The sequence below is a fragment of the Sceloporus undulatus genome, chromosome 5 (assembly GCF_019175285.1).
Source record: "Sceloporus undulatus isolate JIND9_A2432 ecotype Alabama chromosome 5, SceUnd_v1.1, whole genome shotgun sequence".
Lineage (NCBI taxonomy): Eukaryota > Metazoa > Chordata > Lepidosauria > Squamata > Phrynosomatidae > Sceloporus > Sceloporus undulatus.
Genome location: NC_056526.1, coordinates 183,430,271 through 183,502,359, shown reverse-complemented (window position 1 = coordinate 183,502,359; position 72,089 = coordinate 183,430,271). Strand labels below are relative to the sequence as shown.

Here is a 72,089-nt window from a genome sequence, read left to right as displayed (position 1 = left end):
CTGAGAATGAAAAGTCATCTGATGCCACAAAAAGTCTACGGAGCTAAAATTTTCTAGGCTTAAGACTAAAGCCAATATTCAAAGTCAAAGCCTATTCATCGACTAATCTGGCCCTGAATTCTATCTTGGAAAGACCTGATCCCCTCTCTGTCTCACTGTGGAACAGAAAGCAACTAGATCCACTAGGTGATTCCTCATTTATATGAAAATAGAGTTCTCTATGCATTTTAATGGAATCTTTGAAAACTCTCCAGAATTTGCAGCATTTTTCAGCAACAACAAGAGCACCGAGGAGGTAAAAATTATGAGCCATAGGGTTGAAGAAATTAAGAGAGGAGGAACTGAAGTGCCCACCCTCCATGCTACCACTTTTTGTAGCTAAACATACATTAGGGTCATCCCCAACTCTGAATTATCAAGCTCCTAATATGATTCCCTGACACTTTAGCTCAATGCAGTTTGCCCATCAGGAACAAGGCATGAGATGGCAGAATCCTTTTTCCTAATACATATACTCCTTCACTTCCTTGTCTGCCATAATCACAGTGTGCCAGGATATCCATAGCAAACTCTAGTTTCCATTAATCACTATCTGCTTGTTTACAAAATCAGAACTCATGGTTTAATATGACAAACCAAAGGAATCACACCCACTACAACTTACAGGGTTAATGTCCAGAAATGTCTCATGGTCCTCTTTATTTGGATGCATGCCATCAATGTCCTTAACATACTTTTCATCTGACTGATAAAAATGAGGAGGTGACAAAAATATTGGTGCTCCTGTAACAACAACAACAACAACATTTTTAAAATAGGAAAAACAAGGAAAGACTCATGTCACTAAAGTTAATTCAAAAATACCTTCCACACATAACAACCAGAAATACTCTTTGAGAATAATGGATTACAATTTAAATATAACTAATTAAAAAACCAGATGACTCATCAACGAAAATCTCTGTAGGGACCATACTTAGCATTTCTATAACACATATAAAGTATTCAAATAATCAAGAATTCAAATGCCTTTATCACAGGACTTTAAGTAATGCACAGAAAAGCAAAGTTAAAAGCACAGAACACCGCTAAAAGTTCCCTTTCTTTTTGGAAACAGGCAACCAAGTGCTTCCTAACTTAGATCAAGCCCCCAACACAAAGGTGGAGGAGAAGTTAAATCTCCTAGCCAGTTATTTAAAAATGGGGAGTGCGTGGATTTCAGACTTACGGAAACTCTAAAGTCTAAGGCAAATCTATAATGGATGAATTTGTTTAGAGAGGAGTTGCCATTGCCTTCCTCTGAGGCTGCATCTGCACTGCAGAAATAATGCACTCTGACACCACTTTAACTGACATGGTTCAGTGCTATGGAATTCTTGGATCTGTGGTTTTGTAAGATATTTAGCCTTCTGTCAGAGAGCCCTGGTGTCATAACAAACCACAAATTCCAGAGTTCCATAGCATTCGGCCATGGCAATGAAAGCAGACTTTGATGTGCAGTGCAGCTGCAATCTGAGACTTAGTATGTGACTTGACCAAGGTCACCCAGAGGCTTCCATGTAGGGATTTGAACCCTGGTCTCCTATTATACTAATCCAACACTCAAACCACTATGCTTACTCTCTGCATGGGGGTAGCAGGCATTTTTTAAAACTAAAAACCAGTTGTTGGGGAAGGTTCAAATATTCCTTCCCATGCATGATGGTCTCTAATCCGGATTGTTAACTTGCCTGTAACAAAAACAAGAAACTTTTAACTACAGACTACCTACAGTATTTATCATAAAATGTAGTTTAGCTCTCAGTGAGCCCTGTGATCACAGAAATGGGGCTAAAAGTAAAACAGCTTTCCTTAAGCCACCTAAAAAGTTCAAATCTGAGTTTGGATCTGAACCAGGAACATCCTACCATTTCATGAAGTCTGGTACCTCAAGTGCTTTAGTAGAGCATTTGAATGTTTTTTCAGGCTGCAATGCCCAAATCTTCCAGCCAGCATAGCCAGTTGTAGTCCATAAAAGTACAGTAATATTTCTAAATTCTGTTCTTCTCATAAGCCTTCAAATCATTTCTGACTTATTGTGATCCTAAAGCAGTGGCCCCCAAACTGTGTCCTTTAAGAGATTTTGGACTTTAGCTCCCAGAAGCCTCAGCCATTTTGGCCAATAGTGTGGGCTTCTGGGAGCTGAAGTCCAAAATCCCTTAAAGAGCACAGTTTGGAGACCACTGCCCTAAAGCAAACCTATTATCTTTGCTTGATTTATTCAGAGGGTTTTTCCATGGTCTTCCTGTGAGGCTGAGAGTGTGGGACTTAACTAAAGTCACTAGGTGGGTTCCTGTGGTGAAGAGGGGATTCAAACCCTGGTCTCTAGAGTCCTCGTCCAACATCCAAGCCACTACACCACACTGGCTCTGTACTCTGTATGAAAGTTTGGGATTTGAAGCAAAATGTTGTAGTGGAGGTTGCTCCTGTTCAGTAGTCATAACACCCAGGCTTGCCCTTTTGAATGATATTCCATTCTGTTCCCTTTCGGTTTTTTTTTTTTAATTTGTTTTTTTAAATTTGTTTTACCACCACCACTGAACATAGTTTTCAGCAGATTATCTGGGATGCCTCCTCAGGCCCCTAAGTACACACACACCCACCATCACCAAGGACTATAGGCCCAAACAGACCGGCCAAATGAAGCGGCTTCTAGTTACTTTGGAGGCATGTGGTTTAAATGATGCATGTCTCCAAAGTGGCCGGAAGCAGCACTGAAGCCACACTCCAGTCCTTAGGGTTGGACTCAGGTTACTCTTTTGTCTCCTCTGTTCCACCCCTAAGCCTCCTCCTGGCCTGCTGATAAGTCTTTCTTGTGCATAAAATTACCTTAAAATGCAGGTTCAAAGACTGCTATCTGTATAAAGCAGGAATAAGAATTATAAGACTCTCCAGATTTGTAAATAGACTCCAAGTCCCAGCAGGGAGCAAAGTCAATGGTGAGAAATGCTGGGAGTTACAGATCAACAAGACCTAGTGGGCTGAATTATTCCCACCACATACTGTAGTGCAGGGCTAAGGCCCTCCAGATGTTTTGGACTGCAACTTCTAACATCATTGGTAATGTTGCCCAGGGCCAGTGGGAGTCATAGTTGCATGAGATCTGGTAGGTCACATGTTCCCCAACCCTGCTGGAGATGGAGCTGGGATTGTTTTAATCCTACACAATTTGTTGTTGTTGCTGTGGACTACAACTCTGGAGATCAGAGATCAGCTCTCCATTTGGCCATGGAAACCCACTGGGTGACTCTGAGCAAGTCATACACTCTCAATACCAGAAACCTCCATGACAGATTTGCCTTTGGCTGTCTTAAGTTGGAAACGACTTGTAGGCATACAAGAAAGAATTCTTAGAACAGGCAGTCATTTTATTCCACTGTTTCTAAATGATGGTATTCTTACCAAACCTTTGTAGCAGTCACAGATGGCAAGGTTAAAGAAGTCCATAAAATGATGCATAAAATTATGATACAGAAGAAAATTTAAGGTCATCATGGTATCAGGAAGTGTCAAAACTTGCACTGCTGCTCCCATACCTTGCTTGCAGGCGCTGACATTCAAAAGTCCTGCTCCTAGGCAGTTTCCAGCTGGTACACAAAACCCAGCATTGTCTGGATTACTGGAAGCATTGGCAAAGAGTCTCATGGGAGGCACAAACCGATAAGCTGAGATCCCCTGGACCGTTACATACTTGTCAAAGGTTAGGTACAAAGATCTGTAAAGGGAAGAAGGTGAAGACTGGGATTTTAAAAAAATTAAACATGCATTGCACACACATACACAGAGAGAATATTGTAGTGAGCCACCAAAATTACATTCTGGAGCAGTGGCCTATGAGGCCCATTACATTGTGTCCCCGCTGAACCTCTATTTACTGAAAAAGAAAAAGCGAAGCATACATTTTTCTTAAACATGCATGTGGTCATTAACCAGATGTAAAAAAGAGCTTTTGAATGAGGTGTACTGTGATGCAATTTTATTCTTGTTATTTTTAAAAATGCTTTTATATTGTTTTAAATTGTAGGAGTTTTTAAAATAAGGCATCATATTTCATTGTGTTGTAGTCAGTGTGGTTTCCACTAGGGCTCTGGGAGACTACAGCCTGAATTCCCCCTCAGCTGTGGAGACCCACTGGATGAATTTGAACAAGTCACACTCTCTCAGCCCCAAAGAAAGGCAATGGTAAACCTGCTCTAAACAAATCTTGCCAACTGTACCCCTTGATCAGGTTGCCTTAGAGTCACCATGAGTTGCAAATGACTTTAAGACATTTTTTTAAAAGTGTTTTATCAATTTTTCTTTTTCTTTTTTTTTAAACCATTCTTTGTTTGAATCTACGGACCAGTACACACTGGCGCTATGCGCAGACCAAGGGACGATTTTAGGGCTCGGGAGAGCGGAGCATACGCATGCTCTCAAGCCCTACCACGCTGTCCGGGCACCATTTTGGCATGCGTGCATTCACATGGCACACATGGCGATGACATGCCTCATGCGCCGCATCCGAATAGTGTGGTATGCAAGGGACATCACTGTGCTGCTGCAGGGTGCTAATGGTGCCTTGGCAGCAGCAGAGAGCTGTATTTCGCGGCTCCTTTTTCTGGGTGTATTGTTACCGCGATGTGTGGTTGCCGCAGCAATGATCTGCAGGAGAAAGGGGTGGCATCTTACCGCCCCTTTCTGCCTGTCTGTATCCTTCCTATATTGCAAGCTACCTTAAGGCTCATGCCCAGTGAAATGGAGGATATGAATAAAAAACAAAAACAATGCAGTCTTGGGGTAGCTGCCATTCTTACCTGCAGAAATCTGAGGAAAAGACATAGACCATTTCATCTATGCCTATTAACGGATGAAATGTAGAACCATCAGTTCCATTTATCATATTACTAACTGGTGATGACCACCAGTTTAGTGCACTGTAAGAAAAGAAGAATAAGGATGGAGGAGAAACAGGAAGTTTGGAATAAACAGAAAATAAATACTTTGCAAGAGGTGCTTTTGCAAGATGTGAAACACGTTATGGCTAATATTCTCAAGAGACCACTTTCTCTTTAATGCCCAACCATGAGTTTAAGTTGGGTCCAGATGAAATCCCACCTCTAGGATGAACAATGCATGATGTGATGCTTGATACATTTGCCACTTCATTTTTCTTTAATCATTTAGAGAGAATCTTATCAAACTACAGCATGTGGGAAGGTGAGAGTTACTCCTTCCCTTTCTTGCTGCTATCCTCACCCCCTCCAACCCCTCAAGCTAATCACATTAAGAAAACAAAGGCCCACTCGGACTGATTTGTACATTTTTGAAATAAAAGGAATTTTTCAAAATTTGATCCATGGCATATGCAATGCAATCAATTTCCCCACTAAACGTGAAACAAGGAAGCAAAAAATATAAAAAAAATTACTCTTTTCCTCTCCATTTGATAATCCTTGTGAAGTCAAGATAGTTCTTCTTTCCACTTAGCATGATGTACTCGCCATCATCAGATCCATTCGTCTAGAAACAAATCCAGATAAGCAGACAAAAAGAGAGCAATCATTTTCTTGGTATTTTTGTTTGGTTCCTAAAATGTGGCCAAATAAGATGGCAGGCAAGAATCTCCTAATGGCTGACACCATTACAAGCACTGGGAGATCCTACTGAAATGAGGAAGGCCAAAGGGCTCACCAGCAGAGCACCTGCTTTACACACAGAAGGTCCAAGACTCAGTGTCTGGCATTTCCCAATAAGGCTAGGAAAAACTGCTGTCTCAAACTTTATAAAGCTGACATCAGTCAAGAGCTAATAATGGCTGCTGCCACACTGCACAGTTAATGCAGAATTAAAACGGCACATGTTCTCACAGGCTCTGGACTGTGCTAGGGGAGATCAAAGAAGGAAGGGATCAGTCAAATGGCTCCACAGAAATAAAGAGAGGGTTAAATATAATCTGAATCCTTTCACACAGGACAATAGGAGCTCCAGGTTCAAATTCACACCCATATTACAACATGTTCCTTGCCTTTATTCAACCAGGTCAATGAGAAGGGAGGAATAAAAACAGGTAAGATGACTGAGCTGAGTGTCATGCCTCCCACCTGGGATAGCATAGCAATCACTGTAATTTTGGGGTCTGGTGTTCAAGCCTGCAGATGGAGAGCATTCTAAATGCAACTGAATCACAGATTTGTATATTGGGGCTGGGATCGTGGTTACTGGTGCAAATCAAAACTCAAAGGGGAAGGAGGGAATATACAGGGTTTTCACAGTTTGATCCTTTCACGGGGAGGGGGAATGTTTGCATCATCGGAGAAAAGAAAAAAGAAAAAGCAATGACCTAGTCACACCCACTGAAAGTAGAAGCTCACCTTTTTAAAAAAGCCAAAATCTGAGTCAATACTGGGACGAAATTTGTGTAAAGCACTGAGAAGTTTGTCTGTGTAACCCCACAACAGCTCGTGTACTGAGTGTGTCGTGAACATCTCTTCTTCATATAAGAGGAGCAAAATCTCTGCAGGTAAATGCATGGGAGTTGATGTAGCCAGGTCCATTGCAACCTTAAACAGAGAGTAGAAAATACATATTAACATGTGACATATATATGAACTTACTAGGAAGAATCCAGTGAGAACTATGTGCAGGCATAATGTCATTGCTATGTATGTACTTTTATGGTAATTGCAAAGCCTGGTACCCAGCTCCTCCATCCTTAACCTAGGTTTCTCTACATCATGGCAGAACGTAGGATTCAAATCCATGACCACCAAAGGCATTTCATGGTCTCAGCAAGGAATGGACAAACTTTTATTCCTTTACAAAGACACATGCAGCAGTGGGTGACAGCTGTATGTCATGTTGGTAAGCAAAGGATGGATTAACAGTGTGTTATGACATCCCCTCGAACTTCATTCAGACATTCTTCCTCTCATAAATACATAGACCATCCATCCACCTATGCCATTATTTATTATATCCGGCCTTTCTCCCTCACTGGGACTCAAGGCAACTTACAAACAGGCAGAGAATACAATAAAACACATGTAATTAAAACATGCAAAAGTTATACTAAAACCTAAATAATATAATTACTAAAATTAAAACCAATTAAAATGGTACTTTAAAACAAATTAAAAAACAGTACAGTGCCATAAAAGGCCCCCACTTTTTTGTTAATATCAGTTTCCAAAGGCTTTCTGGTTAACCTGCTGCCAAAAGGAAAACAAAGAAAGAACCTTTCATACTTGGCTAGGAAGGGAGTTCTAAAATGTGGAAGCAGCAATAGAGAAGGCTTTCTCCCATGTTCTAACCAACCATGCCTGTGAAGGTGGTGGGATAGAGAGAAGGGTCTCCCTGACATATCTTAAAGTTCAGGCAGGCTCATAGGAAAAGATGTCCTTCAACATTTTCCAAAATAAATAAATAATGCTCCAAAATATTTTCTTGTGTGCATGGCATTTCCACAATGCTTGGAGCCCTCCCCAGGGCCTCCAGGGGTCCAAATGAATTTTTTCAACATTTTTCAAAATGTTTTTTGTCTCAAAATGCCCCCTAGGGGCACAGGAAAGCCCAAAATATACCCCATGACACCTAGAGGCAGTGTTGTGTAATTTAATGAATAATATAACACATTACATAATACTATTACTTTTTGCTTTCCAAAGTACAGTGGGCTCTTGGTATCTGCTTCCAGACCAGTTATCTGTACTTGCTGTGCACCTTGCCACCAGACAGTTCAAGACTTACCACTGCAGGCACATTCACTGTCCTGATCCGATCAACCTCTGGATCTCCCACTGACATCTCACGTTCAAAGAAATAAGTTTTGGGGTTGAAAGAAGAGACTTTCGTGTCATTGTCTAAAATATGGACATCAACTCGGGGCCTGACTTCCCTGTAAAAAGGGAGAAAGAAACATTTAGCTTTTTAAAAATGCATCAGAAACACATACAGAGAGGAAGTCAAAAGAAGTGTTGTCCCTTTATGAAAGGATGCACTATGTAAAACCTACTGTAGTCTTTAACACAGGGAGCATTAAGTGACAAAAGCACCACTACATAAGGCTGTCAGATAGTCCCAAGGCTGATGGCAGAGTTGAGATACGTTACTTTTCTGCATGGCATCTCCCAAAATCTCCAGCCAACATGATGTTAGGCCAGCTGGCTGGGGGATTCTGGGAGTTATGACCCAAAGAACTTAATTTGCCTATGGTATTCTTGCAACCTTTCCCTCATCTCTGTATCCCCTGAATTTAAGATAGAGTCACAGAGTCATAAATTCTATGGCGTTAGTCTCAGAATCATAATAACAGCACTTATCATTTTTAGTGAAGAAAACCAACAATCAGCACAAACATATTTTTAATGTTAAGGCCCTCTAATAGAAATATGAATGCCAATTGTTACCCCTGCTCCTAGTTATTCCATTCCTTCAATAAATGTTGATAAATAAATAAACACATAAATAAATAAATCCATCTGCGCAATCTCCAAGACCTTAGGAAGCCTTTCCAGACTGAAAGTTCTTTGGAGAAGCCCAGAACCTAGGTCAGATAAATTTTAGCAAGCAGGCTGCTCCACCAGATGTTAAGATGATCTACATGTGTATGCTGCAGAGTAGTGGTCCCCAAACTGTGCTCTTTAAGGGATTTGGGGCTTCAGCTCCCAGAATCCCAGATTATTGGCCAACATGGCTGAAGCTTCTGGGACCTGATGACCAAAATCTCTTAAAGGGCACAGTTTGGGGACCACTACCGTAGAGTATAAAGTGAACAAAAGTACCTGTAAGTGTATGGTCCAACTTCCCTCACTAAAGGAGATTCACCCTGAAGCACTTCTAAAGGGTTGGTCAAGTTAAAAAAGAAGAACTGCATATAAACGGGTGGTGTAGATTCTTCCCACATCTCAAAAACTTCTGTACCATTTTTTAACACCATTTGCTGAAAAACAAAAAGGCAAACAATAAGTCACACCTTCAAAAAGGGCACAGAGTATAAAATTTAACATGCAAACAGAAAGAATCTATTCACTCAGTAGCTCAAAACTAAACATTTAACAAGTCTTGTGCTGTGTCAGGAAATAAAAAGAACATGATCAAAATCTCTATAGATTATATGTACACAGAAAATTTGCACTTGTCTCTTAAATTTTGTCTCCATGGGCCAAAACGCCCGATTTCCCCCTTTCCCAGACCAAATCCAGGGCAAAACACACTTACAAGGGAGTAAAAAAACTTACCTGTTCTGGGAAGATCCAGAGCTCTCTATTTTCGTGGCATGCCAGCTGTCTGCATGGGTATCCCACTGGCCCACTCAGTGTATTCACCACCACCGCAGGTCACTTATTCTGAGGTCACTCATGTGACCATTGCTGGACCCCTCATTCTGACTTCAGAAGTGAGCAACCTACAGTGGTGGTGAATGCACCAGATGGCCCAGCAGGATGCCTGTGCAGAAAACCACTGCACCACAGAAAAAGAGGCCAAGGGAATGGGGGGGAAATGGAGTAGCTGCCCCTGGAGTATCCTGGCCAGTACAGATGAGGCCTTAGAATAGGAAGTTGAGAAGATGGACCATGTCCAGAAGAGGACAACCAAAATGGTGAAGGGTCTGGAAACCATGCCCTATGAAGAGTAACTTAGGGAGCTGAGTATGTTTAGCCTTGAGAAGAGAAGGTTAAGAGGTGATGTGATAGCCCTGTTTAAATATTTGAAAGGATGTCATATCGAGGAGGGAGTAAGCTTCTTTTCTGCTGCTTCAGAGAACAGGACCTGGAACAATGAATGCAAGCTACAGGAAAAGAGATTCCACCTCAACATTAGGAAGAGCCTCCTGACAGTAAGAGTTGTTCAACACTAGAACGCTCTACCTCACAGTGTGGTGGTCTCCTTCTTTGGAGGTTTTTAAACAGAGGCTGGATGGCCATGTGTCAGCGGTGTGTGTGTGTGTGCTTTGATTGTGAGTTCCTGCATGGCATGATGCCGCCGCCATGCCATGTTAGATATCGCCAGCGGCACGCCACTTCAGGACTGTCTGTCCCGGGCCTAAGATTCTAATACTTCTTCCTGGCATTCTAATTCTCCATATACTGTACACAGATTTTTTCTCATATCCATTAGTACTGAACAATGCACTAAAAATGCAAATTCTGATCTACTCGAAAAAATGTTGAGTTCTGACACACAGTTAGAGTTGTACTGGCATTGGAAAAAAACAAAAACACTGCACTATACACTTCTATGGCAATGATTTAAAAATAAAAATTCATGGGTAGCCATGTTGGCTGTGCAGAAATATACAAATTTCCCAAGCAGTGATACCTTTGTTGTGCCACTTCCAAAGCATAAAATACATTATGCAAGCTTTTGAGGATTCACTGGCTATGCAGAGGTACAATCATTTTGTTGTCAGAGGAATAGCTATGGTCATCTGATTCAGTAGGCACTACAAGACTTTTGGACTGTCAGAAAGATGAACATGATATAAGCAAGTCCACTATATCATAAGTATGAAATGACACTGAATTTTTTACACTGAAATGTAAAATTTCTGATTTTTTGAAGCCATGGCAGGGAGAGGGAAGTATTTTAATTTGTTAGGGGAGGAATGAAAATTTTCAGAAAAATGGGAGGGGGGGTGATATTCACACATTTCATTTGTTACTTTAGAAAAATATTATGGTTTGCCATAAGATTATCACAACTGGCCAATTAAAAGTACAGTTTATTCAGACAATAACACCAAACTGAATTTAACATTTTTATTTTGTGTTACAAATGGAGCTACAAGTTCCTGAACTCTAGGGAACATATGGCCTCTAAAGAACATATTTGGTTTTTCCAGTTTATTAAAGCAAGCAAAAATCAGTAAAAAGAGAAGAAACCATCAACATTGGTAAGACTAAGAAAATTGTTTTGTCTCCTCTAGGTCTCCATAGTGTCAAGCAGACACAATGCACCTGTTTTCTACAAAAAGAAGTGACAAAAGAACAAAACCATGAACTGCAGTAATCTGATATGATACAGTCTTAATTGCCATTCTGTTACATTGTTTTCAGAAATAATTTTGGGTGAGTAAATATGTTAACATATTGTCTGAAACATTTTAGTCATCGTGCTAAAATGTATTCATTTATTTATACACTTCTATCCCACCCATCCTTCACAATGAGATCACAGTGGCATACAAGAAACAATTTAAAACAATTCCAGCTTAAAACCATAAACACTTTAAACAAGATAAAAACATGCTGAACAATATTTATTTAAAATAACATATTCCATGGTCTTCTTTCCCAATTTTTCTGTGTCCCCCCCAACTTTTCTGGGCCTTTATATTTCCAACTAGGTTCATATTCCACAGCAACATCTGAGGAAAAACTAGTGTTTTCCCATATTTTTTCCAGTTGATTTTTTCCTGGGCCTTCACACACACACACACACACACACACACACACACACACACGTAAATCATAGCAATGACAAAGAACAATAGCTTGTGACAATTCTGTTCATGATTAAATGTATGCAACACCAGTTGCATCACCATCCACAGCTGCACAACTAGTCAAACAGTGGTGTGGCCATTACAGCAGCACAACCAATATCAACACAATCATCACTGTTAAACAAATTAAATCTTTACAACAGCACAGCACACTCCCTTGGAGAGTGATGGAGTCTCCTTCTTTGGAGGTCTTTAAACAGAGCCTGGATGGCCATCTGTCAGAGGTGCTTGGACTGTATATTGCTGCATGGCAGGGGGTTGGATCTGATGGGCCTTGAGCTACCTTTCCGACTTTATGATTCTAAGATATACTTAAGTTAGGATGGAATGTGGTGGCTCAGTGGTTAAGATACCAATTCTGACGATCGGAAGGTTGGCAGTTCGAGGCTGGAGTGCTGCATGATGGGGTGAGCTCCTATCACTAGTCTCAGCTTCTGTCAACCTAGCAGTTGGAAAGCATGCAAATGCAAGTACATTAATAGGTACCACTTTGGTAGGAAGGTAACAGCATTTGGTGCAATCACGCCGGCCACATGACCTCAGGAGTTGTCTTCGAACCATGCTGGCTCTTTGGCTTAGTAATGGAGATGAGCACCACTCCCTATAGTTGGTTACAACTAGACATACATGTCAAGGGGCTACCTTTAGCTTTACTAAAGTTAGGATGGTCCACGCCATCATATATTCCATTTCAATGTATCAGTGTGAAATCTGGACAGTTAAGAAAGCTGATAGGAAGAGAATCAACTAATTTGAAATGTGGTCCTGGGGAGGAGACCATGGGCTGCTAAAAAGACAAATAAATGGGTCCTAGAGCAAATCAAACCTGAATTCTCCCTAGAAGCTAAAATGACTAAACTTAGGCTGATGTGTACTTTGACCATATCATGAGAAGACATGGCTCACTACAATAATGGTAAGGTAGAAGGCAGTAGGAAAAGAGGAGACTGCTTTCCAGATAGCCTCAGTCAAGGAAACAACAGCTTTTGAGTGTGCAAGATCTGATGATGATAGGGTCACCTGGAGGTCTCTCATTCACAGAGTTGTCATATGCCCTAGTTTACTTGACAGCAGTTAACAACAGTCTGAAATAAATTAAATCTCACTCTTGAACTAAATAATAACAACAAGAAAGGGAAGGCTAAAAGCATTATGGGACAAGTGATAGGATGAGAAGACATAATGCAAAATTAAGCAAATAGAAGAAAACTGGGAAGAATCAGGCAGAGAGGGAAGATTTCCTGTTTCTGGCCTGGCTTGGTTCATCCTTCCTTAGTAATCTGGTGGCCCCAGTCCTCTAGAGATCATCATACTGCTGGCATACTTAGAAACTTAGGGCCCTTTCAAGCTAGACAATTATAGCACTATGATTTTACTTTAACTGTCCTGGCTGCATCCTATAGGACACTGAGGTTTTGTAATCTGGGAAGACACCAGAGTTCTCCATTTGAGGTGCTCCTGAATTCTCCTCACATAACTGCAAATTCTAGAATTCCACAGGATGAAACTGTGGCAGCTGACGCACAGAGCCATAATTCTGAGGTGTGAAAGGGCCCACTACCGCTCAAAGTGCCCGAGCTAAAGCAATCCACTGGCCTCTGACTCTTCCATTGAAGGCAACAAATGCTGAGATGAGGACAGGAATGTTATTCTCGGGGTTGAACGTCTGGTTCCTCTAAACCCTGCATAACTCCTTGTCTTCTTCCCTCATGAAGCAAGAAGGTTAAATTATACAAAACATTCATCTATGTCATATATACTTCATAAGCATTTTAAATGATTGTGAAGTTGTTATGTTTGGTAACTGTTTTCACTTCAGTTCTTTGCCTCACAAGGAATTTTTGTATTTCACAATCTATGGATATATATATGTATATCCTATGGAGTTTGCCACACTCATTTCTTTGCCTCAAGATGTGGCTAATTCCATTAAGTCTGCAAACCTCATCCAGATTTTCATTTATGACTATTAGAACTGCAGAGTCAATAGCTTTTTCAGAGCTCTTAATCAAATTCACACACACACCTCCTCCATTTCTGCTGAACATTTAGCCAGAATGCAAAGTTCAAAAGCTTGCTTGTCAGGGCACACCAAAACATCACAAGCTAAGAAAGATAATGCCCTATTGTAGATGCTGTTTTTCCTCTATGGACATTGGCAGTTTATCTACGCTTTGCATTCCAGCAGACTCTGAAACTATCTTTTTTTTTGGGGGGGGGGGGGAGACCTCAAAGGCCTCTTTACTAATAAGATGCAGGAGAAAACAGCAATCACATACAGATAGCGGCCAAAGTCTGAAGTAGGTTAGAGTGAAAAGGTGTACTTTTTTTTGGTTAGCATTCAAAACAAGGGGGGGGGGGGGGGGGGATGCATTGGACATGGTGCCTGATCCTGCAAAAATTAAGAATACATGAACCTAAAATAAAGTTAATTACCAAAAAAGAAATAAAACACCAGAAAGCACCCAGTCTTGCAATAAGAGGAGTATGTCTGAATAAGTTATGTTCAAGAGATTTTGCCCACATAAACCACACCTTAACAAAGGAGTAGCACTTCTTGCTCAACAGTATACTTAAATTTGAGCAGCTCAGAGCTGAAGTGCAAATAAAGCAGATATCCTTTTTGGGAAAAGCTCACTCTTGATTTGGTTTCAGGATTCTGGAACGTTTCATGATACAGATCTGTAGGCTGGAGACACTGAGCTACCAGTACACAACTCAGTACTGTACTGTGCATATTTACTCAGATGTCCAACTGAGTTCAGTGGGACTTACCGCCAAATAAACAAGCATATAGTTGCAACCTTAGAAGCCAACACAAAGGTGTAGGACTGACACTTGGGTTCAAAGAACCCCTGTAGAACCTCACAATCCAATACAGTTCACAATGCAGCAATACCATACTAAACTCGTCCATATATAGTTTCAAGATTAAACAGATAACATAATCTAACAGTCTTTAAAAAAAGACGCAAAATCTCTAGAACAGATTAAGTCTCCCATATCCAAAATGCTTGGTTTAGATTTTTGTTGGATTTTGGAATACAGTACCAAGAAAGCCCCGTGGACTTTTGCTGCTTGCTGGGTTGTACCTCCGGAGCCTTGGCTGCTGTGACCCTGTGCAACTGCGCAGTTTAGAGGACTCCCTGCCGGACCATCTACAGCAGGCAGTAGGGCTAATGGGTTGGATATAGCCAGCCGAGCCATAGCTTTAGTGGAATGATTTTATCGTTAGTCTTCCTCTGCTTTGGTTCCTTGATAGGGGAGAGTCTTTGGACATGGAATGTGGGAGGCGTGGGGAGGTGGTTGGCAATTGTGAGGTTGAAGTTGGAGTTTCCATTGGAGTAGTGTGGGGCAGGGGGAGATATGGCGGTAGGAGGGTGGAAATACAAAAGAAAGGAAGGCGAGATCAATGCCTAATATCTATCTCTCCTTCCATCCACTCTCCTAACCAAAGCGAACTGAGGGTCAGTGCAACTGTACCACAAACCCTGTCTCTGCTCCTGTGCAATGCCAGGTCAGTTAGGAATAAGACCCACATAATATACGACCTCATCCAAGAGAAGAACTGCGACCTGGCTTGCATTACTGAGACCTGGCTTGGGCCTGAGAAAGAAGCAGTGTGGGTACAGGCCCTCCCGGTCGGGTACTCAGTGAAGGACCAGATCAGGTTAGGTGGGCGGGGTGGTGGTGTTGCCTTGGTCCATAAGAACACCCTTCCTTTGACCAGGAACCATGTCCGAAAAACTGACTTCATCGAGTGTGTTTACCTGACCTTGAGTACCAGGGACAGACTGGGGATTCTGTTGGTCTACCATCCACCCCGTGCGCTAACAGATTCCCTGGCCGAGCTGACACAACTGGTCTCGGAACTGGTGTTGGAGTCCCCTAGGCTTCTTGTCCTGGGGGACTTCAACATCTCTTTCGAGGCCAGTCATGGTCCAACTGGTGCGGCTCGGGAGTTCATGGCTACCATGACTGCCATGGGCCTGTCCCAATTGGTTGTAGGGCCCATACATTGTGCGGGTAACACCCTCGATGTTGTCTTTTGTACGGACATGGATAATCCGTGGGCAGAGGTTCTTAATGTCTCTGCTCTACCATGGATGGACCATTTCCTGGTCGAAGTTCGAATCAAGGCTTCTACCTTAAGCCCCCCTGGGGGTGGAGGACCTATTAGGATGGTCCACCCTCGAAGGCTGATGGAACCCAAAAGGTTCCAGGAAACCCTAGAGGGGTATATGGTTGGTACTGACGGCGAATCTGTTGATGCCCTGACTAACATCTGGGATAAAGATCTCTCCAGGGCTATACACAGTATCGCTCCCAAGTGTCCTTTCCAGCCTGCTTCCAATAAACAACCCTGGTACATGGAAGATCTCAGGGAAAGGAAGCAGGCCGTGCAACGACTAGAGCGCAACTGACGAAGACATCAGCACTTAGCCGACAAGACACTCCTAGACTCTCTTTTGAAGGTCTATGGAGTGACGATAAGTGCAGCTAAGCATTCATTTTATGCTGCACGTATTGCATCTGGGAGTCGCGTCTGGCAGAGCTGTTCAGGGTGGTGAGGGAGCTGACACAACTGCCCCCCCCCCGAACCCTATTTTAGAACCATGTAAAGCCTGCTGCAACGAATTTAACAACTTCTTCACAGATAAAATCTCTCGGCTAAGGGTTGATCTCAACGCCAGTATTTTTTCAGAACCTATAAGAGACGCATCCAGAGACTCCGTGGACTCCATTAAACTGGATCGCTTTGAGTTTGTTAGTACCAAGGAAGTGGACAAGATTCTTCGAAGTGTTAGGAAGACGACATACTCTCTCGATCCCTGCCCTTCATGACTGGCAGCCCAAGGGGGGACGGTGGTTGCTTCTATGCTACGCCGTATAATCAATTCATCTTTCAGGGAGGGGCATTTTCCATCAAGTTTAAAGACAGCAATAGTAAAACTGTTGCTAAAAAAAACCTCCCTGGACCCCCTGATTCGGAAGAATTATCGGCCTATTTCGCTGCTGCTTTTTCTGGGGAAGGTGATTGAGAGAGCGGTTGCTTTTCAGCTTCAAGGGATCTTGGAAGAAACAGATTTTCTAGGCCCATTTCAAACTGGCTTCCGGGCGGGCTATGGAGTTGAGACTGCCATGGTCGCCTTAGTCGATGATCTCCGTCTGGGCATGGACAGGGGTAGCGTGTCCCTGTTATTGCTTTTGGACAGCGGCTTTCGATACCATTGACCACGTATCCTTCTGGAATGCCTGAGGGAGTTAGGTATCGGGGGCACTGTACTCCAGTGGTTCCATTCCTACCTCTCGGGTAGATTCCAGATGGTGCAGCTGGGGGACGTTTGCTCCGATAAGAGGGCGCTCACATCTGGTGTCCCTCAAGGAGCTATTTTGTCCTCCATGCTATTCAACATTTACACGAAACTGCTGGGAGAGATCATCCGGAGACACGGGGCGCGGTGTTATCAGTATGCTGATGACACCCAAATATGTTTCTCTGTGTCTCCGACTGATGCAGTGACTAGGGATGGCATCTCTCCTCTAAATGCTTGTCTGGAGTCGGTAATGGGCTGGATGAGGGAAAACAAACTCAGTCTGAATCCAGTGAAAACGGAAGTACTAGTGATAGGCTCCCCCGGTCCGGGTGGTGTAATTTGTCCACCTGTCCTGAATGGGGTCATGCTTCCCCTGAAGGACTCAGTTTGCAGCTTGGGGGTGCTTTTGGACTCGTCGCTCCAGTTGACTTCTCAGGTGGATGCGACGGTCAGAAGCACCTGCTATCAGCTTTGGCTGATATGCCAGCTGCGACCCTACCTAGACCGGGGGGACCTTAAAACTGTGGTACATGCTCTGGTAACCTCTCGGTTGGATTTCTGTAATGCCCTCTACATGGGGCAACCCTTGTACCAAACTCGGAAGCTTCAAATAGTACAGAATATGGCAGCCAGGTTGGTCATTGGATGTTCCAGGGCTGACCACATAACACCAGTTCTGTATGATCTCCATTGGCTGCCTGTTCGCTTCCGGGCACAATACAAGGTGTTGGTTATAACCTATAAAGCCCTAAATGGCTTGGGCCCAGGGTACTTGGAGGACCGCCTCTCCCCATATAATCTGCCCCACACACTCAAGTCATCTGGGAAGAATCTGTTGAGGATCCCTTCTTCTAGATATATGTCAACTTCACAGAGAGCTTTTTCCATCTCGGCACCTGGGATCTGGAACACCCTTCCTGAGGAACTCCGTGCCGCCACCTCCCTAGATCTCTTTAAAAAGAGATTGAAGACTCAATCCTTCCCCGAGGTTCCTTGTTAAGGTGATCCTTCCCCAAAAATGTGTAACAACCTCAAGTACATCAGCTGGCTTGGTCTTGTTCTTAGAGGTTTAATATGTATTTTATTGGTAATTGTAATGTTTTATCAGTTTCATATATCTATTGCATTTGCTTTTATATATTGTACTGTTTTATAATTTTCTTGTACACCGCTATGATCTATTTGGAATAGCGGTTTATAAATAAAATGTATTACTATTATTATTATTATTATCCAAGAAAACTCCTAACTACTTGAAGGCACACAACACACACACACAAATGAGTATCCTGGCAATATATAGACCTAAGTCTAAACACAAAATTCATTTATAATTCAAATTTACCCCAAAGGTAATTTTATACAATGATTTGTGCATGAAATACAGTTTGTGTACACTGAACCATCAGCAAGCAAAGGTTTCACTGCAGTCACACATGAGGGGGGGAAATAGATTTTGGAGTGTTTCGAAATTCCAATAAGAGAGACTCAACATGTAACAAAAGAGAAGCTTTTAAAAGACAGCACATAATAAAATCCAAGAAATGATCGGTCTTGATTATACCAGGCCAAAACGCCGAAACATGGGGCATGATCTGGAGTGCCCTGCTGCCTGCATTCCTCAATAGGAGTTCATTCACTCTTTATTCATCTTTCCAGAGCTCAAGGTGCAAATGCAAACAGTTTCCATGTTAGCCCTGGCTGGCGTTATTCTGTTCCACATTTTTTTTTTACTTGCTATTCTGAAAAATAGAATCATTTGTTGTTAGCTGCCTTCCTATCACTCTCGACTCATGGCGACCAAACTAATGAGACATCTCCAAGGTCAGCTATCCTCTACCTCCCTGCTCAGATCCTGCAGGCTCAGGCCCTTGGCCTCCCTGATTGAGTCTATCCTTCTGGCCTTCCTCTTTTTCTACTGCCCTCTACCTTTCCTAGCATCATTGTCTTTTCTAATGAATCATGACTTCTCATGGCTAAAGTATGACAGCCTCAATTTAGGCATCTTGGCTTCCAGAGAGAGTTCAAGCTTGAATTGTTCTAGGATCCATTTGTTTGTCTTTTGGGCTGTCCATGGTATCCTCAGCACTCTTCTCCAGCACCACCTCTCAAATGAATTAATTTTCTTTTTATCTGCTTTCTTCACTGTCCAGCTGTCACATCCATCAGGGAATAGTGAATACAGTGGCATGAGTAATTCTAACTTTAGTATTCAGCTGTACATCTTTACACTTTAGGATCTTGTTTAGTTCTTTCATAGCTGCTCTTCCCATTCCTAATCTTCTGATTTCTTGACTGCAGCCTCCGTTCTGATCAATGTTTGATCCAAGGTATGGGAAATCTTTAACTATTTTGATTTCCTCATTATCTAGGTTGAATTTATGTAAATCCTCTGTGGCCCTTAAATTTGTTTTCTTTAAGTTTAACATTAGGCCTGCCTCTGCACTTTCTTCTAAGATTTTCTTTAGTGATTGTTCCAAGTCTGTAATGTTTTCTGCTAGCCTAGCATAGAAACAGAGGGAAAGGTAACAGGGGAGGTTGAGGTAATTCCAAGGCCAGGATACTTAAGGTTCCCCCCAAATATCCTGGCCAGTGCAGACAAGGCTACAGTTTATTAAAAAATAAAACTTTAAAGCTCTGATCATAATAACTATTGGGGTTTTGTTTTTTTTGTTTTTTGGTGTGACATCCAAACTAGGCAAGCTGGAGCTACTGCTAACCTAAATTACTTCCAAGCCATGATTCCAGTTCTTGGTTAAGGAAGCAATTTGTGGTTAACACTAATCAGAGTTCGCCCATGTACTTACCTAGAGTTTGGACATAACGACAAGCTATGAGCGTTTCAAACTGCAGAAAGGCATGGAGGAACCTCAGTGATGACTTCCACCCACCTCTGTTGCACCAAGGCTGGGAGAATGGCTGGATGCTTCTGATAATCATCAAAGGGTGGCACCACACATGCCATGACAAGCAGAATGGTTGAAGGCTGGTTATTATATATAATGAAAGGTGACAGCTATGCTTAAAGGAGGCTTATTTATTCCAGGAAATCAATATTCAGGGCTACCTGAAGACTTTGGGTATGTAGGAGGCTGGGAAATCAAGGGTGGAACTGCACACTATTACATGCATATATGTAGTGCATCTAACCAAAAGTGCTGATGGCTGTTTTTTTTGGGAACAGGATTTGGAGCACAAAACACAGTGGAAGAAGGGAGTGCTTGATCCTTTCCATTCTCATCACTTTTCCATTCCAGACCTACCCTGCCCAGCCACCACTCTGTCTCCCTGAGTTATAAAGATCATGTGAGTATTTCTTAGCCAATATCTGCATTATGGAAGCGCAATCAGCTATATGTTACCAATGTGAATACCACAGCATTCTACTAAGGTCCATAGGACAGAAAGAAATTAGGTTCCTTCCCTTGGTTCCTCATTCGCTTCCACTTTGAAAGGCAGCAACCACGAGACAAGCACGGTAACCAAGCACAACCTCTGGCCAAGTGGGGAGTGGGAGTGTCTATCTATACACACACAGACCCAATAACAAATCAACCCACACCATCCAGACCATAAAGGTCACAGTAAGACAACCACCTTGCAGTGCAGAAAGAACAAACTACTATCAGGTTTGCCAGTGGCAAAATATAGAGCTTTCTTTTACTCTCAGCAATGTGTCTGTAATGTGAGAGACTACCATCATAAGAATGTGGCAGGGTGGTGTCTGGATGTACCTGTTGCTGTTATTGTTGCTGCGTATCTTCAAGTCATTTCTATCTTACAGAAAACCTATTGTGGAATTTTCTTAACAGGATTCATTCAAATGGGGGGTTGCCACTATCTTCCTCTTCAGGATGAGAGAGTGTGACATGCCCGAGGTCTGTCAGTGGGCTTCAGTGGCTGAGCAGGGATTGGTATCCTGCTCTCCCTGAGTCCTATTCCAACACGGAAACCACTGCACCATGCTGGCTCCTTTGGTTATACTACACACACCTTTACTGAGACAGTTTTGTTTCACACTTTGTGTTGTTGTTATTATTATTTCCTGCCCCCCCCAACACTGAGGATTTATAAACTACTTTGAAATGTGGTACTTCTAAAAAGTTGTTGTATCACATAAATACTTAAGCAAAGAAACAAATATTACTGATTCAATAATATATTTGACAATACTGTATTAGCCACCCTAAAATTATGCTGCACAATAAGGCAGGCTGTTAAAAAACAACCTTAAATAAAGGTACTTGAAGAGACATTGTTGTTTTATTTTTACTTTCACCTGGCCCTCTGCCACAAATGTCTAACCAATTACATTCAGGCTGGACTAATCGTAAGTCTAGGATGTTAATAGGATGTTAATATGACAGTTGAGGTTAAACCATTGTGCTATAACTGTGCAGCATGGGTTCCTCTTTCAAAAAGAATAGCAGAGACCGTTTTTTTAATGACATCTAAAGAAGCGTATAGAACTCTTCCTACTTTACTATTTGGTTGTCCTCCTCCCTGTTCAAGAAATAGAACTACCATGTTGCACCATATCTATGGCAAAGCGTTATGGTATGCCAGGTGTATGTGGACAAACTGTACTTCTGAGCCAGGGTTGCCATTTGTTCTGGAAAACCTGGAAAATCGCAGACTGAAGGAATGTCCTAAAAAATGTCCCGGCCAGCTAGGCCAGTTGAAGTAGTAAATCCTTCTCCTTCGTTGCGGGCCACTGGGTAGGTTAAAATGTGGTAGTGGCACTGAAGCAGGAAACCATGCAAGGAACTGGCATGGATGGAAACCTCATCCCATCCTGCAGGCTTTGCCACCTTATTCTTCAACTCCCTCCTTTCTTCCCTGACAGCCCAGAAGGCAGAAAAGGAAAGGAAGCAAGTAGAGATAGCCTTGTGTAGTCTGATGATTGTGTTAGTGGCTTGAAGCTAAGGCATGATGGAACTTCACTTGTAAATAGTAGCCTCAAGAGAGACAATGGAGTCCCGTTATCCTCTGGGGTCGCTTGGAAGCCTCCCTCTCTTAACACCAGCTGTGGGGAAAAAGAAGGGGAAAAAGAACTCTAGCTTGATACTGGTACTGAAGTCAAATCATAATGGTACAAAAGCCCAATGATTCATGTATTGAACTTGCATAGTCAGAATGTGAATTAATAACTGCATAAAATGCATATGAGATGCATGGATATGAGGGGCTGGAATGTGGCAACCCAATTCCGAGCAAATATCAAGAGCCTTTTCCTCACAAGTAACACCAACATTGGGGGTTTGTAAACCACTCTGGAAGACTGCACTTCTGAAAAGTTATTGTATCATATAAATACTTAAGCAGGTGCACATTCTTGGAGTCATTTCACATCTGTCTTCAAAAACCGTGTGCCTGGTCATGGAAATGACCCACCACAAAAACACCCAGGACAAGAATTTTCCTCAGCAGCTGGCTTCACCTCAAAGGCAGTCCTCTTCAACGGAGTAGATTCACACATTTCCTTGTCAGTCACGAGTGTTGAGTAACTGTGATGAAACAGCGAGTAAAGTACATGTGGGGCAATCCAGATTTTAGGATAAGGAGCAGTGTCTTCACAGTGGGAAGAGTGCCATGCATCAGGGGTGGGGAGTGTGTTGCTCCACCAGTGCAGTGCAGGGTGACCAGATGTCCTCCTTTTCCAGGACACATCCTACATTTCAACCTTCTGTCCAGGAGGAATTTCAAAATGTCCTTCCTTTTGAGCCTAAGGTCCAAAACACACTGCAGAAATAATCCAAGTTGAGACTGCTTTAACTGGCCTGGCTTAACGCTAGGGAATCCTGGGAATTGTAGTTTATTGTGACACCAGAACTCTGACAGAGAAGGCTAATTGTCTCACAAAACTACAGTCTCCAGAATTCCCTAGTATTGAGACAGGAAAGCTAAAGTGGTCTCAAACTGGATTATTTCTACAGTGTTTTGGACCCATGAAGCATGAATTTAGATTTATATTCATGTTTTCCTCCATTTTGAGCATGGTTAAGCCTGAATTTATCTTTATATGAGTGTTTTTTCAGCTTTTATTTGGTAAGGACCTCCATTTTTCTTGAATTGCCTTCATTTTACGGTGCCTTGCCCTCCTCTGTGGTTATGACATCTGGTCACCATGTCCAGATGAAGCCGGACTGCAACTCCCATCAGCCACAGTCAACCGTGGTTAAGGACCATGGGACCTACGATCCAACATCACCTGGAGGGTCACACGTTCCCCACCCTGGTTATACATTAAGAGAAGAGAGTTGCTGTTGAGACAAGGGAGGGATACAGATACCCTGAGAAAACATTCAAGTGGTTGCTATTTTTCTCTCTAACACAATCATTCTGCAGATGGGAGAAAGCAATCTTGCAAAACACACACACACACACACACAGACACACAATCACACTGTTTCTTTTTTGCTCTTTTGCAGCCAGCTGTAAAAAAACCCAGCCACAAACAGCCAACTTCTACCTTACCATAAAGTCAATTATACTAGTGCGGTGTGATCTTGTGCATAGGCTTAATGAGAAAGAAATTCCACTGCGTTCCCTTACAAGTTTATTGGCCAGCTGGGCTTATTCCCAAGTAAATAGGAATGGCACGAAGATAGTGATTTGAGTGTTGGATGATAACTCTGGAGATCAGGGTTAGATTCCCAGCTTGGTCATATAACCCATTAGGCGAACTTGGGCAAGTCACACTCTCTCAGCCTCAGGGGAAGGCAATGGCAAACCTCCTCTTAACAAACCTTGCCAAGAAAACCCCATGATGAGTCCCCCCCTTAGGGTTGCCATGAGCTGGAAATGGCTTGAAGACACACAACAACAACAACAACTGGGGTGTAGGGTCCTGGCAGATACTGTATAAGCCCACAGTCTACACTAGAGTGCCAAAATGCAACATGGAACCTAAAAAAGCAAGGAGGAGGAGGAGGTTTTGTAGAAATACAATACAAATAAAAGGGAGGTATTTTTAAACAAAGGAATAAGTGTGTGTGCCATATATTCCCAGTGGATCAATACCGTCTGAGTCTCCATTATCCAGAAGCCCAAAATACTGTATTCCAAAATGCAAAACTTTTTTATGGGCGGCTGAGATAGTGACACCTCTTTGTCCTCTGACACAAACTTACAATTTTGGGCAAGTTTTTAATACAAATATTGTGTATAAAATTAAGTATGTGTGTTAAGGCCATGCGAAACAAATGAATTTGGTGTTTAAACTTGGGTCCCATTTCCAAGATATATTATTATATATAGTATAATAACGTATAATTATGCATAAGAGCCAGTGTGGTGTCATGGTTTGAGTGTTGGACTGTGACTCTGGAGAGCAGAGTTCGAATCCCCACTCGGCCATGGAAACCCACTGGGCAAGCCACACTCTCTCAGCCTCAGAGGATGGCAAAGGCCAACCCCCTCTGGACAAACCTTGCCAAGAAATCCCCACAATTGAGTCACCTCAAGGTTGCCGTAAGTCGGAAACAACTTGAAGGTACACAATAACAAGGTGACCAGAGGTCCTCCTTTCCCAGGACATGCCCTCCATTTCAACCTTCTGTCCAGGAGGAATTCCAAAACGCCCTCCATTTGGAGCATGGCTAAGGAGCATGAATTTACATTGACATGAGTGCTTTTAGGTTTTAATGGCTCATGTCCTCCCCTTTCCCTCCGAAGTCCTACATTTTGCTGTGCCTTATCCTCCTTTGAGGTTAAGGACACCTGGTCACCCTGAACAACAACAACAGCAACAACAATGTGTAAATATTCCCAAACCCAAATACTCTTGTAGTAGTAGTAGTAGTAGTAATGTGAAATCAAAACACCTCTCCAGATAAGAGAGAAAGTCAACCTCTATTTTCTGTCTGGTCCAGTCCTCACTGCAGAAATAATCCAGTTTGGGAGCGCTTTATCTTCTCTGGGTCAATGCTGGGGAACTGTGCCAACTGTGAAACATTGAGCCTTCTGGAGCCACAACAAACTACAAATCCCAGGATTCCCTGCAGCAGTGAGAGAGGACAGTTAAAGCGGTCTCAAACTGCATTATTTCTGCAGTGTGGACTGGACCTCCATTTTTCTTTCTTTCTTCCTTCCTTCCAGCCCTGACACGCGTCTCGCATCCTATTCCCGTAACGTGTGGATGCCACCCTTTAATAGACCAGTGTCTGCGAAATCTTCTGCTGCAACTTCTTTCCACAGAGGAGCGGCCCCCCCTCCTCGTCCTCCTTCCTCCTCTCTCCCTGACACGCGTCTCTCTCGCGTAACGTGTGGAGGCCCTCCTCACCTGCTTGACCTGGAGGTCGACCACCTTCTCGAGGACGCGGGCGGCGAGGAGAGCGATGCTGAGGACCAGGCAGGTCAGGGCCAGGACCCCCGCCGAGGCCAGGCACAGCTTCCTCATGGCGGCGGCGGCGGCAGCAGCAGCAGCAGGAGCCAGGCCCGGCCGGGAGAAGAAGAAGAAGAGCCTCTCTGCTGGGTCTCCTCTCTCTCTCTCTCCGGCTCCTCCTCCTCTTCCCTCCAGGCGGAGGAGGAAGGAGGGACGAGGGAGGGCCCGGCCTCGGCCCCTGGCTCCCAGGCCAAAGGGAGGAGGAGGAGGAGGAGGGCAACGGGCCGCTGGGCGCCTTGGTTTCGCTTTCCTAGTCCTCTCTCTCTCTCTCTCTCTCACGGGCCTCAGGACTAAGGCCTCCTCCCTCCATGGAGCTCAGCTGAGGGAAGCAGAGAGGGCTCTCAGGCCTAGAAATAAGGGAAGAAATGCAGCGCTTGCCCATAGGAAGACATTAGAGACATTGGGAAGATTGGCCCATAAGGAGACAGAGGATCATAGAAGGGTTGGAAGAGACCGCAACTAGGGCCAGGCTCCAGTCCAAGCCCATTCTGCCATGCAGGAAATCCCAATCAAAGCATCCCCAACAGATGGACATCCAGCCTCTGCTTGAAGACCTCCAAAGAAGGAGACTCCGCTACACTCCGAGGAAGGAGTGTCTTCCACTGTCGAACAGCCCTTACTCTCAGGAAGTTCCTCCTAATGTTGAGGTGGAATCTCTTTTCCTGCAGCTTGCATCCATTGCTCCAGGTCCTAGTCTCTGGAGCAGCAGAAAACAAGCTTGCTCCCTCATCAATATGACATCCCTTTAAATATTTGAACAGGGCTATCATATCACCTCTTAACCTTCTCTTCTCCAGGCTAAACATAGCCAGCTCCCTAAGTTGTTCCTCGGTCACCCTCCTTTGGACACATGGCTCCAGTTTCTCCACATCCTTTTTTACATGTGGTGCCCAGAACTGGACACAATATTCCAGGTGGGGCCTGACCAAAGCAGAATACAGTGGCACTATTACTTCCCTTGATCTAGACACTACACTTCTATTGATGCAGCCTAAAATCGCATTGGCCTTGTTAGCTGCTGCATCGCACTGTTGACTCATGTTCAATTTGTGGTCTACTTGGACTCCCCTTTCACATCAGCCAGGTGTCCCCCATTAGAAACATTAAAGAATACCCATAGAGAAGCTTTAGAGAATATTTGCCCATAGGGAAACATGGGGGAATACTTGCACATAGGCAAACATTAGCAAATATTTACCCATACAGAAACATTAAATAATATTTACCCATCAGGAAACATTAGAGAACATTTGCCCATAGGGCCACATTAGAGAATATTTGTTCATAGGGAGACGCTGGAGAATATTAGCCCATAAGAAAACATGGGGAAATACTTGCCCATAGGGAAACATTACAGAATACTTGTCCATAGGGAAACATAGGGCAACTATTCAATGTTCTCTAACTCTCTTACAGGATATCATTCTCTGAAGATGCCAGCCACAGATGCTGGCAAAACATCAGGAATAAACTGTTATAGAACATGGCCGCATAGCACAAAAACCCCACAAAAAACTATTCAATGTTTGCCTCTGGGCAGGTATTCTCCCATTATTCTCTATGGGTAAGTATGGTTTCTCCATGGGCAAGTACTGTCATTTCTTTTCGTATGTTGGAGGCAAAGACTAGGAGCCCAGCCTCAGGAGCTCAGGGAATAAGGGAGGGCTCTGAGGCCTGGATGTGGAGCATCCTCAGCTGCCCTGGGCCTAGGTCTACTCTACAGTGTTAGTCAGATGCCTGCATGTTTCAGTCCTTAGTAAAGATGGTATGTTGGAGAGGATATCTTTTGCAGGCAGGCTCCTCCTCTTTCTGGCCCTGCAGCAATAGGGAGATTTTCAAAGTCCAGGAAATTTAAAGTCCATTTGCATCTCAACAGGGACCCCTCTTTTGCAATCCAACATGCAGGCATCTGACTAACATCTCCAATTGTTTTTTCTTCTTCCCCTGTTTGGTTTATAACATCTTGCCAGATGAAGAAGCCCATGGTTAGTTTTTTGTGAGGTTTTTCAGGCTCTGTGGCCATGTTCTAGAAGAGTTTGTTCCTGACGTTTTGGCAGCATCTGTGTCTGGCATCTTCAGAGAATGCTGGCATGGAAGTGAGTGGTGTGTGTGTGTATATATATATATATGTGTGTGTGTGTGTGTGTGTGTGTGCGTGCATACACACCCTACTCACTTCCATGCCAGTATTCTCTGATGATGCCAGCCACAGATGCTGGCGAAACATAAGGAACAAACTCTTTTAGAACATGGCTAAATACCCCAAAAACCCCACAAAAAACTATGGATGCCGGTCATGAAAGCCTTCCATTTCACATGCCCATGGAGCTGCGAAAGCTTGAAACAAGTGTATTGTGCATTTTGGTTGGCCAATAAAGATATCACAGTTTGGTGGTTAGATTTGTTAAATGGCCAACACAGCTACACACCCTTCATGTTTTCAATAATAATTAATAATAATAATTGACCCTATCACAGGTTTTCTGGGGCTGAAAGTGTGACTTGCCCAGGTAACTCAGTGGCTTAGCAGGGAATGTAAACCTGGTCACCAGGGTCTTAGTCTGCTGGCTCTCATTGGATGCATTTATATAGTACAAATAATGCAATTTGACACCACCTTAACTGTCATGGTCTCAACGTACAGAATCCTGGGGTTTGTAGTTTTTGTGAAATAGCAGCATTCTATGGCAAAGAAGATTAAAGACCTTGTAAAGCTAAAAATCTCAGGATCCGTAGGATGGAGCTACAGCACTTAATGTGGTGTCAAATGGCCTTTATTTCTATAGTCTAGATGCAATGCACCCATTTGTCAGTTTGCATGCCTTGTCATAATGGTATCTTCCACCGTTGTTGTGCTGGAATCTCCTGCACCCTCCCCTTTCCAGCAATAGATAATTTGTCTTGCTTGTTGCCTTTGTTGTTATTGTTTCTTTTTAAAAAGATTTTCAAAATAGTTCTGCAGATTAGTCTGTACATAGCCGCTTCATCTTTTCAAACCAGTCTTGAGAAATGTATAACATGGGCATTGAGACTCAAGGCATGCCAGAGCTGATTCCTGAGCACATCAGATTGTGATTGCTCAATTCAGAAGGCATCCAGAATTCTGGAATTTGAGGATGGTGTTTTGTGTACAGAGGATATGACTTTCAGGCAAAGGTGAGCCTAAGACTGAGACCCTGTCTGCATGGGCCAAATGAAACGTCGTACCTCTGTCCTCTCCATGGGGAGTCTGGACAATACACGGTCCAAAAAAGCACCTTTGGCTATACCTTTTGCACACCTCTGCCTCGGACCCTTAGCTGCTGTGTCCCGACCATGATCTCCCAATTGCTAGCCCTCAGGTGCGAAACTTCACTGCCAGGACAGTTGCAATATTGGCAGCCTCCTCCTATCCCCCTGTCCCTGTTCCCTCTTGCTATTCCCAAGCAGGCTGATTCCCTTTAAATTAGTGTATCCAGGTTGGGGAGTAGGAAGTGAGGGTGGTTGGACGAGCCAAAGAGAAGAGAGGACCCAGAGGAAGGGAGCAGGGAGGAGACACCGCCCCAGGGGGGAGGTATAAAAGGTGAGGGACAGGTGGACATGAGGAGGAGTGGAGAACGCGGAAGACAGGGACGCACGGAGGTGGTCGCGAGAGGGAAAGTCGGTGTTGTCAGGAGCCTGGGATGGGTAGGCTGCTCCGCAACGCTGTAAGGCTGGCACAGTTTGCTAAGAGTAGGACCCCTCTCTGAAGTTATATTACCAGATCCCAGGAGGGAGAGAGACTTTGGTTACCCTCACGAAGGAGAGTGGAGGAGGCAAGCAAAGGAGATGCTGGAAGGGGAATGGTGGGACCCCAAAGAGAGCAGTAGGAACAGAGACCGGGACCAGAATTAAAGGAGAAAGCGGACTGGGAACAGTTGGAGAAGGGCCTAAGAGAAGGACCCTCTAGGACGGAGCCTGAGAGAAGAAAAAAAGTTGACAACGAACTAAGTCTCGTGGTGACGTAATCCGAGCTCAGATTATTGTTTGCTGTTATAAAAGTTTAATAATTTTTGGGTTAAAGTAAAGTTTGGAGCATTAGTAGGCGTCCATTGTATTTTGTTTGGGGAACCGAAACCTAACTTGAAACAAGGGCGCCTCCAGGATGTCTCGGGGAGCGAACGCCCCGCCCATAATTATTTACTTCTATATTTTTCAGTTGCAATAGCAGAGCTCTGGAACTGTTTAAAAAATGAAAAATAATAACAATAAACCCAAACGACATGCTAGGAGCAGTGAGAATGAGTCTCATGCAGTAATGTCCTGAATCAAAGGTGCTGAGAGAGTATGACTTTCCTAAGATTACCCAATGCGTTTCCATAGCTGAGGGGAGATTTGAAGTCAGATTTCCCAGAGTCCTAGTCCAGTACTCAAATCACAGGTCTCTCTCTCTCTCAATCTCTGTATAAAACAATATCCAAAGTTCACTAAAGTTTGATACCTTTCACTATCCAAAATGTGTGTATGTGTCTTCAGGTCACCTCTTGACTTGAATTTCATAGGGTTTTCTTAGGCAAGGAAACTGGTTTATGAGTGTTTCTTCAAGCTGTTGACTTATGGCAACCACATCAATTTCCCAGGGTTTTTTTCCCCTTTCAGGCAAGGAATACTCAAAGGCGGTTCTGCCATTTTCTTCCTCTGAAATGTAGCCTCCAAACCTGGTATTGGCAGTCTCCATTCCAAGTACTAACTGTGGCTGATGCTGCTTAGCTTTCCAGATCAGATAGGACCTGGTACCCTTAGGGTATACCGCTTCTGAATTATTTTCATTTGCACACGCCCCATCCTGCTAAACCTGCATTAATCATTCCTGCATTTGGTCTTCATTCAACCTGATCTAAAAATCTTCATGCAAGTGTATGTGATACCACACAAAGATCTCTGGGTGTTAAACCAGCACTGGAATTGCACAGAGAAATTATTGTTAGAACAATGCAGCTCTTTCTGGGTTTCCTGCTGCCTAAACCAGGTTGCCAGGTCCCTCTCTAGAGACCCTTAGTTCCTTCAGGTTTTAAGTTTGAACTGTAGGGCTCCACTATCCTCAAGTCTCTTACTTTCCATAATGCAATATCATGTCCTCTTTCAAGTGTCCCATTCTCCCCTTAGTCCTTCCCCTAGTATTAAAACTATTGTTTTTAAAGCCAGTTTGATGTAATTCAATACAGCATAATGTCCAGCATTTTGTGGATGAAAAAAAAAGAAAGAATGTGCTTGCAACAGTCTGATTCCTTATTAGAAATAATGTGTAAGCTGCACCCTGTCTACATTTGCACATTGCTGACAACGCTTCCTCACTTTCTGTATGGTGCGTTCATTACTGTGGAGAACAGTCTGTTCTCCATTCAGTTTTAAAGGCAAGAGGTTATTTGTTCTTTTTTTTCTTGACAATACCGTAGGAAATGTATTTCAGTGTCCTTTAATAAATGGTAGTCCAAAACACACCTTAAAACCAGGAGTGTGTGAAACGAAAAGTAGAACCCTCTGAAATTAATGTTTGTGTCTTTTTATATTTACAAGAGAAAAGATGTGGCCATTCTCTGCTCAAAGATTTGACTTCCAGAGACACATGGGAGAAAAAGCTGAACCCTGAAGAGATTGCTGAATGCTATTGACTTTGGGACTTCTTAGATTACCTGATGAGAGGGATCAGTATTCCCCCTGCATGTGCCTGGGACCAACATAATAATTTATGTAGTTGTGTGCCTTTCAAGTCATGGTGATCCTATGGCAAATGTATCACAGAGTTTTCTTAGGAGTTTATCAGACAAGGGAAATTGGAAGTATAATCCAATGGCAATCTGAACGCAATCATGGGGTTTCACGTTATTGCGTGATAGACTACCACACGCAATTTCGGGCTATGGGAAGTCTGTTTAAAAAATCTCCAAAGAAGGAGACCCCATCACACTCTAAGGGAGCTTGTTCCACTGTCTTAACAACTCCCACTGTCAGGAAGTTCTTCCTAATGTTTAGGTAGAATCTCTTGTGCCTGTAGATTGGATCCATTCTCTGGGTCCTGTTCTCTGGAGCAGCAGAAAACAAGCCTGTCATCCCCTCCATGAACTTAATACCTCACCAATATATGCAGTGTATACCCAGTATAAACAGCAGCAGTAATGGGGATATCACTGACAGGAGTACATTGTGACACCATAGCTAACATTGGTTGGCATTGCCCACAGGGAGGTGTAGGTGGCCCTCCTCGCGTAATCTCATTGCCTAGTCAATCCTATGACGAGACATCTCAGGCTGTTGTACTTTGGATGCATCATGAGAAGGAAGGACTCACTGGAAAAGACAATAATGCTGGGAAAGGTGGAGGGAAGTAGGAAGAGAGGAAGGCCACATGCCAGATGGACTTTATTAAGGAGGTCACTATGGGTTTTATGGGGTTGAAGGAATTAAGCAGAGCAGTGGATGACAGGGGGTCTTGGAGATGTCTCATCCATAGTGTCACCATGAGTCGAGATCAACTCGAGGGCAGTTAACAAAAAATACACTCCTTCCTGGGTTTCCACATTCCTCATCACCCTATTTCATTTTTTAGAAATTTTAGAAGTTTTTTTAATAGTCATACTGTAAAAATGATAGAAGGCTAAATCACCTTACAAGTGTAACTGAAAAGAAAGAAAGAAAAAGCCTCATTCAGTCTGGTAACCTGAAATGTGATAAGGGTCAATAGAAAGCCTCTGTGAGAAAGGTCACACTTTAATTTAAGGAACAGAGACAATAAAGACAGACATGTGACATTTGCCTTGGTCTGTACCAGAAGCTCCCAGTTCAGAAAATAAACCCAACTCTGCAGTGGGAACAAAAAAGCTGCTGTTTGTACCAGAAATTGAAGAAAAGAAGACCAGGACAGGATGAATGTTGTATGGCTATGAGGAAAGAAACAATAATGACAGGTTGAGCACCTATCATCCAAAACTTTTGGAGATCAAGAGTGTTTTGAATTTTGGATTTTTCTCAGATTTTGAAATATTTGCATATACAAAATTAGATATCTTGGAGATGGGACCAGTCTAAACATGAAATTCATGTATGTTTCATATGTACTTTATACATATAGACAGAAGGTAATTTTATAAACAATATATTTAAAAAAATTTGTGCATGAAACAAAGTTTGTGTGCACTTAACCATCCAAAAGCAAAGATGTCACTATCTCAGCCACCCATGTGAACAATTTTGGATTTGGGAGTATTTCTGATTTTAGAATTCCCGATAAGTGAGACTCAACCTGTACAGCCAAAAATCAAGCTAAATCCCAAGGTTTTTGGCTCATCTGAAGAAGCTCCATACCAATTACACTCAGTACCTAAACAACAAGAATACAAAAAGTGATGTAATATTACAAAAATAACGACCATGGAAGATCTGCAAGAATTCACCCTAGACAATGATAAAATTGAAATAAAGAGTTCCCATACCTTGGTTAAATATAGATCAGAACTGAGACTGCAGTCAAGAAAGCAGAAGACTAGGATTGGGGAGGGCTGTTGTGAAAGAACTGGATCATAAAATGTAACGACATAACTCTGAACACTAAAGTGAGGAGCATCCAAGCCATAGTATTTGTTCTCACCTTGTACGGATATGAGAGGTGGACAGTGGGGAAAAAAACCGATAGGAAGAAAGTTACTTTGAGATGTGGTGCTGGAAAGGAGTACTAAGAATACCGTGGACAGCCAAGAAAACAAACAAGTCAAGCCTGAACTCTTTGGAAGCCAAGATGATCAAATTTCACATTTTGGCCACATCATGAGGAAAAATGAATCATCAGAAAAGACAATGATGCTAGAAAAGGTGGAGGGCAGCAGGAAAAGAGGAAGTCCGCATGCTAGGTGAATAGACTGCATTAGGGAAGACATAGGCATAATCCTGCAGAACAGCTGACAACAACAAATATTGTAGTTGAGGATGAGCCCTGATCAATGAAGCATCTCATCCAGATCTTATTGCAGCTATTCACTTATAAGGTAGCCTTGGTTGCCTTCGTCCTACCATCTGCCATGTGGAGCTAATACTGCCGACCTTTCCCCTTCTCTGTTATTTTTGTCAAGGAAGAGCCATTTTTGAAAGGAGCCCTTTATGACAAGACAGTTGTCTTTGGTTCTTAAAGCTGTGTTTATACCCAAACTGGCCCTTGTTGCTTGTCAGCCCTCAGACTTGTTAAGCCAGATGGAGCATTACAGAGCAATGCTTACATAAACTTACAGTCTTAAATTAATTCATTGGACTGAAAGGTCAGCTAGCGAGAGAAGCTATGGAGATGTCTTATTCATGTTTTTTAAAAATATGCCTTCTCTGTCATGTGTTGCTCACATTTTTTAAACTGTTAACACCTGCAGACGTCTTCTTGCCAAACTGGCAGTTCGAGTATGTCTTTATGAACAGCATACATTAATAAGGAGGTTGGTAGATGAGATAAGGAATTATTTCAGCATGGTTTGGTTAATATAGTGCACAGTCAGGTTTCTCAGAATGCTGTAACTTCATTGAAGCATAAGGAAAGTGCAGCTCAAAATGTGGTAGCAAAGAATCTTTGGGTTCATTGGAAAAAACATTTCAAAATACGTGTGAAAATGTGTAATCCTTGACAAACTCAGCAACCATGAATTAACATAATATCCATGCCCTATATATCTCCTTGAAGTTCCCACTGACAAGCAAAACCAGAATATATTATGCAAGACAAGATTAAAAAGTTGCCAGCATGCCATAATTTTAGCAATCACACAATTTGGCTTCATGGTGCATAATTAGGATTGTTTGAGTGCATCGTTTTATATCATTTGTATTAGAGAGGTAATACTGTTTTGTACCTTGTAAGGCCAGCTAGGGTTGCTGAGAACTGTAGGCTGACAGCATATGGAGGGTCACAGTTGTCTCCTAATTAAAAGTATATATAGTTTGGATCACTTTCTGGGATCAGCAATCAGGGTTGATAACTGATCATTGTGCCAATAATAATGATAGCCCTTGATCCAGTAAGGGTTGAGCATGTTTGAAATTTGGGGTAAAGTAGTTGCAGTTGCCAGCACTGACTCCATTTTCCTCCACTTTGTTTACCTCCAATATTTCACAGATGAAAGAAGGACATGTGTGAGCAGGCAACATTAGAGTGTTGTCAAGATGGCAAAAGTTATTAATGAGGAAGAACTCACAAACTAATGGAGACTGCAGCAGTTTGCTTTTGCTTGAGCTGACTGGCAAAGGCAAGATTCTGCCTCCACCTCTCCATTCTCCCTTGCTGAGTTAAATAAGTGCAAACTGTATTTGCACTGTGAACTCTGTTTGCAGCAATTGAGGTAAACTGAGGACAAAGGGAGAAAGTCAGGAGCAAGAGAGAGAAACTGGGACATTTTAAAAGTGGGATGACAGAGGATTAATTACTGCAATTCCTGCTAAATTGGGAAAGTTAGAGGGTATACTTTAATTTATATCTACCCTTTTCCCATTCAAAGGATGTTATCACACAAGGCTAGAAAAGTAAAATTTTAACAAGATAAAAGCATCTTTTGCTGATACTTATCGCATGATGTCATGTCCATCCTGATGCTGCCTTGCATTACATTTGGTAGTGCACCTTTTCATTGGGGGGGCAAACCCTATCAATAGGCTCTCAATCTTGGTCCTGTTCCATTACTGCCTTTGTGCGATAGGTCCCTTCTGCTACAGTTCCACTTCTCCAGCAACTCTCCCTCTCTCTCTCTCTCTCTCAGTGATCGTGGCTGCCAACTGCCTCCCAAAGCCAGCTGCTATGTACACATTCATACAGCAGCTGGCTTCAGGAGGTGGTTGGCAGCCACTATTGCTCGTTCCCACCCTTTCCTCCTGGAAGGCTGCACTGGGCAGTGTGGAAAACAGATCACAGGACCACAGATCACCGAAGCATTAAAATGTGATAGGAATGATGCCAAACCATTATGCTTCCATTCTTACACTAGTGCAATTGTGGCGGGATAGCAGGCTGGTGTGATAATGCCTGAAGACTCATATCAGCTTTAAAATGTTAAAACAGATACAGCTAAACATTTCAGGTTTACAAAAATTAAAAATAGCAGTCACCTAACAATAGAATTAAAATCTGTTAAATGTTTGGCCATTAAATATGGGGCTTTCTTGGCAAGATTTGTTCAGAGAGGGCTTTGCCTTTGCCTTCCTCTGAGGCTGAGAGTGTGTGACAAGCCAAGGTCATCCATGGCTGAGAGCAGCTTCAAAGCCTGGTCCCAGAGTCTTAGTCCTATGCTCAAACCACACCATCCCAGCAATGCAGCTAAACTGCATAGGGCTTCATAAGTGATAGCTAGGAAGTTTTATTGTGCCAGGAACAAATCAGCAAGGTTAGTTCTGTGGAATTAGCAATTTACGAAATGTATATTTTTTCTTTCTTTTCTTGTTGAAGATTGTGATAAACTAAACATCTCAAAATATCTATTTAAATTAAATTCATTCAGTTTTAAAATATAGCAATATCAACCAACTGGGTTTCTCAAAATGAGATTCTGAATCCTGAAGACTGGGAGCATAAGAAGCCTTGGAAGTGGACAGGTTGGAATCCACAGTAGCTCTTGGTGTTAGTACAGTACAGTGCTCAAAACCTAAATATTTATGAGAATTTGAATGAGTTGCAAACTTGCAACACAAAGCAGAAGATTTTAAAAAAATCCATGTGGGAGGAGTGGAAATTAAGGAGGAGTTGAAAATGAAGTGACATTTCTCATTTGCATTTTCACACATGGCCTCAAGCTCTAGAAACCAGTTATCCGGCACAGCAAGTGTACACTCCCCTAGTATGCTACAAGAGCTCTGGAAAACACATGGTATAGTGTAGTGGCTTGTCACAGATAGCCTCTGGATACCTGCTTGGTTTTATGAGCTAGGAAATGAATGCCTACAGAGTAGGGTTGCCAGATGTCAAAGCCTGGCCCTGATTCTCCAGTTTTCACGAGCTATCTCAAGGCAAAAGAGGAGTGTGCAGATTATTCAGTTTTGGGGACCTGAGCTCTAGGCAAGAGGAAAGGGCTGGGTGCAAATTCCAGCTCAGATAGTGAATGAACAACTTGCTACAATTTCCAAGTATTTATTGATTTGTTGCTACAACTTGCAAAGATTCTTCAGGCTGGCAGAGGGGGGAAGGTACATTTATTTAGTTAGTTAATTTCCTCTTTTGCTCTCACTTGTTGTGGTGGAAGGGCTCACCCTCCACTCTACTCTGCATTCCCTTTCTGGCTAGAAGCAAGTAGGTTTGATTAACAGTTCCTTACCCCTTCTCTCTAAGTAAAGGAGAAGGAATAATGCCTTCATTTCATCTTGACCTGGGACGAACTCTTTAGGAAAAATGTGTTCTCTGTGTGCACTTGAGTTACAAGCTATGAGCAGCCATATGTTAGATTAAGTGTTCCTTATGCCATCCTTATGCCTACACAGTTGGTACAATGCTTAATGACATGACCAGAAGCTCTCTTTAGTTCTCAGGTTTTGGCTCTGAAAACTCAGGGCCTGGAATGATCCTGAACTGGCAACCCTACTATGGAGGAATCTCACCACTAGGTCAGATCTGATGGAACACTTTTTAAAAGTAAAACACTCACTTCTCACAGATTGTGGTTGCTGAGTTATTCCAGAACATTCTCTAGATTTCTGGCACCAAGGTTAACAACCCCAGTAATAACAACAACCCTGTTATTAGTTTGATTTTATGAATAAAATATATATGGAGGGATTCACATTTACTTTTTTATATCGAGAAGATCTGGAGCAATAGCAAATCAATGTTCTTTATGGGGGCATCAGTTTTACGTCCCCAAATCTCTCCGAGGCAATTTAAACCCTTTTTTTCTTGATCTTCATTAGTAGTTGATCCAGGTCTGGGAAGTTTTCTGCTAGTAGTATGGTGTCATCTGCATATCTAAGATTATTGATGTTCCTTCCTTCTATCTTCACTCCTCCTTCTTCTGTGTTCAAGCCTGCTCTTCATATGACATTTTGTCATACAAGTTGAACAGAGTGGGTGAAAGAATGAAGCCTTGCTTGACCCCTTTGCTAATTGGGAACCATTTGGTTTCTCCATATTCCGTTCTAACAGTAACCTCTTGTCATATGTACAAATTTCTCATTAGGACAGATTACTCCACTGACATTTATTCTTTTATTTACCCCAGTCTGTTTTTTCAAGAAGCTGTGTGCTTTCCTTCTTTAGTATTTCAGTACACACCTCTAATAAAGGTAAAAAGCTATATTGTGAAGTCGAAGGCTTTCATGGCCAGCATCCATAGTTTTTTGTGGGTTTTTCAGGCTATGTGGCTATGTTCTAGAAGAGTTTCTTCCTGACATTTCGCCAGCATCTGTGGCTGGCATCTTCAGAGAATGCTGTATTGTTCATTTGCCTAGATCTGGTTTAACCTCCCTGGAAACAAGGAAAGAAATTAGGAAGGAATGGTGTATTGTTTCACATACTGAGAGACATACTGAGGGCAGGAATGCCATCAAATATTACATACTAAAATCAGAGTGAATCCCTCTTTTTATTGGCTCTGTACTTCCCATATCTTTCACAGTAGCCTAAGACACTGAAATTTAGTGAAATTTTTCACGGCTCAACTCTGTACCAGTGAATTTTCTGCCACACTTCTGTTAGGGACACAGCAAAGTGAAAGAACACAAAGAGAACAAAGCAAATTGAAGATGGCGTGTAAAAAAAAGTGGGTAAATAAATATTCAGATATTCTTTCTGTGGAATATTTGGTACCAGATTTAGTATAGGTGAACTGGGGTCAAATTAACTTCGGTTCCCATTCAAGAGAATATAAGCCAGAGCCTGAGTGGCAGTTGCACCATCCAACTGTTGCTATAGCTTTGCCACTGTTTCCTAGCAACAAAAAAGGCTTTCCAGTGCTTAATGGTTGCCTTGAACTGGTTTGCTGGAAGCTGGAGGGACACAGTAGTGCCTTGTTCTGCTGCCTTTTTTCACAGAAGGAGCAGCTGAGGCCCTCGCCTCATCTACGGAAGCAAAGAGTTTCCCCAAAGCCCTTGCATTTGGCAACATGAGCTCAGCCCCATGGTAAGCAAACAGCATCAAACTAAGAGATCACAAAGGTTTGTTTGCAGGCCTTTAATCTACAATTGTCATAGTTCATTTAGATTAATTTGAAAAGTGCCTGTTCACTCAGAAATCAATAGAATACAGGTTGAGTCTCCCTTATCCAAAATGTCCAGGTCCAGAAGAGTTGGATTTCAGATTTTGTGGATTTTGGAATACCTATATTTACATATAAGTACTGTACATAATGAGGTATCTTGGAGATGGGACATAAGTCTAAACAAAAAAAAAATCATTTATGTTTCATATATACCTTACATATGTAGCCTGATGGTCATTTTATACAGTCAGCCTGCCATATCCATGGATTTTTATATCCAAGGATTAAGCACCCACAGCTCTGAAAATATTTAGAAAATATATGTATTTCCAAAAGCAATCCTTGATTTTGCCATTTTATATAAGGGATACCGTTCTACTACCCCATTGTATATAATGGGACTTGAGCATCCATGGATTTTGGTATCCACATGGGGTCTTGGACCCAAAACTCAGCCCACTGTACAATTTTAATACAGTATGTCTTAAACCAATATGGTTTTAAACCAAAGGCCCATTGTACAATGTTTTTAATATGCCTGTGCATTGAACAAAGTTTATGTGTATTGAGACATCAGAAAGCAAAGGTGTCACTCTCTCAGCCACCCATTAATTTTTTTATTTTTTTTTAGTTTTTGGAATATATCGGATTTTGGAATTCCAGTTAAGGGAGACTCAACCTGTATTGGTTCCATTAACACAGAAGACTTCTGTTTGAACACAGCATAAGTAGAACAGACTGTTGCTGGCCACAACCAAGCTAAACAGTAGAAGCAAAATGTCAAGTTTCATTACCATCTTAGAGGGACTAAGCCTTAAGGACTAATCCTTAGCTACAAAGGTTTGACAGCTGTTTTGGTATTTTAAAAAAGCTTGAATACATTGGGCTGTGGGTTCAGTGGCTTCAAACTACAGGAAGAGAGCTTCCATTTAAACATTAGGAAGACTTTCTTGACAGTAAGAGCTATTCAATAGTGGAACACACTCCCTTGGAGCGTGGTTGAGTCTCCTTCTTTGAAGCTCTTTAAACAGAGGCTGGATGGCCATCTATTGGGGGTAAATCAATTGTATCTCCCTGCATATCAGGGAGTTGGACTGGATGACCCATGGGGCTCTCTTCCAACTCTGTCATTCTATGTTTCTATGAACTACCTTCAAGAATGGATATGTTTTGTTGAAAATTAAACAGCAATGTTTAATCACTTAAGTCACATTGTTTCCTTACAATTCTAGCTTCCTTGTAGTGTTTGTGGATTCTGTTGCATATATTTGTCATATTCTCCACTGCAATGTTAATTTCAGAACAACGAGAATATGGCAGGAATCAGAAGGAGTGCAATGTTCCTGCCATGGTATTAAATGTCTCTGCTCTAAGGTTTTCATTAGCCATCAGTTCCCATTCACTGACTTGAGTAGGGAGAGTCTAACCTAATATCTCATGGTATGCAATTCCAATTTCAATGAATAACAGGCATCAGGATGTGTATCTGCATGTTTGGTCATGATTTGAAGACATAATATGTACAATTGGTTAAAGCTGTTTTGAAGAGAGGGAGAAAAAGATAACATCTCAAAGACTAATTTTAAAGGCAGCTCCTATACTTCCATTTGTTCAGTCATCATGGCTGTCTAATCCATGTACAATATCCAGCACCCTACTCTCTAAATGCCCCTTTCTTCAATTAAAACTATTCTGCTATTTAACACTGAATAAGTGGGATCTAGGGCGCTGTCTGCACACATAAAATAAACCGGCCTCTCCTTGTCCTCTTGGTGGGGAGACCAGAAGACACAGGTCCCAATCTCTGAATCTGGTGTGCAGAGTCTGGACAAAGTTTGGGCCATTCAGTGCCAAATCCAAGGCATACTCCTCTTACCAGGGATTTAAAAAAATCTTCACTTGCTCTGAATATTTCCAGAAGATCTGGAGCCCTCTCTTCTGACGACGAGGGGCTGTTTGCATGCCTGTCCTGCTGGTGCAGCCACCACCTCTACTGTGGGTCACTTTGCTCTGAGGTCAGAAACAGGTACCCAGCAATGTCATTGAGGTGAGCGACTTGCTACCACTCCATCAACCAGCACAGCAGGACATACATGTGAACAGCCACCTGGCATCAGAATGGAGAGCTAGGGTAATTGTGGGGCAGAGGTTAGGGCAGTTCTGGCCAACGTATCTTGGCCAGTGCGGACAGCACCTAGATCAATAGTTGATTTCACCTTACTCAGAATTAGGGTTGCCAGGTCAGCAACATTCCCATTCCTGGGCATTTCATGAGGAGAACATGAGACATGGGGGCAGTTTTTTGTGATATCATAGAAGCAGGCCAGGAACGTAGCCAAGGGGGGGGTGTTCTTGGGGTCCGGACCCTCCCTTCCATTAGAAAAATGAATGGTGCATGCTGCTGCACTGCCATGCCCAAGCCCCATTATAATATTGGCACTTAGTCTGGACCCCCCCCCCTTCCTAAAATCCTGGCTACGTCCCTGAGCAGGCCCTTGTGATGTCATGGTATAGGTCCCTTATGTCACTTGGCAGAGTCCTGTTGCTGTAACAGAGGTGGGGCGGTGAGTGGGCAGGAAATATTTGTTTCTGGATCAGATTCAGGTGCAAGAGGAATCTGGCTATTATTATTATTATTAAACTTTATTTTTAAATCACTGTAATTATACACAGCGCTGTACAAAGTCAGTAAAATTACGGAATATATAAAAGCCTGCCCGAGGCGTACACTCTAAAAGTAATAACAATTAGATAGAGGAATAGATAAAATTACAATATAGGAAAGAAAAAACAAATTAAAAAACATCAGATATAAAAGCGAATCACATCAAACATTATCAGACAGCCAGATGACAAATCACAAATTCCCTGAGAACGCTTCCCTAAACAATATGGTTTTCAGCTCAGCCTTAAAGCTGGTTAGGGAAGTGATAAGCCATGCTTGCAGAGGAAGAAGGTTCCAGGAATGAGGGGCAGCAAGAGAGAAGGGACGGATCCAGGACGGGGCAGAGAAAATCCTGGGTTGAGAGAGGAGACTTTGGCTACCAGAGTGGAGAATGCGAGTAGAGATGTAGGGAGAGAGAAGATTGGTTAAATAAAGAGGGGCCAGCCCATGCAGGGCTTTAAAGGTGAGTAACAAAAGTTTGTACCTGATGCGGAAAGGAAGAGGGAGCCAGTGAAGGGAAGACAACAGAGGGGAGACATGATCATAATGGCAAGCAAGTGAAATAATGCGTGCAGCTGAATGCTGAACAGAAATTAATGGGTGGAGGTGAGAGAGAGGAAGCCCTGCCAGGAGGAGGTTACAGTAGTCTAGTCATGAGACCACTAGGACATGGACCAGTGTTTTTGTGGTAGAAGCTGAGAGATATGGACGGATTTTGGCAATATTGTAAAGAAAAAATCTACAGACCTTGGCTGTAGTCTGGATCTGGGGGATAAATGACAAAGAGGAGTCAAAAATGAAACCAAGACTGTGGGCTTCCTGGACCGGCTGGATAAAGATGTTATTGACAGAAATAGAAAAGGAGTAGTGAAGGGTGGGCTTAGGTGAGAAAACAAGAAGCTTGGTCTTGGACATATTGAGCTTCAGACGCCGATGGTGCATCCAGTGGGAGACAGCTGTTAAACAGGATGACACTTGCTGTTCTAGCTCTGGTGAAAGATTAGGGGTGGAAAGGTACAGCTGGGTATCATCGGCGTATAAATGGTAGGAGAAACCAAAACAACTAATAAGTTTGCCAAGGGAGAGTGTGTATAAAGAGAACAGTAGGAGACCCAAAACAGAGCCCTGAGGAACTCCAACAGATAAGGGGACAGAGGACGAGGTCTGACCACCCGAGACCACTGTAAAAGATCTGTCTGACAGGTAAGATGTGAACCAGTCGAGAACAAGTCCTGAGAAACCAAGGTCAGAGAGTATGTCTATTAGGAGACAGTGGTCCATGGTGTCGAAGGCCGCAGACAGATCGAGAAGGACAAGGATAGAGTAGAGGCCATTCGCCTTGGCCCGCAAAAGATCATTCGAGATCTTAGTAAGGGCTGTCTCTGTGGAGTGCCGTGGGCGAAAACCAGACTGGAAGGGATCCAGAATGGAGTTGGTTTCAAGAAACTCAAGACAGCGTGAATAGACAACTCGTTCCAACACCTTAGAAAGAAAAGGAAGAAGAGAGATTGGACGATAGCTAGCCAAGAAAGAAGGGTCAAGAGAGGGTTTTTTCAGAATAGGGGAAACTAAGACATGTTTGAAGACCGAGGGGAAGGAACCTGAAGAGAAAGAGAGATTAAAGATATAAAGGAGGGAGGGTAACAGAGAAGGGGCTATAGAGATTAGAAGACGAGAAGGGATTGACTAAAGTCCAGCTAACCAGCTAATGTGGCAATCCACAGCCAAGTGGAGAAAGGCCAATATTTGGAGGGTGTACAGGTAGCAAAAATTGTCCAGCAGCTGCAGTTGTTGATCTACTAGCATCCTGTATCTTTATAAACAGTGCACATGACAATTCACAGGTTTTTCTATGTTCCTATTGAGAATTGTGGAAAACTCACCACCAACCCAGGTTTCCTCCACCCTACTCCCCAGGACCTATGCCGCTGCCCAGGTGTATTCGCCACTCCCTGCCTTGCTCCAAAAGGCATAATGGGCTAAAGTGTGTGCTTTCATTTGCTCTGTCTCCCGCCCCCCCACCTTCACTTGTGTGTGTTTGATGCATAAATAATGTGCAAGCAAATACCATCAAACTGAGCCATTTAGCCCTGGTACCATGTAGAAATGGGTGGAGAGCATGACCAGGCTTTAAAGGTACCCCATGCATAAAAATCAAACTTTTTTCTCCTCATACCCTTTAAGTTTCATAGATCAACTGGAACAGCCATGGTTTATCCATGGTTTATCCATGATTTTATGGTAGGTGTTAAAATGTCCCTCTTTCCCCCTCTCAGCCACTCTCTTGATTGCTTATGTTGTTGTTTGTCATTACTCACTGCAAACTGCCACTAAGGACTTTAGCTATCCTCCCTGCTTTTTCTTCAGTGGTAGCCATGAGTGAACCACAAGAGAGATTGTTGCCCAGCAGAGAAGGTCCAAATTAGGAGAAGCAATGAGACCAAGGTGTAGAAAAAAGTTTATTCCTGCAGAAGTAGGTCGACCTGGAAAGATCCAAAAAGAGACAACTGATTCTCAGAGACCAGCTTTTATGACCTGTTACAATTTGGAAACATTAATATCATAGATGATACTGTATTAGTCATTTAAACAAGGAGTTTTTAAATTAACACTTGTAGGTTAAACAGGAAGTTCCCCTTCTTATCTATGGCCCAAGACAGGCGGGCAGGAAGCGGTGTGCTGGCGCTGAAACTAGGGTTCCTAAAAAGCTGTGTTAATTTGTCATTTTCAATATATTCATGTACTTTGTTATACCATTCAGATAATTTTTTCTTGTTTCCAGTATTTAGCATAGACATTTCTTGCAGCAATAAACATGTAGAATAGGACCTTCCCATTTACTTTTTCTAACTTGTCATCAATCATACCCAGTAGGAAAATTTCTGGTCTGTTTTCCAATTCAATATGCAGAATTTCTGAGATGGCACTACGTATTTGCGTCCAATATTTTTTTGCTCTCTTACATAGCCACCATATATGAAAAAAGTACCTTTTTCGGTAGAACATTTCCAACATCTGTCAGTAGTGTTACTATACATTTTACAAAGTATTTTATAAATAGTGTATAATTTTTAAGCTGCTGTTTGATCTGTTGTAAAATGATATAAGTATAGGTTTGGGGGTATTTTTTTGCTTGTTAGGCAGATTAGAGAACTAATGTCTACAGTTTCATATCTTCCAATGGTCCTGACTTTTCAGCGACTGTCCTGATTTATTCCCAGTCATTTCACTTTTTTGGCTGCTTTTTCAGCAATCCCAGTTTCTCTCTCCTCTACCACTTCCCCCTTTGTCCTCAGCTTACTTCAGTTGCTGTGAAATGGGTTCAACATGCAAAAGTAGTTTGTACTCAGTTCACTCAGCATGAGAGAGGACTAGGTGAATTCTTGCCCTTCCCAGTAGGCTCAGGCAAAAGCAAACTGCTACACCCTCTCTTTGTTTATGTGTTCTTCCTTATTAATAACTTTTACCATTTACCTAACACTGATGTTGCTTGGCCACCCATGTCCCAGTTTTCACCTGTGAAAAGTTGGAGGGCATGCATGCAGTTGGGAATTCCTGAAGCAGATGTAGTTTTCTCTCACCCCATCTCTCTGTGTAGTGAGTGCAAGGTTCTTTGCTTTTGTCAGCTAATCTGTATCTATCTGGAGTTCCACCTTCTGGTCACCTAAGCTTCCAACTAATGAACTACAGTATTATTGAAATAGGCAGATTAAGATCAACACTCCCTTAAATATCTCTTACGCACATGAGTTCCAGGACATTTACAATGGGAAAATAAACATTTGCATCTTCTATGCTATATATTAATCAAGCAAGTTACACATTTATACAGTCCACAGAGAGATCATTACATCATTTAGACAACTTGCTGTCTAGGTACAGACATGGTAGGCCCAATATTTTATTCCTATAAGGATCATGCGTCAAACTCACAAGGAATCTTGCAGTGGTAAGGAGTATCAACATACATCACATTTATATTATATGGTCACCATGCATTTCACATGTCATCTGTCGAGGAAACAATATATCTCAAAACAATCTTCAGTTGAGGAAGGTATACATCTTACACTGATATTTATATGCATTTAGTTAATTCAGTATAGTTATTATTTCAGAGAGTGAACTCTAACTGGTATACCCACATTCTAGGAAACATTATAATAAATAAATAATGAAAATGATTTCAACCATTCTAGGGAGTATAACCACCTAGGACCTTCTTCTGGCATGATCTAAAACAGGGGTGGGCAACTGTAAAGGTGGAGAGGGATATTTTTCACTTCCACACTCTTGTGGTCACATTGGCTTGTCTAATGCAACCAGATCAGTTTTTAAAACAAGATTTTGGATATGTGGGGATCTTAGGGATTATGATGCTTTGACCTATTTTAAGCATTTGGGGTTAAAAAACCCCCATCTGATTATTTTTAAATGGGAGGTGGGGTCTATGCGCTTCAGAGGCCACACTTTGTCCAACCATAATCTAAAAGATTTGCCTCTTTTGTAAAGTTATGAGATGATTGGCTCCTAGTAAGTGCTATCAATTCTCTTTTATACTCTTGTTTATCTCCTCTTGTCCATTCAGATCACTGGGTCTGATTTCACTGGGCCTGATTTTTTGTTTTAACTTAGACTGTAAACCACTTTGAGTCCTGTTTTGGGAGGAAGGTGGGATATCAATCAGTCAATCAAATAAATTATTTTAGGTGGGGCTGATTTCAGCTCTCTAAGCAAAACACTACTGTCTGCTTTAGCATGCTTCCCAGGATATCTGCTGAGCCCATCATCCAATCACAGATGAGTTATAGACTGCATTCACACTGAAGAAATAATCCAGTTTGACACCGCTTTAACTACCATGCCTCAGTGCTATGGAATTCTGGGATCTATAGTTTTGTGAAACATTTAGCATTCTCTGTCAAAGAGCTCCAGTGCCACAACCAACTACAATTTCCAGGATTCCATAGCATTGATCCATGGCTGTTAAAGCGATGTCAAACTGGATTATTTCTGCAGTATGGATGGATTATGCGCTTTAACAGGGTTTCATCAGTACTGCTTTCTCTACCATTTACTGGCATTTTCTTATTTACTGTTCATTTATCAAAAGTTATAGTACAACACAGTACTATGGCAATATGTCCACGCAGTTTTCAGTAAAATATTTCTCTGTAAAGATTAATCCTCTTAACCCAGAAAAGGCACAATTCCCTAATGCAATGTACAGTTTTTTCTTATTTAAACTCATTTTACACTTAATATCTTAATTCACAATCTGAAATGTACAATATATATATATATCATCCAACCCCGAATATTTCCCTCAACCCCAGAGCAAAGAAACTCTAAATTATTTTGAAGAAGGTGGTGTTGATGCTTCCAATTTACTTGTTTTGGAAAAGTTGGGATTAATTTGCGAAAGATTTGGTATACTTGTGTGTTTGAAGTATTTGGGATGGCTAATTTTTAGTCGCATTTGAAATTTCTTAAGCCAGTATCTCTGTATATAATGCAGCTCTGATGTCACAAAGTGAGACTTGCATATCCTTGGATATAACCATGTCAGGGAAGATCATAAACTTATGGGGACTTGAGAAGATATGTGACTTTTTGTTTCGCAGGCAGCAAGGAAAATGTAGAGCCTGGCCATGTATGTTTTGTAAGGAAAGGTTTAATATAATCATAATCCTCCTCTAATCACTGGAATCCAGCGGATTACAACAATAAGAGGATTCAGTTAAAAATTCTAAAAACCCTATGCCTCCCCCCCAGTATAAAAACTTTGGCGTGTTACAGCGCGCCAAAAAGCGGCGCTCTCCTGCGCCGTCATTAGCTGCGCGAGAAGCCCCAGTGGCAGACCGGAGGCTTCCGGCGCAGCTAAAAAAAGAAGCGCCGAAATGGGTTCTTCTTGTGCCCCGGATGTGAGCCGCAAGGCTGAGGTGCGGACTCACGGCGTTATATCTGGGGCGCGACTTGTGGACGCTATGCATCCGGCATGTAATAAGTGTATATGGGCCCGCCATAATAATGCCCCGTCAGTGCTAGGGGTGAGGCCGGTGTGGACGCTAGGTCTTCGGCCAACCCTAGCACATGACGGGGCGTAGGGCCCGTCTGTAACATGCCTTTGTAATACTAAAAAGAGATTAAACCAGACAGATATTAAAACAGGTTTAGGTTTTATAAGGAAAGGTTTAGGCCTAAATAATGGTTCCTGGGCTGGGCCAGACCTCTCTTTGAAAGGGGCCATTCACCAATGTTATGAATGCAAGCCCTGGCCTTTTCTTTTTAAGGCAAGTACTGACTAATGGCTCAAAGCATTTGATGTTTCCTTTACTGGGCACATTTATATGCCTCTGTAACTCATGGGTTTTGTTAATGATGTTTTGTTGCTTAAATCACAAACCACAAGACAGCTGACCAAACAAACTGTGGCTGGTCTTCTCCATTTGTTTCTCCTCCACCTCTTTCATAGGTACTCTTTCAGAGTGGACAATTAGAAAGAGAAATCTGAGATAAACCAAGTTTGTGGTTCAGATGTTACAACAAGCTATTGTTTAAACAGATAGAGCATGTAACCCAACAACAAACCATGAGTTTTGACTGTGGTTTATGGATCATTAACAAACCATAGCTTGTTACCAGATGTGGGTTTGCATTACAAGAAGCCAGATTTCAACAACCATACCATGATTGGTCATGATTAATTTTAATCATACTATTAATAGCTAGGAAAAAGATGGGTATTTTTAAAGAAATGTTATGAGTGAAAAAAGCCATTAGTTTGGGGGGAGTGGTGCCCTCCTAACTGAAGGAAGGGAGCAGGGAAGGCCAAAGAGAGGTAACAACAGAAGTACTGTAATTTGGAGACAAAGGAAAACACTAATGGACAGATGATAAGCTGAAGGCTGAACCGTCTTGGAGTGTGAATGTTTCTCTCTTGTGGTTTGAATAGGCAATTAAGTAGTACTAGGCGTTTCACCTCCCCATATGCTCCACTTCTCCATTAGTAAATAACCTAAATATTGAAAAAATATCATGTCCCATCTTCTCCCCCGCCTCCACCTTTCCCTAAAGAAGAACAAGCTCAAGTTTGCCTTGGAACTTCTCAAAAAAGCAAGGAAGTGGAAAATGCAAAGCAGGATCAGTAAAAGACCCCTAAAGTGGTTCTGTTATGTAGAGATTTCCAAAGAGGCAGGGTAACTTTACTTCTGCTTTTTGTTCCTCCATCATTAATAGCATTAATTCCTTATAAGACATCTAAGCACAAATATTCCATGATTGAGGGCTGAACGTGAAGAAATTATAGAATAGCTCAGTAAATGCCTTGTGGAAAACTTTCCAGCCCAGTCCATAGCTATTCAGATAGGATGCATTTCCTTTAACTGCTGATCATCATTCTGCTTCCATTTGCAGGTATAAGGAAAAATTGCCTTCCAAATGCTTTCATGAATGCATTGTTAACAAAAAGAGGTTCTCTGATGCCCTCAATGGCCAGCGATGGAGATTTTTGAAAAGTGGCATAGATGATTTCAGAAATGGCTGCCCTCCCCCTTCTGACAATATAATTATTAGAGGTAAAATGGGACCTGTACCGATAATTCTACAGTACAAAAAACCAGATACTTCACAAATCATGCCATATAAAGCTGCAGAACTACAGACCAAAAGTGATATAATTTACTCCAAACTTAGTCCAGCGCAGAAAGCAAAGAAAGATTATATAGCACAGACAGAACACTGCTTGGCCCAACACCCGCTAGCACTTTATCCTCATTTGGAGGAGAGTGTGCCACCAGAGGTAAGAATAATCATATTTTTGCCCTCAATGTCCTTACAGTCTTTGGGTTTGAGTTTCCTGATCTTGAATTTACCAATTCCAGCCTTGGACAGAATATAGCCCAGAGAAGCAGAGCAAATATTTTAACAGTTTACATTTTGGCAGGCTGTAAATCTAGAAGCAAACACATTAATTTTCATCATACTGTATTATTATTATTATTATTATTATTATTATTATTATTATAGTTTATTTCTATAGCGCTGTACATGTACACAGTGCTGTACATACAGATAATCAATCAATAAAATAATATTCTGAGACCATTCCATAAGTTTTTATTTTCTGCTGTGTCAAAAGTGAGTATCATATCTCCAGCAAGCTTTGCTTGCAACACTCCATATCTGAGTTATATGAAATACCTTGGCTGGCATTCTGTTACTCAATTATGATGTGAGATTGATTTATGCCTATGTAACTATTTACTATTCACATTAATGATGACAGTAAAATTGCCATGATTGGAAATGTCCCCTAAACCCACCTTAAAAGCCAGCCAGCCATCCTGAGTGGCACATTTTTGCAGCACTAGCAAGTGGGGCACTGAAGGATGATGTGACCAGCCTCCTCCTGCCAGCGAGGAATGGTGTGAGGACAGAGACCCTACACTATCCTATCACAACCCTTCAGTATCCCATTGCTTGCTGGTGGGAGGAGGCTGGTCATATCATCCTGCAACTACCTGCTCACCAGTGCTGCAGAAATCCATTACTGACTGTTTTTTAAGGTGGGTTTCAAGGGTTTGATCAGGAGACAGAGCATAGCTACATCTCTGATGCAGGATCTTCATCCTCAGATTTAATCCAGGTTTCACTCCAGTAATCCAAGAACTAGGTTTACTTCACCCATTGGAAAACTGGTTCACAAAGGAGTTGAGCTAAAGTTTAAATATGGTCACATTTATTTAATGTTACAGAAGTAGCACATGTAAGGAAGTCTTCAAATGTTACAGTATTTCAAGCTAATTAGTTGGCCAAAAACTGCCTTCTACGTTATAGTTTAATTAGCTTGTAAAACCCTGAGATGAAATGGAAACTTTTGCTTCAATTAAACAAAGCTCACTCTTAAACCACTTTATTGCCAGTATGAAACACTGGGATGCTCAAAACCTCTTCCTCCAACCCACACACAGCCAAATTCTCATCTAGGGAAGGCTCACATTTTGGAATAAGGAGTTTTATTTCTTTATGTGAGGAAGTGAGTCTAACTTTAGGTCCCAGAATAGTATGTCAATGTTCAGTGAGTATTTGAGAAAGGACAGTGGTGTCATCTCACTTGTTGATGAGCAGGAGAACCTGGGTCTGTATCAGTGGCTGCAAACCCATTGCCTTTGACTGCAAAGAGATGGAGGATGCCTTGATGTAACTCTTGATTCTAAGGTATCATTAAGTACAGTTATAAGCATAAACAGATAGAAGCAATAGTTTTTTGTGGGGTTTTTGGGCTATGTGGCCATGTTCTAGAAGAGTTTTCTTCCTAGAACATGGCCACATAGCCCGAAAATCCCACAAAAAACTATGGATGCCAGCCATGAAAGTCTTTGACTCCACAGTTAGAGACAAATCCCTCAGGCCTGAGATCAGAATAGCCAGTTATGGTCTACCAAGGTATTTTTAATGAGAGCACAAAGGCAAAAGTGTTGTTAGAGATGATTTTCCTCTTCATCCTCCCTGTGTCCAAAAAATAGGTTAATTAAGTAGTTTGGTATGAATACAGTACTGTGTCCAGTTCTGGGCACCACAGTTCAGAATGGATGTTGAGAAGCTGGAGTGTCCAAAGGAGGGCAACTAAAATAGTGAAAGTTCTGGAAACCATGCCCTGTGAGGAGAGACTTGGGGAGCTGGGCATGTTTAGCCTGGAGAAGAGATGGTTAAGAGGTGATATGATAGCCCTGTTTCAGAATAGCAATGTTTAAGGGGGGGGAATCATATTGAAGAGGGAGCAAGCTTGTTTTCTGCTGCTCCAGAGAATAGGACCCAGAACAACGGATGCAAGCTACAGGAAAAGAGATTTCACTTAAACATTAGGAAGAACTTTTTTGGCAGAAAGAGCTGTTCAGCAGTGGAACACAATCCCTCAGAGAGCATTGGAGTCTCTTTCCTTGAAGGTCTTTAAATACAGGCTGAATGGTGGTTTGATTGTGAGTTCCTGCATGGCAGGGGGGTTGGACTGGATGGCCCTTGTGGTCTCTTCCAACTCTGTGATTCTGTGATTCTACAACAGAAGCAAACTAGTGATGGGCAAGTGTTGCAAGGCAATCTGTGGTAGGAAAAGAGGACTGCTCTGTGAAAAGTCCTATGGCACAGGTTGCCCTAGACCAAGGGTGGGCAAAATGCAGACAAAGGGCTATATGAAGCCTATGGGCCAATTTCATGGCCTCCCAGAGTTCCTCATGGGCTTGTCTACAGGATTAAAATTCTCCCCATTCAGTTTCTATAGAATGTGATCCCACCACATGAGATTCAGAGGAGTTGGGGCTTCTTGCACTCACTAACTCTCAAAAGTCCATAAAACTCTACAGAAAAAGCATTCAGTTTTTACTGGAGTACCCATGAGGATGTGCGTTATCAAATGTGTTGCTGTTTGGTTCACGTGGCCGCACATTTTCGGTAGTGGGAAGGTGGACAGATGTGAATTTGTGGAAGAAACTGAAGACAATTAAACGTCCATGGAAATGTGCAAAAATCCACAGCAATTCACTTAATTCACTTACATGTAGAGTAGCTCAAAGATTTTAAAAATCTTGGTCACTTTGTATTGTTAAAAGGCCTATCCTGAGTCTAAAAAGATCTGATGAGAAGTCGAAAAGGCCCCCTGCCCCACACATCTCTAGAGGGCGTTTGAGGAATTTGGGGCAAAAATGACATTTATGTTTTGTAAGAGTATGAAGCCTTCAGTACACTATTGTAGCTCTCTAACCTCTAATGCTTGTGCCTTCCCTAGACTTTCTAATATGATGTACTAGGAATCTTTTGGAAGTGTTTATGCTTTGAACTCTGAACTTATGCTTACCCTGCATGGATGTGTAAATAAGCTTCACACCACAGAAACACCATATGTCTCTACTGATTTCCATCCAAGGAAACTGTATCCTGGATAAGCACTGGAACTCCTAAAATGAGAAAGTGAAGTGCACATACATAACAAGATTTTAAGCAAAATAAATAAGGTGTCAGGGAGGCTACATCTTGCAAGTTATGACCAAGATTCAATCCCAAATATTTAAAATCAGATTCACAAAATTAAATTAAATTTATACAGTATAATATGTAAATGTGATAGAGAGAAATAGTACAAGTTTCCTTGCATGGTTTCTTATCCGAGCACATCATTCTTTGCATTACTTCTATACCAATTTCACACTTTTCATCTGAAACATGAGGTGGTTCGGATGTCTAAATATTTCACACCGTTCAAAAACACAGCTGTGTTATTCTGATAAATCAGTATGCAAAGGGATCTTGCAGTACCTTTGAGACTACAGTAACTGAAAGAGAAAAGTTGGTAGCATGAGCTTTCATACACTTGAATCTACTTCCTCAGATGCATGTTACACAAGCCCTCCGCATATTTCAAACTGTGTGTGTTTCATTTACCTCCTTCTCAGCTTTTCTGTGATGTTGTGAGGCTCCTGGATCCTGAGATGCACCTGAGTAGAGGCTCATTCCATGACTACCAAACTCATAGGGATCTCCACACTACCGTTCAGTATCAGGTGCCACGTGACACAAAACCAGAAACACGCCACACCCCAACTGTCCCGTGAGTAATGGAATAGGTGGACTGTAATGCAAAAATGACTTCTGCTTCCTTAAACTGACCTCTTGAGGCCGGGTGACTTAGAAACATTTAGTCGTTGAAGTGGTTTGATGTGTAAAAAAAATGGAAGGGAATTTTCTTAGGTTACATGGCTGGAGTCCAGACTATCTATAAGAATGCATCTCCCTATATGAGCATCCCCAAGTTTTAAGATCCTGGGGAAGGACTTTGTCTCTGTCTCATGCACAATTCAATCTCTGCCTCAATTGGCAAGAATATGTGAGAGGACCTTCTCAGTAGCTGCTCCCAGGCTGTGGTACTTCCTGCCATGGGAGGCTAGTCTTGCTTCCCTCTGGTCTATGTCTACCAACAGACAAAGGACTCTTTCAGAATTGTCTAACGAAGTATGAATTCTAACAATATTGCCTCTTGGGCTTTGTGGGCTGTTTTCTCATCCAGATCCTCTTGGAGGGTGTTCAGAGATCTTTCTTGGATCTGCACTAGGGTTCTTCCAGACATTTTTTTAAAACTGAGGATATGATTTTTTTGAGATGAGCCAGCGTGATGTAGTGGTTTCTCTTCACCCCTTGCAAAGGCAGCTGAGCCTACCAGATGTCAGTCTCTGCCTTTGGAAGAAGAGGGAGGAAAGGAGTGGGTAGGAGAGGAGATGGCATGAGGTAGGGGAAGCAGAAGGAGCAGGGAAAGAGGGGATTGATGTGGAAGGGCTTGACCATCTGGCTGAGGCGCTGTGGAGGTAATAACGAAAAGGGGCTGTTGACAGGAAAGTGTTCTGTAGCACATGTTTGAAGGGAGGCTTATGATATTCGTGGTTCTTCCACTTTAGCATGGGTGCTGCACCTCTAAGCTCTGCAAATGTGGAGGGCTGAATATATTTTAAAGCTGTAATTTCTGTTAACCTGGGTAAACCATCTTATTCTCATACTGAGAGAAAGACAGGATATAAATAAAATGAAGAAATAATTAATAAACATCAGGGAAAGCTTTGCATTTGTGAGCATAGTTTTTTTCTCCACAATAAGTCACTTTCTGCCTCTTTTTAAAGTGTTGTGTGACATTTCCTTGTTATGTTTGAATTGCAGTAACATAGAATCTCATTTGCACATGGAGAAAAGAACATACCTCAGCAGATTAGCCCCATTACCAATTAATACCTGCCACTGCCTGGTGCCTATCTATCTATCTATCTATCTATCTATCTATCTATCTATCTAGCCACTTATGATCTCAAAAGCCAATACTAGAACTCTGAATTGAGCACTCAACTATTGGGTTGTTTGTTTATTTTTACTATGGCAAGATATGATCCATAACCTTAGTATGAGTTGGTATTCATTGTTTTGTGCCAACTGAGTTTTCTAGGCCCAAGTTGAAAGGCATCAGAAATTAAACTGAAGGAAATGAAAACATACAAACAGAATAAAAACAAATAAATAAAAAAATAAAAATCTGGGGAGCACCAACCAGGTACCACTGATGCTGTAGTACCACTGAGATATTATCATTTCTCGGTATGCTGGTATTATGATTATTGTATTTCTCATTGTTTTTAGGGTATGGCTGCCTAAAAAGAAAAACCCTTACACATGGCTTAGCGAAAAAGAGGTGGCAGAGAGAGAAAAAGCAGCCAAAATAGCCTACATTCCTCCCTTGGATGAGAATGTAAAACGTGTGACGAAGGAATTCTGTGAATGGGTCAGTGCAATGGTAAGCCAAAGGGTTTTTGTGGACTTTTGGGGCTACATGGCCATGTTCTGGAAGAACTTATCCCTGACGTTCACCTGCATCTGTGGCTGGCATCTTCAGGGGATGGTGGCATGGAAGTGAGTGGGGTATCTATACTGTGTGACCCCTGGTTGGGAGGAGATGATTTACATGTTAGAGTGTATTCTGTATATATTTGGTCTGTTGTTGAATGGCAAGGGCTCAGGGTGGAAGCATATGTGGAAGGATAGCCAAGGGATTTGTAATTGCAAACTGCTGAAACCAATTGTTTACAAAGTAATGCAAAGTCATAAAAAATCTGCTTTGGTATGTACATAAAGGTTAAGCAGATTGTTTTCAGATGTCATGAACCTATGTGAACTTTAAAAGCTGGAGTGGATATTTTAAAGTAGTGCTTCTCAAAATGATGTTCGGTGGACCAGTTCTGGTCCATAGCCATTTTCCAGGAAACTTTGGAACTATTTTAATAGTATGGTGCAAATATGGAACCAGTCCCCAGCACACTGGAAAAAAGATCCCAGTCTGCCACATCAAATAGTTTGAGAAGCACTGTGTGGCGTGGTGGGGATGATTTCACATTTGCAATTGGCTTAAGGGGTGAGATCCATCCAAACCAATTCTAGTAATGTCTCCTTAGTGTGAAGGTCTAGCTTCATCAGGGCTAGCCTGAAGGAAGGAGACTCCGCCCTCCATAACTGCCATCCGCCGGCCTGAGAGGGAGTTCACCAGGCAGGTCCAGTTCCATCAGGACTAGCCTGAAGAAAGGAGACTCCTCCCTCCATAACTGCCATCCGCCGGCCTGAGAGGGAGTTCACCAGGCAGGTCCAGCTCCATCAGGGCTATCCTGGAAGAAGGAAGAGCCCTCCCTCCAATCCATCTGCCTTGGTCCAGGCCTCAGAGGGAGAGAACCACTGGACCTCATCCCCTTTCCCTCCACCATTCCCTTTTCCTTTTGTTTTGCGTCTTTTAGATTGTAAGCCTGAGGGCAGGGAACTGTCTGATTAAAAATAATAATTGTAAGCTGCTCTGAGAGCCATTAGGGCTGAAGGGAGGGATATAAATACCTAAATAAATAAATAAATAAATAAAGTTAAGAAAGCAATTGTATGCTTCCCAATTACTATTTCTATTCCTACTTCAATTCATATAATAAAATCTGTGAAGTATTTGACCTTTGTGCCGTCTATCCCAAGTCAGTGACTCACTAAAGGTATCTGACACTTTTGTGTAATGTCATGCTTTAATTTAGTTCCCTCTTTAGTTCACATGATATATAAGAGTGGGCCTAGGTATGGAGGGGAAAGAGGAAGAAAGTTCTGTCTAATGAAGCTTGCCAATTCAGCACCAATGAAAGTTTACAGGGTGACTCACACGCAGCGTGACTTGTTCAGTATTGTGAAGTCCCAAATATAGTGATGGAAGCAGAGAGAGTAAATGCTTTGTTTCCAGTAGTTGTTGGTAGATACATCTGAGTATGTGATGCTTTTGAGGGAAGAAACCATCCTGAAAAATAAATGAGAGATAGGCAGTTTTGAAACCTCCTCTCGAGAGGAATGGGAGGAAGAAAGAGACTCACACGAATATAAATAACAGGTTTTCTGTTCCGATGCTTATTTGTGGCCTTTGCAAGGAAGTTCTTTTTGTTTCTTCATCTGATCTTTGTTGTTTTTCCCACCCACCCCTTCCCTCTGCAGCATCACATGTTGGAGAAAGGTGGAGAAATAAACATTTGGTTCAATGAAACCCTGAGAGAGTGACTTAAAATATGAGTTTTAATCACAGTTGGGAATCACTGGTTTAATTTCCAGATGTAAAAGGGAACTTTGGGTTCATTAGTTAATTGAGATTAATAGGACTTAAGTTAGACGGAAGCAAATCTATTTAAGTGAGTGTACTCTTGACTAAGGACTTTATGACATGGAGGCAAACTGGAGGCAAACTGGAGGCAAATTGGTTAAATCCCTTGCAGAAACGGGATTTTCAAATCCGCAAAACACCTGCTTTTGAGAGTTGTTTTTCAGGTGCGTTAGCGTCAATGAGAAATAAGGTGACATTAGTCCAAACGCAAAGTAGACAAAACACACTCCTTTTTACTTCCAGGAAGTTCCCGAAAGTAAAAAGGAACAGAACACCCTAAAAGACTGCAATATTGTACTCACACCTAACTGGTGAGCCTTAAGGGAAGTCAACTGGAGGCCAAGTTGGGCAAGTTCTTAACATTTGTCCCTAGACACACTGGAATGGGTGACCACAATCACCAATTTCTTGCTCATATTCTAAAGCACATATTCTTATTACCATCTTCCTACAAATATGTTCTTTAGAGGGTGTTTGCAGCGACAGAAAAAGCTGCCTCCTAAAAGTCTCTGCTTGGCTTTAAATTCCAGGGAGGTGAAAATAACATCGATGAAGCCACCATCATGGAACTGTTTGATACAAGGTATGAAAGCAAGGCCAAGGCATCATCACCCATTAAAATAGTGGAGCTATATCATGTGCCAGGAGAACTGAGGGAGTGTGAAGGAAAAGTCAGCTGGGGATCTGTTAAGAAGATCAAGGTAATTTGAAGCTGAAATGTTGCAGAAATTGAGGTAATATTGGAGACACACAATCTGCAGGTTCCTCTACCACTAAAAATATTTCTCATGCTCTTGAACAGTTCTCTTTCATTTTAGTGCAACTTGCACAGGAGAACTTATCACTGGATTTGCCTGTCCCTTCACCTGCTTTGGCCTTTATGGAATTGGAGTTCCTTTTTCCAGTGCTGTATGACTGTATGGGATCAGGCTCTGGCTAAAGCCATGTTCATTTACCTCAATAAACCAAAAAGTCACATCAGGTTAACTACAAACGTGGCAGTTTTGTTGGTCCCTGTCCTTGCCTCTCACCCCCCATCCGGCCTTTCCTCCACTTGGGACTTTATCACACACAAGCAAATTGGGGGCAAATTGGTTAAATCCTGTGCAGAAATGGGATTTAAAAGTCCACAAAACACCCACAAAAGCAGGTTGTTTTTCAGATGTGTTAGCATCAATGAGAAATAATGCGACATTAATCTAAATGGAAAGTCAGCAAACCCCACTCCTTTTTACTTCTGGAAGTTCGCCAAAAGTAAAAAGGAGCGGGTTTTGTCGACTTTCCATTCATGTTATTTCCCATTGATGCCAACGTCATCTGAAAAACTACCTGCTTTTGCAGGTTATTTTTACTTTCTGTTTGGGTAACCCCGAACGTTGTGTGACCTTACACTCCTAATATCACAGTATTATTTAGCATTTGGGTGTAGACACTTCTCTTACACAGAGGAATGTTCTTAGATTGCCACTTGCTGGTTGCTTTGCAGTACTGCTTCCAATAAGATCTCTAGTCCCATGGCTTCTCTGTTCATAAGATATGCGTGAAATGCTTACCAGCTGGAAATGTCATCATAAAGATAATCTATACCTGAAAGAGGAAGGGGCACACCTGATCATTCTTGTTCACCAAGTTTATTCTCCACCCATTGCTTTCAAGCTTGCCATACAGAATATTCTTTGTCCCTTGGTTGCACAGTATATAAATAAATCTAAAGTGAGGGTGCTGGTGTTCAGGGATAGGCAGTGTGTTGCCTTTTTCCATTTTGTACTATGACCAGTGGTGTCACTAAGGGGGGTGCAGGGGGTGCGCACCGCACCAAGTGACACTCTTAAAGGAGGTGACATCACTGCTCCTCAAGCACCTACCTTTCGGCAGAAACGGGCTGTGGCATTCACCTGCTTCCCTTTAAAATGCTTTAAGAGATGGTGGGAGTGGGGTGAAGCTCAGTGGGATGAGAAAGGAGAGCCCCCACCAAATTTTTAAAATTATAATTTCAAATTTCAATTTTTTCATATTTTAAAATTTCTTTAAATGTTTTCGATTTTAAAAAAAATCTTTTTCATTTTTCTTAAACAAACAAACAAACAAACAAACCCTCATTTTAACCAAAACTTCACTATGTATATGTAAATAAATTTAGGTCATGCTTATGATATTGCAATTTGAAGGTACAATTTTAATTTGGCTAGTTAATGTCACAACTATTGGCATTACACTCAGTGGTATATGGGAACTACGATTTATGAGTAACATTAGTGCAAAAAAGCATTGCTAAGCATTCTGTATGGTTTAAAATGGGAAGAGATCAATGGGGGGGGGGGTGACACCATGAGATACCATACCAGGTGACACCAACCCTAGGGATGCCACTGACTATGACACCCATAATTCCTTACTATTGGCCATGCTATTTGGAGTGAATAGGTGTGGTAATCCAAAATATGTGGAGAACATCAGTCTGTCTTGTTGGTAACTGCCTTCAACTCGACTTTAACCTATGTTGACCCTATGAATGAGAGATCTCCAAGATCTCCTCAACCACCTTGCTCAGCTCTTGCAGATTCATGGGTATGGCTTTGGTCTACTTATATATGGGTACCTATTTAGTGGCCATGGCCATATAAAGAATTTGCTGCCATATAAAGGAGAGATTGTGCTGGCAGGTGTTGACTGGTAATAGGGAATGTTTTGGTGCTGATTGGTGGAGAAGAACTGTACAGTCACCCCTCCTAACTTGCAGATCTGGGATCTGTGCCCTCGAATATCCATGGAGGGGTGATCCCTGCTATTTCCAATGGTGTGTGCGCTAGGGGTGCGCCCCATTCAAGCCTATGAGGCTTGAATATGCGCGAGCCTCCGTTTTCGCGGGGGTGGGTTGGTCTGGAATGGATCCCCCGTGAAAATGGAGGGTCAACTGTATTGGGAATGTGAGGGTATAAAAGCTTGTGTCTGCCCAGCCTCGGCACCCCTAAGCGCTTAGGTTTAATTCTGTTCAAATAAAATCTGTTATCTTGAACCAAGATATGGCTGGTCGATGCCTGCGTGTCTGATTGAAGCTGTTCCCTGATGGAGGCTAGCATGACAGAGTGATGACTTTTATCAGCCAAGCAAAATGCACAAAAATCCACTGTGCAAGCTTTGGAAGCTTAATCAACTTCTTTGTTAGACAAAGTTGTTGAAAATCATACAGGAGATGAAAACTTACAGAGTTAGAGCCAGAATCCTACATTTTGTCTCAGATGTTAGTGCTGTTGTCAGTTAAGAGGGTCTGTAAGGATCTCAATGCAGGCAGACTAGGGACAAAGGGGCAATAAAAGATAATAAAATTTCAACTCCCGTTAGCAACAGAAAAGTAACTTCTCTTAAGATCCAGGCTGTCCCTGGGCTAATCTACAATACACTAGGAGTCCAAATGGAAGCCTGCTCCTTTTGCCTCTGCCCCAGAGCCATCTTGCATACCTTTTTCTCTGCAAGGACATCAGGTAGATTTCTACATTACCTGACTGTCCCTATGGAGTTTCCTGTCTCTATCACCACAGCTCCTGCTACCGCCGCCTTTCAAACCATTTTAATGTCCGGACCAGTTCCCCGCCTAAATGGCAAGGTTTTTCCTTATTCTTCTGGCAGTGCCAGCTCTGCTTGTGAGCCCATTGCTTTGAGGCACATGAGTTATCCAGCATGTGATCTGGGCCTGTTACAGACAGCCAAAATAAAGCTGCTTCGAGTCACAGGAGCTATTGGTGTTTCATATTGCATGCGTCTAAGAGTCCAGAACCACACCAAGCCATGCTCAGCCCTAAGGCTGGGGCATGGCTTTTGTGTGGTTCTTGGACTCTTAGGACGCATGCATCATTGAAACCCATATCTCCACTGTGACTCGAAGCAGCTTTATTTTGGCTGTCTGTAACAGGCCATGGACATTTTGTCTGACCTTAAAAGCAAGTAGCTGCAAAAGCTAATGGCAGCAGTGCGGCTGAGAGAGGAGAAAAAACCTCACTGTTCGGGTTAGGGATTGGCCCAGACATTAATATGGTGGCACCTGTTAGGGCCAACTCCAGAGAAAACTCTGCTGTTTAAAAACCTCTTTGTCTTCATCTTATTTCAATTTCTGCAGATGTCAAAATACAGAAGTAGTTTCTCTTTAACTCAGTGGAGGAAATGGAGAAAAAGGGGTGGAGGCTTGCCTTTCTCAGAAGGTTCAGCAAAAGCAAGCCACTGCAGCCTCCTTGTGTTCTTCATCATTAATAACTTTAGTCATCTCAACCACGCTCTGATGTTGCTTGGCCACGTATCCTAATTTTAATCCATTTAAATGTTGGAGGGCATGTTATTGTGAACTGATGGAACATTCAGAATACAAAATGCATCTTTTTGAAATGACTGATACTTTGTAAAAAATAAATAAATAAAACTATTGCATATTATTTTTAGCGGGTACCTTCAGAGCCCAAATGTGAAAAGATTAAATATGGAGCCTGGTACCTTCATCCCAAGAAATGGAAAAAGAAAAAAGCAGGGGAGCAGGATAAAATTCCTGATTGTCTGCAGTTCTTTCTGAATTTAAGGGAAAAGAATATACCAAAGGTAAGTGAAAATGTTTATAGAACTCTGTGCTGTATAATGAGAGATAGAGTATAAAACCACAAACAACATGTAGGTGTAAGTTGCCTTGACTGAGTACTTTACTCAGGTGTTTTGCCAAACCTTTATGGAATTCCTCAATTTTTAGTGGTTTTTTAAAAATCCATTCCAACAGCTGACAGAGGAACTTAATTCTGATAGGGAGGAAAAGAGCTGAGTAAATATGATCCATGTTGGTAGAAGCAAAATGCTGTTTGTGGATGCCGAGCTCATTAATGAGCCTCTCTCCCACCCCTGGTTTCTGCATAAAATCCCTTTAATTAAAAACAACAAAAACAAAACCATTCATTTTCACACCCCCATCATCTTGTATTTCCTCCCATGCTCCTGAACACATGACACTCAGGAACATGAAGGCAGAAAAATATGGCAGCCTTCACATCTTTTTATGGCATCCATTTCCATACAACAACACTCTAGAATGATTAATTTTGGGCTTGTGGTGGGCAAATCGAAGGTGGCATCCAAAAACCACTCCAGGCACCCAAAAATAAATTTAAATAAAGATAATTTTGATGATGATGATGATGATGCCAAATATAGGAATGGGGTGGGCCAGCCGGGATGTTTGGACCGTTTTAGCAGCTTGAGTGATTCTCATGATATTAATGTGGCTGTTGTAAGTTTTTGGATGATTGACTGATTGATTGATATCCTGCTTTTCTCCTAAATAAGACTCAAACTCGTTACCAATCAAAATACTGGCTGTAGAACATTAGTTGACAAGTATTGGGCTTGACATGCTACCACGTGATATGAATCACCATACCACTTATTTGGATCTGATTTCACAACACAATTGATGTGATGTTAAGAAGGGACAGGTCTGGTTTATACTTGGATATGAGACCAGCAGCGTCTCTCAGGGGTGTCTAGGTTGGCTAAGAAGCCCGTCTGAAATGCTGGAGAGCTGGTGTCAGTTGAAGCCAGCAGTACTAGGCTAACTGGACCAATGGTCTGACAGCTTCCTATGTCCCCAAGAAAGTTCAGTATTGGAGTTTGATTCATGGTGGCTCAGATTTCCACACATGGACATCACATCATTCATGAGCTCGAGAGAATGTGTACACATAGAGCATCAATCTTTTGTCAGACACTTCCATCAGATTTCTAGGGGAAATCACTGCCACAGAATCTTGCACAGTGTAGCTCAACTTCATATATATATATATATATATATATATATTTCAGACTCAACCCCCAAAGGTCCCATACTGCAGGTTTTTCCTTTGACCATTATTCATGTGCCATTTTGGCTTCTGTTGAGACATGTCCGAGTCTTAAGCATATTACATCAGGACAGACCACACTGATGATCCAAGTGAATGACTTACAAACGCTGACTTACAAAAATCTCAGAAGTACCAAACTGGAAGGATGCTGTAGGCATGTCTTCACCAATTACATTTCTTTACAGGATTTAAGTGTTACCTTCATGTTCAAAACAAATGAAATCTCTTATAGGATCAAACTGATGAAATGCCACTCCATGGAACCTATGCATTTGAGCAGTTCTTGGAATCAAAAGGCTACAGGAAACCAGCGGTGAGTGAAGGCCTATGCAACTGGAGAGCAGGACTGGAGTCACTGCAGCTTTGTGGAGGCAATGTGATCACTGGTCACTCTATATCAGACCTGACTAACTGGTGACCCACCTGGCCTAATGCAGTCTATCAGTAATGCATCATAGCTTGCCAATTGCTTAGCCACCTCCTGTTCTTGCAGTCTTAGTTGTAAAACCAGGAGGTTTATTGTGCTTCTGACAGGTCATTTATAATGCTGATCAATTGTACTTGGGTTGATGAGTGATAAGTTGTCTAGGCCAGATCCAGATCATCATACTCAGTCCCATGGTGGTCCCAAGCGAAGGAGCTAAGGCATTTCCTGTGTTGGTCTGGCACACTGAGAGCTCATGTGGACTATGCCAATCTTGTCATCAATTGACAGTTCTCCAAAAGGCTGTTACTCAGTGATTAGCAAACCCATGCAGGTGTTAAGCCACAACCAGTCTAGTGACCCAGTAAGGTGGGAGGTGGGGGCATGCTGTCCTGGGCACAAGTGAAACCAGCCAATAGTCTCTCAGCTGACCAAGCTTTCATACTGTTTGGTTTCACACCAAACTAATGTGATCAGGCCTGTCTGTGACCAAGGCAAATGGAAAACTGAACTGGAAGCTTTTATTATCTTATCATAAGGGTGTACCGTCTAATTAAAAAGATTGTATGTACAGCGCTGTGTAAATTAACAGTGCTATATAAATAAAGCTTAATAATAATAATAATAATAATAATAATAGTGGCCTGTTACAGACTGCCAAAATAAAGCTGCTTCGGGTCTCTGGAGGTATGCTGTTTAAATGATGCATGCATCCTAAGAATCGGGAAGCTGTACCAAAGCTGCACTCCAGTGCTTAGGAATGGAGTGTGGCTTTGGCGCGACCCCCGGACTCTTAGGACCCATGCATCATTTAAATAGCATACCTCCAAAGAGACCTGAAGCAGCTTTATTTTGGCAGTCTGTAACAGGCTAATAATAATAATAATAATACCTATGCGGAGGGGGGTGTCAGAGAAAGAGAGAGAGAGAGAGAGAGAGAGAGAGAGAGAGAGCATTGTCCCCAAATAAGTTACTGCAATGTTAATGAAGTTACTCTGGGACCTCAGAAGACATCTCATCCTAGGGAAATTTTCATGTCTGCTGACCCAAGTGCTCACCATAAGAACTAGCAGGAGACACCTCTTGATTTTCAATCTTTCAATTCCACCACATCTTTCACCCTCTGCTTGCGGATGTTATTTCAAAAATGCCTCTTTTCCCCCTAATTAGAAGTTTAGGAAGTTGCTGTGTGAACACACGAGGGATAGCAGCCTTATGAAGAGAAAGAACTGGGTGCAAAGTCTTTCCCAAGAAAAGGGGCACAATGAAGAAGAATTACATAATGTTAATTTATGAAGAATTGTTACAGTTCATGCAAGAAGGCGCTCACAGGCTATTGAGATTTGGGTATCCACTCTGTGGGACATAACTGTGCAACAGTGTTATGAAACTAAGCACACTGAAGTGGTTGTTGGAATATAAAGCTGGAGAGAGATAATAGTTTAGGTTAGTCAAAAATTATGTGAGAGCACTTTGTGATTGTAATACTGTACTTAGCATCATTACAACACTTGAGTATTAAAAGTGCTTCACATGTTCTTGAGTATTAAAAGTGCCTCAGCTGAGACTGAGAAGGAATGGCATATTAAGGACCATCCAGTCAATTAATTCATGGGAGAGATGAGACTTGAATCAGACACCTTTCAATTTACACTCTCTGCTTCTTGGACTTTTCAAGGTGTATTTCTTTTCTTATACCACCATCTTTGGCCAAACTGACTTCATGCATTTCTAAAAACAATACTATCATCTTGCTCCAGCCACATAACTGATCTTCTTTCTGTTAAAAATGTCATAAGTTTCAGTGTGCTTTTGTATTGTATGATTCACTCTTCCTAACTTGTTTTGTGAAAAAGTACAGTTATGTGTTTCTCGAAAGAGTATAAACAGGATAGCAGCCATTACCTGAGAGCATATGGAATTTAATAGGGAACTCTTCAGAGAGCTGGGCTGTGGGAAAGAGAGAATGCCCATGTTTAAATGTCAGAGTGCAGCCATATATAATGTTAATCTGATAGTATTTTCTGCCTTGCAAAGAACCCTCAGGAAAAGGTGGCCTGCAACAGAGAAGGAATAGAAAAGAAGAGGTGCTTTCCTACCAGCACACTTCCCTTGACATTCCACACAAACCACTTTGCCCCTTCATTCTTCAGGTTATTTGAAAAGTAAAATAAATATTTTTCACTGTTAGTTTAAAGCAGTGGTGTTAACACATGATCCTGATGGACCTCAATTCCTATACTGTAATTCTAGCTGAGCAGGCAAATATATCCTAGCATGCTGCACTGTTTGTGATAGCAGCAGAGAAAATTAGAATGAAAACCCTGAATCAACTGGCATTAAATCACAAGAAAATTTGATGATTTTAAAAGGCTCAACTTGGGAAATTTTATGAAGTGTTTAGATAGATTGTTAAATTGTGTGTTTAAAAGGCTTTTAAATGGTTTATGATTTTGTCATAAGATTTGTATTTTTATACTTTTTATATTATATTGTTGTATCCTGTTATTCTTGTTTTGTATGCAGTAGCCTATGTCTAATAGCAATACTTTGGAATAATCAGTTCTGGCCAGCATAACAAATTCTTGGGGATGATGATGGAACATGTAATTCACAATCTGGAGGGGCTGACATTTGTCATCATTGGTTGAAAGGTCACTGCATACATTACATTTCCTATGTTATACTTAACATTTCTCCCAAAATGTATACATGATAATGTAAAGCATAAATGGAATCACAGTACTGTACTGTATTTCCATTTATGTTAATAATATTGTATTGTATGGTATTGTATTTTGGATTCTATTGTAAACATTATCTTGTATTTTGGATTTTATTGTAAACCACTCATAAATCACCCAGCTACATAAATTGGTGCATAAATTTAATAAATTACATATTAGAAATAGGAGTCCATGGTGACAATCAGGAATAGTGACAAAGAGTCACCTAAAATAGTTAGCTAATTAGGTTCAAGCTGGATTCAGACCAAGTGTAGAAGTCAGTAGTTAAAATAACTTGTAGTTCTGTGCTTTCCAGTTGTTTCTGACTTATGGTGACCTTATCACAGGGTTTTCTTGGCAAGATTTGTTCAGAGGGAGTTTGCATTTGTCTCCCTCTGAGGCTGAGAGAGTGTGACTTGCCAAAGATTATCCAGTGGGTTTCCATGGCTGAGCGGGGTTTCAAACCCTGGTCTCCAGAGTCATAGTCCAATGTCCAAACTACAACACCTCACTGGCTCTAATTACGTGTAACTAATTCCTTTCTCCAGAATCAAATGTATTACTCTTGAGGGGTTAATTACTTTCAAAATAAGCACATCCTTCCTCCCACATCATGTGCCATTTCTAAATTCTGAGTTCACATTAGGAGGATTTGAGTTGTTTATGTTTATAACTATCTACCCAGCATCTTCCTATCCCTGCAGAGAACAACAACAGCAACCAATTTCATTTTACAATGTAATCCTAAACATCAACAATGCGGATGACACTATGCTACTAGCAGAAAACATCATTTTTAATGTTTGAATTGTTGTATATTGTAGTGTTTATTTTTATCGTTTGGTGTTACCAAGATGTTGTAACCCGCCTTGATCTCAAGGAAAGGCGGGCTATAAATAAACAATTTATTATTTATTATTATCATGGACTTGGAACAATTACTGGGGAAGGTCAAGGAAGAAAGTGCAAAGGGAGGCTTATTGCTGAAGATAAAGAAAACAAATATAATGACCATGGAGGATCTACACATATTCAACCTAGACAATGGGGAAATCAAAATAGTTAAAGATTTCCTTTACCTTGAATCAAACATTGATCAGAATGGAGACTGCAATCAAGAAATCAGTAGAAGACTGGGAATGGGAAGGGTAGTGATAAAAGAATTAGACAAGATCCTGAGCACTAAAGTTAGAACCATCCAAGCTATTGTATTCCCCATCATCATGTACAGATGTGAAAGCTGGACAGTGAAGAAAGCAGATAAAAAGAAAATCAACTCATTTGAGATGTGGTGCTGGAGAAAAGTGCTATGGATACCATGGACAACCAAAAAGACAAACAATTAGGTCCTAGAATAAATCAAGCCTGAACTCTCCCTGGAAGCCAAGATGATCAAACTGAAGCATACTTTGGTCATATCCTGAGAAGGCATGACTCCTTGGAAAAGATAATAATGTTAGGAAAGGCAGAAGGCAATAGAAAAAGAGGAAGACTGCATGTCAAATGGCTAGACTCAATTAGGGTGGCCATGGACCTGAATCTACAAGACCTCAGCAGAGCAATGGAGGATAGGGGGTCTTGGAGATGTCTCATCCACAGGATCACCATGAGACCAGGTTGACCCAAGGGCAGCTAAGAACAAACCTAAACATCTCTCTCAAGCTTTAGTGAGTTCATTGGAGCATGCCTAGGTAAATGAGCACAGGAGTGCCTCCTTAACTATTCATATAGAAAAACATGTTTGCATATCCAGGGGAGGGTTGCTGCCATCTCTTTTTACTGGAGGGAGGCTTTGGGGCTTTAGTAACTGCATGCCAGATAGAAATGAAGATGGATTCACATCTTGCAATAGAGCACATCTTGCTATAGAGCACAAGAACAGCAGAATGGATCAGAACTGCAGCACTAGAGGTGGGGATGGGGAGGGTTTAACCCTCCATCCCATTCAATTTTCGTGATGGAAATCCACCACCCCCAATTTTAGTAAATGTACAAATATAATATAGGCAATTATCTTTCACCAATAACCCATTTCTAACAGTGTAAAGGGGGTCGGGGGAATTTCCAGAAAAAAATGGCATGTAGTGTGGAGAGGAGGATGTGCTTTCTCCCCCAAATTGGGGGGATAAATTGGAGTGGGCATTAAAACTAATCTAAACCTCTCTATTTCTGCTGATTGAGAAGGGAGCATATTTTCCACCTGCTCCATTTGCAGAAAATGTTCTGTCTCCTATGGAATAATGCCCTACAATCATCCACTGCTAATAACTAGCCCTAGCTGTCATTGTCCTGTTTGACTACTACATGTTGTTCTGAAAACCAAAATATACTGTTAAACCACTAACATCCCAGTAGGCACACATGCTATGAAAGAATTACTTCACAATGAGAGCGGCCAGTAGAAATAACCATGTAGTTAATAGTAAATAGTAAATAGGTGAGTGGGATTCCTTTGAGACGCCAGTTACTTTGATGTTTGTCCCCAAAACTTCAACCCCACTACTATGTATGCCTGACTAATTGTGCCATACTGAAATATAAATGGAAAGGAATAGAGTGTGTATATACATTTATATTTATTTCTTGAATTTATATTTATTTATATTTATTTCTTGAATTTATACCTCACCTTTCTTTCAAGATGGAAACCAAAGCTTCTGAAAAGCACAAATTGGATGTACATCTTTGTTAGATGCTGGGATGTTTGTGGCTTAATAGTATATTATGCTGATAAGCAAAATATACTATTAAGCCACTAACGTCCCTGGATAGACAGCATCTAATAAAGATGTGCATCCAATTTGTACCTGCCATTCTTAATCTGTGAAATGATAAAAAGAAAAAAACACAGAAACTTTCTTGTGTACACAGATTTCCTTCACTGAATTTGGTGCCTCTGTCTGCTGTAGATGATCTGCTTAATTTCTGTTTTATGCAGAAGCATCTCTGTGTAGATCTCAAGAACCAAAGAGATGATACACAGGTGCCTTGCAGTACAAGCTGGAGAGTCGAAGCACAACAGTGCCAAATAAACTTTCCCTCTGTATCTTCTTCTTGGTACCCCTATTAATGCACATTTATACATAATAGGACAAAGCTGTTACCAAATCCAAAAGTTCTGCCGAAACTCTTAGCAAAGAGACGACCACCGTGAATACGGATGAAGAAATCAACACCGGGCAATCATCACCGAATGTACTACTGGATTTACTATGTGAAACCAAAATAGAGGCACTCAAGAAAAGTCTTCACCTTCCTCCCATATCTTCCCACATGTACTATCTCAACTTATGCAAATAAACTGAGTTTGATGTTGTGTGTCCACATAGTATACATTTTGTTCTGAGTGGATTCTGAGTGGGGCCAGTACTTTAAACTGCAGGTGGGAGAAGTGTTACACTTTAATACCTGCGCCCCCACCCCACAAAGGGTTCTCCCTAGCTTAGAACCTGAAGATGACCCCACTCCCAAATACCAAAGGACAAGGCTGGGTTAGACTATGGAGCACAGATCTCCTAGAAGTAAAATAGTCTAGGCTAGGCATGGGGAAGATGAGGCCCATGAGCCACATGGTGCATTTAACCCCACCTTTGTGACCTATGAAACCCTCTGAAAATCCCCAGTCCCCCCATTAAAAAAATCAGACCAGTTTTCAGGCGATTCCCTCCTCCAAAAACAGTCTAAGTTGCCTCCAAACCACCTGCAAATTGGGGTTGAATTAGGAATACAATGGGCCCTTGGTATCATCTGCTGGGGTTTGGTTCCAGGACCTGGTGTGGATACCAAAATCCATGGATGCTCAAGTCCCAATAAAATACAATAGATAGTAAAATGGTGCCCCTTATATAAAACAGCAAAAATAAGATTCATTTTTTGGATTTTATATATTTTCTGTATATTTTCAATATTGTCAAGCCATGGATGCTTAAATCCACAGATAAAGAATCTGTAAATACAGAGGGTCAACTGTAATTGCAAATTCAATCCAATTCAAAATGCAAAAAGGGGGATGGAATGGGAATAACAACCTCAAGTGATGTTTTGTCATTTCTGGTTCATCTGAATGTACCAGTGTGACCCATGGTGGAAGGAGTCATGGAATGAACATCGTTTCCCTCTTTGCCTACCCTTGTCTTAGGTTATGTAGGGCTTTTTGGGTTAACACCTATATCTGAAGAATACTTTGGGCTTGTGACATATTCACCTCACTCGAGGCAGGGGTCACAGACTGTTGGGAACTGGCTTCTCTATACAGATCTTGAGCTTGCATAGGAACTCAGTGCAACAGGCAGTGTGTAGGCAATTCTGAATCTTATCTCTGTGCCTGGGCTCTTCTCATGGAACCCTTATTGGCAACTACCAATAAGTTTTCTGTAAGAAGGAGCAGACTATGCAAGGAGTAAGTCCTCCCATTCCTCACTCTTAACTGAACAGCTGCCATAATGTCTGTTTTCCTAACTGATCATTAAGTGCACAGTGGCTATATAAATGTACATGGGATGATGGGTACTGCAGAAGGTATGTCCATATAATATGCTTAGAAATGAAATATGAAATAGATATATCCTCAGTGTTACTCTAATTGACCTGGGTTTCTAAAGAAGTTTTCTCAGATCCCAGAACACAGGCACAGCAAATGTGACTTTCCAGATATGGTTGAACTACAACTCCCATAATCCCCAACTATTGGCCATGCTGAGTGTGGCTGCCAGGAGTTGAAGCCCAAGAACATCTAGATGGCTGATGATTCCATATTCCAACAGTGTGTTTACTGGATGTCACTCAACCACCTATGCATCCACACTGTCAAAACTGTTGAACTCAGAGCATTACCATGTTTTAATACTGCAAGCCCATTTCTTGCATGGACTTGACATTTGACGTAAAAATGTTTTAAGATGCCATGGACTATGAAGTCCATACCAAGAAATATGTTGTGACACATTACAAAACTATGCTTTCCAAGTAATTTATTCCCATGATGACATATGTAGTAACATTTTGTGTTTATCTGCTTCAGTTTCTTCTGCAGATGTTGGCTGCAAGTAGTCCTGAGAAGGTACTACTAGATGGGAGTGACTATTCAAGGAGGCTATCCATGAAGTACTTTGAAGACCTTAGAGTGCGATCTTCCTCAATCTTTAAGGATGTGTAGTCAATGAGTGCTTGTTTTAATACTTGTACAACCAAGCCACAAAGTTATTCATAATGAGACCACCAAATCTGCCTCATAGCTCTCTGCTTTCCTTCACTGGAAACTGCTCAAACATAGTTGGTTAGACATATGGAGATGTGAACCAAGAAAATGTAAGGATGAGGACATAAGGCCCAAATAACCTTAGCTATAAGGGCTAACAAGAACAAGCATTAACATTAACCTTTTAATACTATTGGAATGCTTAAACCTACCAATCATATGGAAGTGAAATGAGTTATTCAGATTATAATATATTTTAGGGAAAACTGAGAACTTTAACTGTAGATACGAATGTAATGTGGTAACTGCAATGTGCAAAACTATAAAGTGCATATTTAATGTTGGCTACACCTAATAAAATATTTTATTTCAACTCTCTGCTTGGCCAAGATGATTATCTGATTCTGATCTTCCATGCAGATATTTTAATTGTTTTGGGGTAGGAGGATTTGGAAAAGATAAGACTTTTCTTTTGTGCTTAACAAAAACAGGCCCGCAGGCCAGCCAAGAAGGTTAGTATTTGGAGCACCACTTCAGAGAACTTGAAATAAAAACTCTTGCCCTAACAAAATTGTGGACTGAATAAAAGCCTTTTATTCCACTGGGGCCAGATGAACTTTTTGACACCCTGTGCCCTCCATGAAGAGTGGTAGGTTTTAAATGACAGTACTGTGAACTCTCTTTAGAAGCCAAGATGACTAAACTGAGAAGGCATACCTTGAACATATCTTGAGAAGACATGACTCACTAGAAAAGACAATAATGCTCGGCAAAGTGGAAAGCAGTAGGAAAAGAGGAAGACTGCTTTACGTGTAGATAGACTCAAGAAAGGAAGGCACAGTCTGAGTTTGCAAAGTTTCAGCAATGCTGTTGATAGAGTGACACGGAGGTGTTTAATTCATAGGACACTATCAGTCAAAATTGACTTGATAGTAATTAACCACAATCCTGTTCATTCACTATGCTGTTGTAATAGTCTGTTATGCCATACTTTTCTCAGTGTTGTCTGATAATGGGAGAAACTAACATTGTTGCCATCCAGAGAGAAAGATGCTAGCTTCCAAGTCCCAAGCAGGAACAGACCTAAGAGAGGGATTTTTTAAAATAGTCACTAACAATATCGTAGAGCCTGACATTAAGAGAGAATCATTGGCTCAGTACACATGGAGCTAAAGCGTGTGCTGGCAGCGTAGGAGGGTTAAGGGACTGCGCAGCAACCTCATGGTCCCCAACCCTAGTATGGCGCAGTGTATACAGGCACCACCATTGGCTTTTTGCAGGTTTTTTTCCTCTGCAGGGAAGCCGCACGGTTTGGCGGCTGCGGCTTCCCTGCGGGGGGGGAAGGCACCAGCACGCCTCCCTTTTGGGGAGGTCTGTACCGCACAATTGTTACTTATTTTTTCTTCCTATCCCCCACCCCATTTCTTTATTGCAAAAGGAGCTATTTAAAAATGACCAAGAGGGGGATGAGAAATCAATAATGCTCCACCCCTTGTGTAGAAAAGGAACTGTCAAATTAAGGTTCATTTTGTCACTACTGTGAATGTGGTGAATTTGTTTTGTTGTGTTGCCTTCAAGTCCATTTCCAACTTATGGCAACCCTAGCATTGGTTT

The 72,089-nt window shown here is 41.8% G+C and overlaps 2 protein-coding genes across 4 annotated transcripts in view; one reads left to right on the top strand and one right to left on the bottom strand.

Moving 5' to 3' along the window:
* SCARB2 (scavenger receptor class B member 2) overlaps positions 1-25,356 on the bottom strand; it is a 36,895-nt gene extending 11,539 nt beyond the window's left edge. The window contains exons 1-8 of one of the 2 annotated variants that reach the window (XM_042467293.1): positions 25,127-25,356; positions 8,802-8,959; positions 7,768-7,915; positions 6,393-6,581; positions 5,450-5,541; positions 4,836-4,955; positions 3,576-3,754; positions 665-783 (exon numbers count right to left, since the gene is read on the bottom strand). In XM_042467293.1, the coding sequence (XP_042323227.1) occupies positions 665-783; positions 3,576-3,754; positions 4,836-4,955; positions 5,450-5,541; positions 6,393-6,581; positions 7,768-7,915; positions 8,802-8,959; positions 25,127-25,243 (1,122 nt within the window). In that variant the 5' untranslated portion in view covers positions 25,244-25,356. The remainder of the gene's footprint in view (positions 1-664; positions 784-3,575; positions 3,755-4,835; positions 4,956-5,449; positions 5,542-6,392; positions 6,582-7,767; positions 7,916-8,801; positions 8,960-25,126) is intronic. The other variant, XM_042467292.1, reaches the window with a different exon arrangement.
* A 12,847-nt stretch (positions 25,357-38,203) lies between these two features.
* On the top strand, positions 38,204-70,771 carry LOC121930660 (protein FAM47E-like). 2 transcript variants are annotated; one of them, XM_042467294.1, is made up of 8 exons: positions 38,204-38,312; positions 48,473-48,857; positions 52,504-52,658; positions 54,227-54,380; positions 56,786-56,956; positions 60,687-60,839; positions 62,361-62,441; positions 70,299-70,771. In XM_042467294.1, the coding sequence occupies exons 1-8, from the start codon at positions 38,296-38,298 to the stop codon at positions 70,431-70,433; spliced, it is 1,251 nt and encodes a 416-aa protein (XP_042323228.1). In that variant the 5' UTR covers positions 38,204-38,295; the 3' UTR covers positions 70,434-70,771. The 2 variants fall into 2 exon arrangements, with proteins under 2 accessions (XP_042323228.1, XP_042323229.1); XM_042467295.1 differs by lacking the exon at positions 38,204-38,312 and adding an exon at positions 46,653-46,709.
* The last annotated feature ends 1,318 nt before the right edge of the window (positions 70,772-72,089 follow it).

Coding starts and splice junctions, on each gene's coding strand:
- LOC121930660 (XM_042467294.1), top strand. Junction 48,858..52,503: donor AGGAGAGTGTGCCACCAGAG/GTAAGAATAATC, acceptor CCTCCTTCTCAG/CTTTTCTGTGATGTTGTGAG. Junction 52,659..54,226: donor CGCCACACCCCAACTGTCCC/GTGAGTAATGGA, acceptor CATTGTTTTTAG/GGTATGGCTGCCTAAAAAGA.